This window comes from Parus major, chromosome 1A, assembly GCF_001522545.3.
Source record: "Parus major isolate Abel chromosome 1A, Parus_major1.1, whole genome shotgun sequence".
Lineage (NCBI taxonomy): Eukaryota > Metazoa > Chordata > Aves > Passeriformes > Paridae > Parus > Parus major.
Window position 1 is genome coordinate 12,773,972 of NC_031773.1, and position 72,089 is coordinate 12,846,060.

The window sequence follows — 72,089 nt, forward strand, 5'->3', positions numbered from 1 at the left end:
TCTCTCTTGCAGAGACTCTCCTCACTCTCCCACCTCTCCAGGCACTTAAATGCTTGTGTCAGTGCTTGCAGACCTGGTTCCTCCCTTCAGCCATCACCTCCCTCCTTCACACCGCCTCCATTTTTCACAGGTCTCTCTCATGTTAATCAATCCTGGGGGAGTTTTTCCAGCCTCGGGTGATGGGAGATAGAAGGCAGCAGGAGGCTGGCAAGAAGCCAGCCAGGCACGGGAATAATTATAATGCTGCCTTCTATGCTCTAAATCCATTTTATTGTAAGAATCCTGCTGTACAAGCCATTTCATAAACCACTCATCATACTCTTAAATCAGCCCTTTAACTCGGAGAAAATTCTCAAGAACAGAAAGCTTAGAAGGAAGATCTACATTTCTGGATTCTGTGGTTCCCCTGGGGTCATTAATGCACGCTGGTGCCACTGCAGTGTGTCTTTCAGCAAACAGGTGTCTGTCAGCGGTGCCCAGCTGCGGGATGTGCCTCCTCTGCGCGCGGAGCTGCGGGAGGCGCCCGGCTGCTGCCGCCTCGCTGTCCGCCTCTGCCTGGCACCGGGAAACTCCAAACCAGCCCAGCAGTCGGCTCTAGGCACTAACACAGCTCGTGTTTCAGCGCTGGAAACGCTGTGTTTTGACAAGCTTCCCGGGGATTTTTCCAGTAGTTGGTTTAATCGGTCCTGCTGGTAGCCTGTCAGCCCCAGGCAGCATTTCGGTACAGAAAGCTGCAACAACCTCTGAGGGGCACAGGCAGCAAACTGCGAGGCTGCCCCAGCCTGGCCGGTTCTGCAAAGCCATAAATCCACTTGTGTTTCCTCCCTTCATCCCTTCTGCACTGAGCATGCACCAATTTTTTGGCTATACAGAGTGCCTAAAGTTTCTACCTTCTCCACGCTTTCCTGTTAACATCCAAAACAGACGGTCTGGGTTTTTTGGGGTCTTCCTCAAACAGGTATATATAGGCTTGGCACGTAATGTGTGTGCACATAATCTACAATAAGATGTGAATTTCAAGCACCTGATTAAAATGCATATTGTTACTGGAAGGCACAATTTAGGCCCTGAAGTTTTGACAAAACCTTTTGTAAGATACATTTGATTTTTTCAATAACTTGCTATAAATTAAAAACAACAAATGGAATAGCAAATGGACTCCCTGACCAAATCCTGTGTCACATGTCCTTTAAGGCTGGGACAAAAGCTTCCATATTTTTAGATATCTTTCCCCCAGTTTTGAGCACTGCTAGAGGGTATTGACATACATGGGCAATATAAATTTAAAATTCCCCACTGGTGACATTGTGAATTATATATATATATAGACATATACAGGCAATATAAATCTAAAATGCCCCACACCACCCTGGTGACACTCTTCTTGCACTCACAGTACATAATTACTCAGTAGCTTCCTTTTTAGCCTCTTTTTGCAAATGTCCATTGCCAGGTGAGAGGGTTTAATGGCTTGGCACAAGATTCAAGGGGTGCTGGAGAAGTCCTTGCTGAGCTGTGATTGAAGGCATTTGCTGAGATTGTTTATTCCATGTGGAGCAAGCACATTGCTCCCACTTGAACTGTTTCCTCCCGAATCAGAGCACTCCTCCGAGGCCAGGGGTCCATCCTCGCACCCAGCTCGCTCTGCCCGGCGGCCCAGGCACCGCTCCGTGTCCTCTCACACTCACAACACCCTGACGTGCCCCGGTCCAAAGAGCTCTGCATCCCTGGCAGCCTGCCTGCCTGTGATTTTCCAGTGGCACGTGTTCAGCGACGGCCGCCGTTGGCTTTGGCAGATGCGAGGAAAGCGCTTTGTAAACCTGGAAAATTCCCAGTACTCACACTCCGTCTGACTGGTGTCTGCTGGCAGCTCCAGACTGAGAACAATCAGGAGCATAAGCAACAGGATGGAGCCTTAGAAAGAAGGGAAGAAGCACAAGAAGAGAAGAAGAAAAAAGCAAGAGGCAATTTTTTCCTCTCTTCACAAAAATTCCAAGTATTCAAAATTTAACAGTTGGTCCTCAAAATGATGCTGTTTTTAAACCATGCATTTAAAATTCAGGCACATGATATAGCTGAGATTCTTTTCACTGGTTTTTTGATCTGTAACCTTTTGGAGGTCACATTTTCCAGCTTTTCTATACAGTCTCAATGACAAAAACCTACTTTTCATTGTCATGAAAGCTGAGATCCTCACATAATCATATGACTCCAGAAGCTGGAGATAGAAGTACATCGTGTTCCAAGGGACCAGCCATCAGAATGCTGGCAACGCCGCAAAATTTCCCTGGAGGACTCATCCTGCTGTGCTTAATGTCCCAAAGCTAATGTACAAAGTCTCAGATGAGATGAAGGGGCATTCTAAAGGGCACATTCAGCCCTTTGCAATTAACCTGCAAAGTCCATAGATCATGCACCTCCCAAGCAGGACCTGTCCATCTAGGTAATGCTGACATTCATGTTGACCTCGGGACCGGGTTGAATTTCCCTCAAGGTGCACTCAGAAGAGCCAACAGCTCTCTTGGTGACTGCAAAAGCAAGTGGAAACAAAATCTCAGATCTAGAAAAGATTTTGGGGTTTGTGTTTTCCTTTTTTCTTTTCTTTTTTTTTTTTTTTTTCCTTCTCCCTTCTTATAGATCACTTATCCAAAACCTCTCTGGTGTTGACTAAAAACTACATTTAATTTGGAAAGCATATTTTTGATTAAGATAATGGTATGATATATGCAGAGAAGAAAATGGTATGAAATATTTTTATTTAGAGACAAGCTTCCACTTTTACATGTTTTCAGTTCAGACACTCTAGTTTTTCCGTTGTGGAAGCGCATTTTATTCTGAAATGTGCCCTTTTTAATAAATTCAAACCTGATCAGACGCAAAACATCATTTTGGATCTCACAAAATCTTTCAGCTGTGTGTGATAAAAATAAGGTTTATTTCAATTGCTATATTAAGAAAATCAATCCTTGGCGCTTGTCTCCAACACTCTGACAACGCAAAAAAACTGTCCAGAAGCCTGTGGGGAGCCAGGGTGGGAGCAGAACCTCGAGACATGAAGTCATTAAATGAATTTCTGCTTTGGGCAGGAGAGGTCTCACTGCACCCAGCTGCTGCCCCTGCTCCAGCCCGTGCAAGGGCACTTCAGTGTGAGCAGAGATTGTGCAAAAGCTTCTGCGGGAGCAGGGGGTGCCCATGGATTTTGCAAGCAGCTGGCAGCGCGTTTTTCTGCATTTCTGCATTAGTGTGAAACACCCAAATGCGCTCGCCCGCAGCCCTCTCATGGACATCAGAGGCGCTGCACCCAAGCGGGCGCTGGTTAACCCTTCTGTCTTATTATAAGAATTATTCCGTGGTTTTTCCCTCCATTATTTACACCACAGCCTGACAGAAAGTTTCATTATCTCCTGGGTTCTGGAGAAAGTTCAGACTGGAAGTTGTGCCAAGGTGTCATGGTTTAACCTCAGGCAGCAATTAAGCCCCACATGGCCACTTACTCACCTCCCACTCTTTCATCAGGATGAAGAAGAGAATCTGAAAACAGTAGAGCCTGTGAGTTAAGATTAGTTTAATAATTGAAATAAAGTAAAATGTAATAATATTAGCAGCACCAACTGTAATGGAAAAGAGATGTAGAGTTAAAGGAATAAAATCCAAGGAAGAAAGATTCATGTGATGCCCAATACAGTCCTCACCACCCACTGAGCGATGCCCAGCCAGTCCCTGGACAGTGACTGGCCCCTCCCAGCCAACTCCCCCCAGTTTATAGACAGGGTATGACATTCTATGGTGTGGAATATCCCTTTGTCCAGCTCGGGTCAGCTGCCCTGGCCATGCTCCTCCTGGATTCTTGTGCACCTGCTCCCTGCAGAGCAAGAGACACTGAAAAGTCCTTGACTTAGGGGTCAGCACACTGAGGAATAACTGAACCATCAGTGTGTTATCAATGTTATTCTCATACTAAATCTCAAACACAGCACTGTACCAGCTACTAAGGAAAAAAAAAATCAACTCTATCCCAGCCAAAACCAGGACCAGGTTGACATCTCTGGGAGAAAGTGGTATATGCTGAGAGAGTAGCCTTCGGCTACTCCAAAAGTTAAAAAAAAATAAATCTTGGCTGCAAGAAGGCATTTTGGCACAAGTATGAGTGGGCATTTTGTGTCAGGTTTTACCCCACTGATGTTTTCCCAGTGCCTTTCCAGTGTCAGGGGATGGGGAAGAGTGCCCCAGCACAGGGTGGGGTGGCATGCCTGGCTTTGGTTTAGCACAAAAATAAAATGCTGAGTGATGGAACATGCTCAGACAGGAAATCACTTATTTCCCTGTGCAGCTGCTATGACAGCAATGTTGATATTGGATCTTCCCTAGCTGAAAGAAAAAATAGGGCCTGATTTCAGTACAGATGAGTTGTTGCCTCACTCTGGAAGTTGGTTTTCTACAGCCCCTGTGCACAGAGTATCAACCACACAAGCTGCCAGAGGTGGATGGTTGTGCATTTATCTTCCTTTATCTACAAGATGCACAGCCCCAAGTAAGGAAAAAAATAGAGATTTAATTCTGCTTGGTTGTACCCAGTAAGAAACAATGAAAGATTTTCCAATTGCACTTGAGGTGCTTTCAATTCTATTGCCCTTGAGACAGAGATTTATATAGTCTTGTCACTTGAGAAAATCTGCTTGTGTTTTTAAATCCTGTGTTGCCTTTGGGAAAGAGGCTAATAGTCTTCAGTGACTAAAATGTCTCCTCTGGTCATTTCATGTGGGAAAGCTTTGAATTTCCTGACACCAGTGTTCTAATTTTCACTGCAGTCATGATTCTTCTGAAAAAGATGTTATGAGCTCTGCTCAGCCCACTGGCCAAAAGGACAAACCTCATCTTGGCAGATATGTATTTGTTTCTTCTTTTTTCCCCTCACAATTTGCTCTTCCCATATTGCTAAGAATAAAAAAGACAAAAAGAGCTGTTATTTCATCTATCCTTTCCCCAGCTCTGCAGGTGGTTTTTAGCTTTGGAACAAAAGTGGGAGCAGGGAGTATTTGAGAGGTTGTGTGGCAGCAATTGACTGTAGAGGAAAATCAATGCTCCCCACCAAACCAACTCAGCCTCATGTGCATACCCAGATGTTCTGTTTCCAGATGCTGCATTTGGCTCTAGCTCCATTTCCAGCTGTCATTATCAACATGAGCTCTGTGTTTCACCAGCAAATATTTCAATTTCAATTACACATTAACAGGCTCAGGTTAATTCACTTCCTTGAAAATGTGTGGAAAAAGAGACCTACACCAATAAGTTAGGGAATCCTTGTGAAATGGCATATGAGAGACTGAGCAATGAGGTACAGATGGCACTAATGTCACTCTTTGTCTGATTTACAGTGATTTATATGAAACCAGAGTCAGCCACCCTAAGGGTTTTCAGTCCCAGGAAAACAAAACCTTGGTGTTGAGACAGTGCCAGCTGTGGTTGCCACGTGCCTTGGACTCACACTCCCCAGGTCTGTTTGGCAGCTGCTTTCCAGGTCCCTGCCTTGCCCACAGAAGCCAACGATGGTGGAGCAGCAGCACCCCAATTCCTCCAGGGTTGTTTTAAAAGTAGTTTTTCCTTGAAAATAAAATCATATTGGTTCCTCTTTGTCTACATGATGTCTTCTTCTCCTTTGTTTGAACCTCTCCCAGTCATATCTGTACCCACACATGAAGCCCATACAAGCCACAGTGGCCTCACCAGACTGATGCTCAGTGGCCAAGATGTGCTGGCTTGTTTTCCAGTGGTACATGTCCTGGTAGTTCCCTGCCAGCCCTGGTTACCTTGTGAAATCCCTCCCTGTGACTGTGCCTAACACAGGCATGCATCCCACCCCTCAGGTAAGTCGTGGAAAATTTGTTTGTACCCCCATACAGCCAGGGTAGGTCACAGCAGCCAGGGGCTGCCTGGGTGGGAAGATGTGTGTCTCCTGGAGCAGAGGCACATCCACACATTTCTCACCCACCACCAGAAAATTCAGCTTAGCCTTAGTGCATGAAGGTGCTCAGCAAGACTGAGCCATGCATCAACCTTCCCCTGCCTGAAATCACTCCTCTGGTTTTAAAGTCCATCTACTCTCATTAGAAAAAATTACAGCCAGTGAGAGGTCAGCAGTCACTGCAGCAGTGGTGACAAATGGCATGGTGACACGTGTGACTCAGGGGCTGTCCTGTGCACTGGCTGTGCAGTCATTGGTGCTGCCACGTTCTCTTCAGGGAACCCCAAGGTGAGGATGGGGGTGGCAGTGTCCCTGCCAGCTGGGGAGCAGCTCCTCAGCCTGGGAACACAGAGGGATGGAGACACTATCCCCAGCTCTCCCACCCTGTGCCCCAGCACAGGGGTACAGAGGCAGCTTAGAAACTTGCTTGGACCATAATGGGAGTGGGGAAAGTGCTCACAGAATCAGATGGCTCTTCATGTAACAGGTGCTGAAAATGCTGAGATTGACTGATGTTGGCTTCTCCCAAAGCTCACAATCCCATCACAAAGTGACAGGTTTGACCAGCAGCCTCGCTCCAACACGCTGCTGAGCACAGCCGTGAAGGCATGCGGCTGTCGCCCTTATGTCAAAACACATAAATGTGCTCTGATGTCCATGGGATTACTCCAGCAGATCCCAGCCTCCAGGAAGCAGCACCAGCCTGAGAGTGAGCCCAACACTGGGCATGAAGGCTTTGCACCTTTGAAGAGGTGCAGGATGGATATGTGTCCATCTGTTGGCAGTGGTGGGGACATGCTCATATTTTCTTGTCCTCTGAGGGGGCCAAACTCAGTCTTTCACTCCAGGAGATGTCAGCTCACTCTTTTGGGAAGATGCAGTTCTGGATCCTAACTAGAGTGCTCCTATGTGGGTTTCCACCTAATTTCTTTTATGATTTGTAGAGGTCATAAATAATTTTCCTGTACAAGACCTTGTAGTCCTGTTGAGACAAAATGCCAAAAAAAGCAAGCAGTGTTATGGTAAAGAGGCAAAGCTAGGTGTGATACAGCATGCCAAGGAGCTGCAGCTGAGCACCCTCAGCAAGCCCAGTACTGGTTTCTTGGGTCTGAAATCTAAAGCAGCTCTGCCCAAAGCTGTTATCCTGGGGCTGGAGTAAAACCAGCATTTTTAATACTAGTTTGGTCATCAAAATAAATATACAAAATAAATAGTTAAAGTAAAGATGGTCCTCAAAAGAAACCAGTTCCATCTAACAACACAGGAGTTCAAAAAGCTGGACAGGAATAGGAGGAGGACACTGGGCTGTGGTGTGAGCTCTATGCACAGATAAACTTATTTGACAGGTAAAATGTCTAGAAGTGAACTAGGAATTGGACAATCCAATGATTGATTAATTAAATATTTATTAAAGGTGTTCCTGACTGATGATCTTCGAGCTTGTACTTGATTTACTCCAAAAGCTCCAGGCATTTATATTTTTTATGGCAATAAATGTTTTATGACCTTTGAATCGCCTGTTTCGGATGCAGAAATGCCTTCAGACTTCTTTCTCTTTCAATTATATTAATTAGAAATATTTAGTCTTAACGCTTTTGTTTTTTGACTGTTAATCTAGCATAGCTCTGTGAAATTCAAAAACACACAATGTCACTTTATTCCTGGCTATTCAGGAAAGAGTTAGGCTAAGCAGCAAGAAGGAAAAAAAATAAGCAATGGGTGGTTTTTTGAAGAGCAGACATTCATTCCAGATGGAAGAGCCTCATGCTAATCTGCCAGAATGATCAACCAAGAGCAGGAAAATCTTTATCTACTGTGTTTCTGATAATGCATCTCTTGGTCCAGCTGAGGACCTGAGCAAGGGCAGATATGCATTGATTATACCTTGCCTGGTATTATGTTGTTTCAGCCCTGGGATGATAAAACTCCACAGCAGCAGCTCTCAGGAGGACTTGAATCAGGAGGCATTATCAAAAAGATGAGGAGTAAAGACAGGCCACTTGTTGTCTTCTGTAACAAGCACAAACCAGCACACTGACGTGGTACTTTGGGAGTGGAGGGAGGATGGCACAGCTGCACACAACCTGCTTTGTTGCAGCCCCAGGGGATTAAGAAACACGCTGTGCAAATATAAGTATTATTGTTGCCCTTTTGGCCCTAAGCCACAAGAAAAGATATCTGTAAAGAACCTCACTTTGATGACTTTGGTGTGTCATGGAACTTAAGGCCAGAAGCAGCATCACTTCATCCAGACAGGAAGTGCAGTTGTAGCTTGCCAGTGCAGGTTCTGCTATTATTGCAGGATAAATGCTTCCATTTTTATTTGTGAACTTAAAACCCTCACTTTACTCCAAAAGTAGAATGAATGTAGTTGGTTTTCTGTGCTTTCTCTGGTGCAGAAAGCAAGGAAAAAAACCCAAACAAACCAAAAAAACACCACCAAAATAGAAAATAAACAGTTCACACTCCCACTTTTAGTTATTTGCTTTGGTATTCCATGCCAGCCAGTTATTCCCAGTATGTATCCTGGACAATAATATGTGCATTTCTTAGACCTTTATCTTGCTCTAAACATACCTCACAGTAGTTGCAGCCCAGAATACTTTTTTGGGGGGATGGGGGTGGGAGGGGTGTAAAAAGCAGCACCAAAACAGTAATAAGCCTTTTAAGATTAGTTAGTATTAGTATTGGCTGGCAAGACCAATGTGTGCCTTTAGCTTAATGGGTTTTTAAATTAGATGTTTTGCACTGCCTTTGGTGATGAGGGGGAGAGTCAGAAATGCTTCACCTGTGGCTTTGAACATTTGCCATACTGAAAGCTGAAATAAAAACCTATCATAGGGGGCAGAGATGACATTGCACAAGGTTCCCCAGTTTTCTCTAGAGCACAGGCATGAAACTTTAACCCACAGTGTGGTTGACACTTGCCTGAAGCTTTCCAGAGTAGCTTTACCCGGGAGGGAGTGAACTTTCCACTCCCCAGAAAGCCACATTTCAAAGCTGTTGTGAACTGATGATCACAAAGTGTTTTGGAACAGGTCAGTTTAAACATTTTGGATTTAAATAATGCAAAAATACTTCATTTTTATTTAAATTGTATTTATTTTTTTCTACTTTTTTAATTTGAGGTTTTTAATTCCACCTGTAGATTAACTTCATATTTGAGGAGTTATGCCAACAAATTCAGCATTTCAGCAGTCCAAAAATTTTCTAAGTAGCTACCAAAAGGGCAGATTCACTTAAAACAAGCCTTTCTGCAAACTGTTCTAGTTTTAGCAAACTGGCATTTTTTAAGGAAAAATATGTTTTGCAGAAGAAATTCCAGTTATCCTTGGCCAAAGTATTGTATAAAGGCTTTTATAACACTCAAAGGTCAGTTTGTTTTCTTGGAGACAGCAAGTTCATATTTTCTTTCACTTTCCTCTTCTAACCCAAAAGGAAATAAAAATACATAAATGGTCTCCTTTTTGTACTAAAAGTGCCATTTTATGCTTTTATAAGTACTACAGAAAATGTAATAAAGCAGCTTAAAACTTGTGTGGCTGAGCTGGTGAAGCTGAAGCTGTGGAAACACCAGACTCCCAAGGCTGACACAGCTGCTGCTCACCGGCTCACAGAAGCCAGAGGTGGCCACCAGGCTCCTTGTGAGGAGCTGCACTGTCCTGTGCCTCCATGCAGGGTTTTGGGTTGTTGTTCAGACATCACTCATGGAAGCCCTGCCAAAGCCCTCAACATGCAAAAATTGCAAAAAATTAGCTTGAAGTTGGGGGTCTGCCCGAGTGAAATTTAGCTTTTCTGGCCCCAGGTTTACCCTCGGGTTTCCAGAGACAGAATTTCATCCTGGCTGGAAACCCTGCTGCTCTGGCAAGGTCTGAAGGTCAGCAGGACTGGGGTGTGAGCCAAGCCCCCGTGTCCTGCAGGGAGTGGTGGCCTGGCTGGGGACACACGGAGCAGAGGGGACAGTGGCACTGCCAGCACCCAGGCGCCAGGGACTGGTGGAGGGCGGCTGATGTGGGGCAGGTTTGTTGGGGAAGGAGAATAAGCTTTTTTTTATAAGGCCTGTTGCAGTGGTTGATTATTTATCCCATGAGAGAGGCTGGTGCACGTTCATACATTGCCAGCAGGAAAGAAAGGGGAGGCAGCAGAGAACTCAGGCTGCTCCATTGTTCCACAATGGGAACAAATTTGTAAGGTGGAGAGAGGGGCTCGGGCTGTGTCTGAGGGGCCGGGCAGGAGGGTGTGGAGCTGTGGGCACCAGCCCTGCATTCTCACCCCAGGAAATCACCTCTTCAAGCCTGGCCCTGGTGGCAAGAGGCTGTCTCTGTTTAACACATGTTAAAATTCTGGCATCAGTGCAGGAATCTGCAGTTTTAGCACAGCATGGGCGGTGTTGAGGGAATCCTGAAGGCTTGATGTACAGTTAAATCTGTGGCTTATCTCTCAGTCAATTAATTATTCCATCCTTATTCAATGAATGAACAGCAGCCCTCGGGTCAGGGTCTCTGTGTTTGGAGATAAGAGATGCTGTAAAGGCACACTGGGATGCCACAGGGCAGGCAGGAGAGGGGCAGGCAAGAGGGAGATGGCCAAGCTGCCCCCTTGGGAGGCCAGGCCTGCCAAGGGTGCCCAGCTGCCAGACACAGGTGGCTGTAGGCAGCACTATGTGGAGCTTGGAGATGGTGCAGGACCTGCAGGATATGGAAATGTGCTGTGAGACCCCTCACACTGCCAAAAGGCACACCCAGGAATTGTATTTCCTGTTTCAAGCAAGATGCTGTTTGCTTGTGAAGGGGGCATGGGAGATGCCATCCAGGCTTACAGACACACTGCCTGCTTATATGGAAGTATTGGTCAGCTCACTGAAGACTGTCTGGACTTATCTTCGGTATGTGCTTTTATTCTCCTGCATTTTGAAGAACACTAGAGGGCATTTCTCAAACTGTAACAGATGCCCTGGACTGATGATGCTCCAGGGAGGTAAGTGTTCAGAAGATGAGTATCATTTACTGGGTACACAGGGTCTGCTCAGGCCCTCGCTGGAAACTGAGGGTATGTGCTCCTTCCCACTCACAATGTTCCTAGCAGAAAAGTCCCAAGTCACAAACAACTGGAAATAGAAAAATGATCTCATAGATCAGTTGCTAAAAATACAGAGCCCACTTACAAACATTGTGGCTGTATGGTGTGTTATTCACCCAGCAGAGAAAGAGATCAGGGAATCCCTGATTCTTCCAGTTTTGAAATTATTTTTCCTTCCAGGTGCTGCTGCTGCCCATTTCTTACCAGCACCAAGCTGACACTGAGCCCACTGGAGAGGATCTCACCTGGAAGGAAGTGCCAATGAATGAGGCAGGAGAATGGAGTATCTCCATGGGCTCTGCCACACCTGCCCATCACCCAGGGGTGTGCTGTCCTTTTGGAGTCTGAACCAACATTTTGGACTTACCTGATCTGTGAGTGGAATCACCCCAGGGGCTGCTGGGCTGCAGGGACAGAGAGGCCCCTCCTGAGAGCAGCATCTGATGGAAAGGACTTGCTGCAGGCCCCAGGACAGCCTGGCCATGCTGCTGACTGCACCTTGGCATCTCCAGGGGAGCAGTGTGCTCAAAGTGAGCTCCAGCTCACTTCCTTCCTCCCACCTCCACTTGGACAGGTGTGATAGTAAAGGCAAAGAGTATTTCAGTAACTTACAGCCAAGATTTTAGGAGCTGACAGGTCACCAGTGAAAGCTACACAGGAAAGCTCAGCAGGATACACAAAGCAGTGTTTGTCCCTCTGGCTTTTCTTAGATGCAGACGGAGGGATCTGGCACTGTCAGAGCTGGGTCCCTCCAGACTCCTTTGGCCTGCACAACTCAGTTTTGCTTTGTATCTGTCCTGCACAGGTGGACACCACCCCAGGCAGAGCTCTCTGATACCCCAGGGGGATCTCATAGGCCCCAGGGAACTGCTTGTGGAGGCTGCAGTGGGTGTCTGAGTACTGCAGAAAATGAACACTCCTGACTCCCAGCAACTAAGCAGGGCTGGAGGGACCAGGGAGGCAACCAGGGCAGGCCCTGGGAGATGTGTATTGCTCTGATGCACTGTAGGTAATCCCTAAATACAGCACACATTTGCATTTCAGCTGCTCTAAACCTGCACAGGCTCCTCTCCCAGAGGTTTGTTGAGCCACCATGGGTTGTCAGGTCCTGGCTGGAGCAGCTCAGTGTCCAGGGATGGATGACCAGCCAGGTCTGGGCTGTCCCCAGGGTGATGGTCCCTGCTTCTCCTGTGACTTTACCTAGCTAATACACAGACACCACTTCTCCTCTGGGGCCGTGTTTTCCCCAGCCAAATATTCCCAACACATTCTTTACCTAAAGATGTTATTTTTCATCCTTAGGTATTGCAGTAGAAACTAGGATTTGGCCAGCAGCAGGTCCTGGTCAAAGCTAAAAAGAGAAAGAGAACCCAAGTGGAGGAAGAAGATTGTCCTTAACATTTCAATTCAGAGCATTGCTAACTGGTAGTAAAAAGGGAATGAAATTGGGCTGGTGTTTTTTCTTTTATTTTATTTTTCCAGGTCTGTTGAATAAAGAAAACCATCATAATGCAATGTTAATTCCTTCAAGGCATTAGTACAACACTGCATTTGGTTTCAAAGTCTCAAATAATATATAACTGCCAGGTAATTAACTATGTGGATTAAAAACTGGTTCTTCCATTGACCTCAAAATACTGATCACTGCAGGTCACCAATGAGCAAGACCACATTTAGCAGTGATACCACAGGACTGGGATCTTTTTGCCACGATTTGTTTGCTCACTGGTGACCTAGACTATGACATAAACCTGTCATTGATAAAGTCTGTGGGAGACATGTAAGTTGAGGGGTAATAAAGAGGGACCAAGGGTATTGTTATGCAAACCTGACTTGCCTGATCACAGTCCCGTGACATCCACTGGCAGGTAGCCAAATACCAACTTACACAATGCCAGAGACAGACATGCAGTGTCTTGGCAAGAAGCAATTCAGAGACAGATTTAGGAGTAACCATAGATGATCATTTCTGCATAAACTGCCAGTCAGGTGGTGGCTGAAAAGGCTGCTTACACAACCCTTTCATGTATAAAATGAAGTTATCATAGATAAACAGAGCAAGCATAATCCAGGTAACACAGGGTTTATAAAAGATCATAGCCCACAAACAATCACTAAAAGAATGTCCTTATATTTATGGATATTTCCTTCAAGAGTTAGAATATATATACATCTATATACATCTGTCTATTCATATATAGACAGATTTACATCTTTGTGTGTAGAAACTGTACATATGTACATATATGTATGTGATCCCTATACAATCAGTATAAGATAAATAAGATATCAACTGCCAGTGCTCACTTGATGCTCAACAAACAGGACAGAGACACCCACATTGGAACTACTGGTTCCAATACATACCTGTTTCAAGTATAGAGGTGACCAGGTTTGTACATCTTTTTGGGACATGAGACATGTCTACAGATCTGTGCCTGTGGTTTTAAAACAAATGGCTCTTCACTGAAAAGTATTCTGGAATCTGGTTTAATCCTGAGTCCCGTGTTGAACAGAATTTTTTTGGAGTCTAACGATGAGCACTGTGCAAAATAGGTTATCTTTGCCTCTAGTCCACAGTGCTTGGTGGGCCTGTGTCTGATATTATGCCCAGCTTTCCTGTTCATGCAAGTCCCTCAGAGGTGAAGCCTCCTGTTAGTTGGTCTGTTCTTTGGTAATTGTCCCTCTTTAATTCAAACCTAAAGAACAGATTTGTCCCAATGGCTCACTGCCTTTTTTATCCCAAGGTACTGCAGTGCAGAATCTTGTACCATTCACCATCAAGCACTGCAGCGCAAAAGGACAAAGACAGCATGAGAACAGGAATCCATTTCACAAATACCCTGAGTTGTGAGGAGTTGGATTTTCTAATTTTTCAAAGGAGTTTTGATCTTGTGGACGAGCGCACAGTAAGACCAAGGGAGAAATTATAGTAGAAAGAATGAATTTAAGCTCCTGAGGGAGATTCTGATTGATAAAAGCAAGAGAAAGTTACCTTCTTTGAAGTCCTTTGAAGGAGTCAACAGGTGTGTGGATATAACCTACTTTCAGAAAGACATTCAACAAGATTTATACTAAAGTTTTTAAGGAAGCAAAGAAGTTTTGAGACACAAGGAGAGGCCCTTACATGTACACAACATTGATCAAAGAAAATAATAGGAAATTACTCAGCTTTCTCAGAGAGTGAAACTCCACTTGGTGATCTGTGCTGGAGCTCCCGCTGCTCAACATGTTAAACAATGTAGAGAAGGATAGGTAAGGAGGTGACAGCTTGCTGGAGGTGCTGAGCTATGCATGGTAATAAAGGTGGGAGCTGATTGTGAAGAATTGCAAAAGGACTTTATGAAACACTGTGAATTACAAGAGGAGATGTAGTTTGGCACAAACCAAACATGCACAGGAGAAAATAATCCTAACCTCACATAAAGCAACATGTTATGATTCATCTACTACCCCCTAAATAGAAAATCCTGGTGTTATAAAAAATCACTTAATAAAAAAATGTTAGTACAAAGTACAGAAGCACTAAAACCAAACAAAACCAAACCCTGGCAGTTCAAATGTCAGGCAAGAACAGAGAGTGTGACACAGAGATTTACACTGTTGTAGGAAAATCACACATGGGAGATTGATGGTAGTGGTACTTCCAAAACTCCACATGTTTTAAGGGAGTAGATAGAGAAAGTGGAAAGAACCAGAGGCCTTAGCTGACCTGCAGCTCGACTGCCTTGTCTTTGCTGTGAGGTTATAACAACCATCCCAGTGGCAACACTTGTGTCTAATCAATTGACTTGGGAAGGTATCATTATTTACAATCATACCACAACCCCCAAAGTCACTCCCTCCTCTCGTGCTGGTTTACAGGACACCACATATCCAATAACCACATGGGTTCTTGTCTCAAAATGCCTTTGGGCAGGACTCTGTTGTAACAAAGAAACTACTGAAACTCTTTCCAGGCCTTGCCTAATCCACTGTGGGCTGTGAAAGACAAACCAAGGATTAATTACATGTGCTCTTACAACAAAACAGCCATGGGAATAGTCTGCACAGCTATAACCAGAGCTGGAGCTGAATTAGGCTCAGCAAACCCACCTTTGGTGCTCGGGATGGCAGTGGGACAGGTTATTTCACATAGTGTTGGACTTTCTCAGCAGACATAAGACCCAGGATTGTGGTCTCCATGAACTCAAGAACTCGATCTTGCTACTCCAGGTGCCTGTGCAGCCCCTGTCTGATGGGATTACCTGTGGGTAACTCACATGGAACATGGGTCAGACTGGACTGTCAAGAAACATCTGCAGAAACCAAGCTAAGTGCTTAAGTATGCAGCAGTGCTTCACTAGTGACTATTAAGGTTCTAAATGTAGGTTTCAGTATAGGGCTTTTACATGGAAACCAGCTTTCACGAGAACATATCCTTATTTTTGCCAGATTCATGTCTATTAACATTTTCATGGTCACAACTTGGACACAAAAGCTAACAAAGGGTCACCTTTCTCTGTTCTTAATGCATGAATCTATTTGCTTTTATCTGAAGGTGTGAGGATTGCAAAACCTTGTACAGAGGTGAAAACATTCTTTTTATCTTCTGGAGATTTACAGTAGCAATAAAAACAGATAATGGTCTTCAAGCAGCAGTGCTGGAGGTGAGTCTGCAAAACCCACAGTGTGGGGGAAGAACAGGAGCTTTATGAAATTTGTCACCGGTATTTGGTTTAACAAGTAGCTACAAGATACAAGGCTTGAAAAATGGATTAAGGTTAAACTGGGGCACATTAACAGACCACTGCTTTGTAATCACAGGGGCCTGGCAACACTTTGTTTTGGTTGAACAGACTCAATGTTTTCACAGCAGGTTACAGGATAGACTTGAACCTGCTCAGCTGAAACAGAAATGGCAGGGAGGCACCCCCACCAGAGGGAGATTAGTTGTCATACTCTGACCTTTCTGTGACTTACAGACATATCTCTACCCAAAGCTTTTCACCTAGAGATTATCCTCTTAAATTGCTGGGTATGTCATCCTTCTGACACATCCAACAACGAACTGCAACTCCTTATGCTTAAAATAGGGTGGCATCTTTTGGAATAGGGAAAACTTCCTTGAAAGGGACGAGCACACCAGCCTTGTCCTTTAACAGGAAGCCGAGGAAAGCACATCCCAAAGGCTGAGGAAAACAGCTTAATCCTTCTCCTGTTTGTAGGAAAGGGAATTAAGCTTGAGGCTGAAGTTCTTCCCTTTACAAGAGATAAGGTTCAGAGCCCATGCAGTTTTTTTGATACATGTATTACTTTCATTAGTATTTTGGTGACATAAGTACTCAGACATTATAAAAGAAGTTTCCTCATCTCCTTTTGTGTAGAGAGCTCACGTGGAAGCTTTAAATAGCTACATTAATAACCAAAATTAATGACAAATAAGTAAAAATGTCCAGCACTCAGAACCTTCCATTCATTCTTTACCCAATTGAATTTCTGAAGTAGTTTCTGAATCCATTTTCAGCAATTTATAATTACCTGGCTATATGCAGAATGTTTAATTGACATGAGCATTAGATCAACTACCAAGAATCAGATCCTCAGATCTAACAAGTAACCAATGAAGCATAAATACATATATGAAAAAATAGAGTATGCTTGTGTAAATTTATCTAGTGATTCTGTGAAATATCTTGGATTGATTTCAATATCAATCTATAAGTGCTGGGGAAAAAAAGGAGTTTATACAACCCAAATTTACTGATTTTTTTTTTTCTCAATGGTACATAAATAGTAAACTTGCCCTTGAACTGAGAAGAGCTATATAAGAGGGAAATAACCTTGCTAGTGGCATGATGGCTCCTTATCTGTCCTTAAAAGACCTCTGCTCCAGCCAGAAGCAGGAGAGGAGACTGCCATTCTGATGCCAGGAAATCTCACCATAACTTGATAATTCTAGAAATTCTGTGCAAAAAGCAGTCAGGAGTACTCATGCAAAGATTAGTAAGGAAATTATATGGAACAAAATACATTACTTAAGAAGAACCCTGCTGACTTTACTCATGGATCTTCTGAATTGCTCTGGATTGTATTACATCAGACATGAGGGTACCTTTCAACAAAATATGGTGCCGCAGTAAAAGTTTTTGGAAATACTCTATTGCTAAATGCTTTTCATCCTTTTTGATTAATTAAAATCAAATGTCTTTCTGTGAAGGGTGTTTTAAAATCATTCCTAAGATCATCTGTGCTTCTAGTAAGTCAGGAAACCCCCCCCAAGGACATAATATCCATGGTTAGCAACTGTGATTTTAGAAAGTATGACTGCAAACCATCTTTCATCTCATTATTTCCTTATTTCTCATCACCTGGTTACTTAGAAGGCATGCAGTTCTCCACATAAGGCCCCTATCCAGCAGGTTTAAGAGGATGATCTCTCAGATGTTTACAAACTTGATGGAGATGTGCACCTACAGGACCCTGATGGGGCTCTCAGAGAAAGCCGAATTTCCAGACAGAGATGCAATTAACACTGTACAAATGTACCCTCACAGTCCCTGCCTCAAGCAGCTCAGCACAGTTATGATTTCAATTATTACAGTAGGATTGGAGGGACAACTAAGGCTCCTCCTGTGAGTTCCTGGAATTTCCCTGCTGATTTCTTGCAGATGACCTGGGAGCCACCACCACCACTCACAGCTGGTGAGTGACTGAACTTGCACAAGGACTTATCAGTGAGAACATCTGGAGCGCTGTAGCTGCTGGCTTTTAACCATTCAATCAAGCATGGGAAGGAAGTGGAGGAGCCTGGCACCTGGGCTGTGCTTGCCCTCTGTAAATCATGTAACAGAACCTTTAAATTCCAGCATTATTGTGGGCTCCAAGAGCCCCTTTCTACAGGACAGCAAGAGCTGAAGGGACCAGCCACAAATGATGATACCATCACAGGAGTGCCCTATCCACCCTTACCCACACATTCCTGCTGAAACCTACAGTCCGGCAGGAGTTAAACTGTAACTTCTTAGAGATACAAAAATCCTGTCCAAAGGACTCTTTCTGCTAAAGAGGTGACATTATTTTTCACAGTACTACGGTGAACTGAAGGATGCAACACTGATGGTTAATTTGCCTTTAAACAAGCATGCTAGTGACTTTAAAATGTAAATAATGGAACTTTATTTGAGAAAGGATTATGTCAAATATAGAGGATAATTTCTTATATCAAATTCAAAACCAATTCACACACACACAAAATATATATTAAAAAAAAAAAGGCAGGAAAACTCCCTCAAAAACCAAACCAAACCAAATTCCCAAAACCACACACTCACACCCCTGAAAAAAAGAAAAAAAGAGCCCAGTTTGCTTTCTCTTCTCTAGAACTGATCTGGTAAATTTATTTAACCCCAAACTGTCTGCATGGCAGCTGAGCAGCTCTCCTTAAAGGAATGCACTGCCCTGCTCTGGCACGTGTTTGGCAACAAAGAGCACAGGTTGACATCTGATGCCCAACATCAGAACTTTAAGACACAGTCAGATGGCTATGATTTTCACTGCCAGAACTAAACTTTATTTCCATGTGTATTACATACTGGTATTTGATGCCAAGTACATTAAAATTACTTTAACAGAGGATTTAAGTGAGGAATACTTATTCTTCACTAAACAAGAAGGAATGTAAAAACCTATAAGAAAAGAACTGTTTAAGCTTTGTTTTGATTTTGACAAACCAAACAGTTAAGTACTCTTCTGTTCTCTCCTCAGCTCTTTCAAAGTACCAAAAAGTGTATTTTTTTATAATCATGCAGCTGAAGAAAAAAAATAGTCTTACAAAATCCATTTCTTATGCTAAATATGGTTACAAATCAGAGTATTAAACACAAAATTCCCAATTCCTATTTTTAAATACAAATACTGTATTATAGTATGAAATGGGGATAATTAAAATATATCAATGACTACAAATCTAGTAATTTAAAGCAAACAAACATGCTGTTTGCTTTCATGTGGAAGAATTAGGATATTGTATGGTTCAAGCACTGCAGTAATTTCTGTCAACTCCTTGATGCCCAAAATGTCAAATTGCCAAACACAAAGAGACAAGTGTTCAGGTCTGAATAGCACCAGGTGTTTTTCTTTTTTTTTTTTTTTCCCCCTTTCAAAGTTAACATTTAATAAAATGAGTGACATTACAACTTTCTGAAAGTGACATGCACAAATAGAGAATTTGCTCTGAGTTTCCAACTAACAAGCTGAAAAGTTTTAGACAGTACTGAACAATTATAATGTATTTCATGGTACACATGAAAACAGTGCTTCCACAGTATATCCTCAGTTCTCAAGTACAAAAATATCAGTTATGGGTAGTCAATAGTTATCAAAATTTTTATTGGTACAGAATGAAAGCAGCATTTACTTTATTGTTTTTTAAACCATACATCATAAATTCCCTAGTACACATGTGGAGGAGTGAAATAGGCTCTGTACTATTTACCTGCTACTGATCCTAAGTTCAGATTCAAAACCTTTTCCTGGGCAAAACCAAACAATCTAATTAATATCTAAGTAAAGGCAGTTCCTCAGTGTGAAAGGTCAGCATTTAGAGTTTTACTAAAACACTATTCTTGAAACAATACGTCACTTAAATGTATAATTACATACACTACAAGTGAAAAACAGGTTTGTATAAACAAGAACTATTGAGACTGGGCATAAACATCTTAACCACAAACCCAGGAAATATTATGGATGCTTTGATGTGGCCCTTTTTGGTGAGAGAGTAAGAATGAAGTATGGCTTTTCAATCTTCCTTTAAAAGCACATTTTATAAAATTTTGTAGGCTTAAATTATTTTAGGCTTTAACACTTTCCAGTAACATCATCTACTAATTAGAAGCATTAATTATATCAGTGTATTAAGCAATTGGCTGATAGCTGATTGCCAGCAGAACAGGAACTGTTTGCTTTTGCTGTTGTTTTTTGTTTTTAAGTAAGGGTGGTACTTTTTCTAGTGAGAGCCATCCTACAGTACTATCAAATATTTCAAAGGTTACTACATAGCTTCTCAAATAAAATCCTCAACAGTTTCATTTTCCAGCAGAAAAATGCTCATATCAAGCATATGCAGAGAGCAAATACAATCAAGTGCAGACAGTTCAAAAGTATCTCTCCAACACATTGTTTTACAGTTACCCTCTGCAAAATAAAAGCCCCTCCTCACCCCAAATGGATGGGGCGAGAAGGGGAAACAGGTCTGCCATTCATGTAGGAGTTTGGCTAGCATAGTTTTATTAAAGTTGTTAACAAAAATAGTTAAACATTTTTACAATTTAACATCCAGTCTGACAAAAGGCAAATCAATGAAAAAAATACAAAAAAGTAAAAAAGTGCACTACCCAGTCCAGTATTTTGCTTTAAATTCATGTCACTTACAGTATATGAAAAATAAACCCAGAAGTGTAATTACTTTAAAATACACCGCTTCCATATTTCAGTATTTTACACATATATTCTATAGTGGAAGAGGAGATCTCTTAAAAACCTTACTCTTAAAATATTGAGGTGCATATACCAAGTGGGATAGACTTGGCAAGTTAAGTTGCAGTAGAGAATCCTTTCAAATTTGGCATTTCACTTACATACCTTACTGTACCAGCAAGGTCTGTAATACCTAAACCTTCTAGTAAGAACAGTAATTTTATTTAATGCAGATTTACTAATACAGACAACTACAAGAAATGGTGAGGTCAGCAACTCTATGGGATCTTAAGGAGATACGAGTCCTGATTTAGTTGTCAAATGGAACAATGTCACAACAAACTTTTAAGGCCATGTTTTATTTGCTGATTAATGGACAAAAGGCAATGGATTCCCCCCCACTAAATATTTTCTTGAAAGTCTGTGCTCATAAAAATCATGAAAAGTTGGAAAGACTTAATTATTGAAACTTTAAATATATTTTACACAATCTTGTTTGTACAAAAATACAAGTTAAATATAAACATAAAGCAATCATGATAATTTTATGTAAATCCATTTTGTGATATTCTGTTATATATAAAAAAGTTTCTTAGCTCTGTCTCATTTGTGAAAAGATCAATACCAGATTGAATCACTACTGGCAAAGGGCCCTAAAAAGCACACTTTAGCATTAAATATGTTTTACAATGTAAGTACCATTTCCTGATTTCATCTTCTAAAGACTGGCAAAAGATAGGGCAGTATGTCCATAAACCAACAAATAATTTGGCTACAATGTCATAAAACACAAACACACAAATCTGTACAATAAACCAGTAGCTATGCAGAACGAACTAGTTACACACACATACACAGACATGGAATGGAACTTAGTGAGACACTGTTTGTAATTCACTGTTCTTCAGCCTGGCATTTTGTCTTACTTCATCAAATGAATATGACTTCGTTACCTTTCCATTCTTAAATACAGTGTGAAGCAGGTCCTGCAAGAAACATTGCTGTTTTAGCAAGAGTGATTTGGCAAACAAGGGTTACACAAACTCAAAATTTGTGGATACACAAATCCAGCTAGGTAAGGCTGGAATTTCAGACTGTCAAGATACTAAATCTTTACAGCTTCTTCTGACAGCTTTCTCTAAAGGGCTTGGGTCATTCTGTGCACAGACAGCACCATTGTGCTGACTAGTCCCTTGAGTATGGTACCTACACCTGGCCAAGGCCAAATACACGCTAAATAAACCTTGCTAAAGCACTTCGTAAGAAAGGTGATGTGCAACCAGTCAAATACAATTCAATTATAGAGGTTTAAATTAGGTATTTTTTTTCTCTAGGGGAAAAAAAAAATCCCAAACCAAAAAAACAACTTTCTTCACTGTGCCCTTTACTCATATATTTTGTAAAACAGTATATCAGGAAGGGCTTGCACACAGCACACTGGAAAGGCAATAAGCAGAGCTGGCAACAAAAGTCAGCACAGCAGTAACACTGAGCAGTCCCTGCATTTGGTGACCTGCTTCAAGGACCTGTGGCTTTAGAGAGATGGGCCACAGAAATGTACATTTCCCAGGAAGCCCCAGAACTGGTACTACACCAGGGACCCTCTCTAATTTCCTGGGACCAAAAAAAAAATTAATGAATAATTTCACCTGACAAAAATGAAGGGACAATATATTGCCAAATTTCAGAGCCAAAGTCTTGTAGTTTATGTTGAAGAGATTTCTCACCATTAGGTCCTTCCCTCTCTAGATGGATATGAATTTTCATCATTAACGTATGCACATGAATAGGTGCATTGAAAAAAAGTTTCATATTTATATAAGATCTTTGTGTCCAGAGCAGAATATCTTCAGTGTGTGTAACAGTGGATTTTCCATCTTGAAATTTCTCAGAGATTTAAGTTTTATGCTTACTGTTACATAAAACAGTGTGCCCAGTAGTATCCTCTGCCTAGCAGTACAAAAACAGCTTCTGTATACCAGGAAACTTTCAACCTCTAAAAGCAGAAGTGCAATTTGACAACTTATTTTCAGTCCTCTTAACTTGGGAAGAGACTCAACATGCAGTTTAATGATTCATTGTTGGATGCTGAAACACGTGACGTATAAAATTGAAAGCCTGAGACTGGCATAAAACTTGTGCTTATTTCAGAGAAACAGCATTCCATTTTGCAGTTGTAAAGAATTCAAAGGGAAACTGAATTCCTGGTTTTAATTTACATATTTAAAAATTTTGGAACTGGTCTATGGACAGAGCATTAACTCCTGAAGGAACTATTTAAAAAAATATCTCGGTGTGGAAGTAGAAACACATTTTAATTACAGCTGTCTCTGTTCCACCTCCAGCTAGGGTCACTACTCAAATTGTGCAATACAGGCCAAACAAAACTACCTGGCCAGCATATATTCTGCAACACTGAGATTTTAGCTTTGAGGAAAAGCAGTAATGTTCTTCTGTTTCTGAAGACAAACAAAAAAGATCTGTAATTGTAAAGTCTGAACATTCTGTCATTCTAACATTCTGCTGTTACTGAATTTAGTACTGAGGTAATTTTTGAGTTACTAAGATGGGAGTTGAACAAAATGACAGATAATTCAGAAATAAATTCTGAAATTAATTTATAGCCTTCCTCTTCTCAGTCTATTTTTCCAAGTAGAATGATGCAATAGATTTTGAAAATTCATACCTGTCCATACTCTTCAAGATCTCCTTTGCCTTCCTCAAGTGTCACATACTCTCCAGCAGGTGTCCTGTGCAACGACAGCCGTCCTTTCTTTGACCTTTTGTTGGGATCAGCTACAGGGTCTTTGAAGACATTTACCTAAAATGAAGAAGATATTTTTTAGGAGGAAAGGGCTTTGTGGGACCTATTGCAGATGGTGGTAACATAACAGGAAATGTCAAAAAGGTTTTCAAGTGGGGAGACCTCTACATAAAGCAGAGTGGTACAATTGTACAGAGACATACCCCAAGGCCGTTGGTCACCACGTAACTACATTTGAAGGAACAGTTTAAGAGGTCTCTGGTTAGTTTCTGCAACAAAGCACCACCAGATCCAAAGGCAATATTCTCAATACTCCATTTATTCTTCTTCATTCCCTCCACGATCTAATAAGAAAAAGAAAATTATGATGGAGCATACTTTTAGGCCATGCCATTTTCCCATAAAAATATTATACTACTTAAACAAGATGCTTTTACAGACAATTAAGCCAACTAACATTCAGTTTCCAGGAGATGTTAGTAATAATTTGGTCAATACTTGGCACACTGCATTTTTATTTACAGTTCCAGCATGTAACTGGAAAGCCTTTGCTGTAACACAACTACTGTGCCAGCACATATACTTCCAAAACTAGGGTGGCACAGTCATGCAATGCCCAGAAAAACAGAGCTCTAAAGAAAAGAAAAGACTTCACGGGAGTATTTCAGAGCCTTCCAAATTCTCAGAATTATGGAAAGACCTGGAAGCAGAGCCTGTATCCTGAAACAATGCAGTCATCCTGCTCAACTCCAGAAAGTTATTACCCTCTCTGATCAATGACTTAAACAGAGCAATTCTCTTGACACTGTCTAGAGTAAGATCAGCAAGTTAAAAGGTGGGAAATGAAAATACATAAAATTGCTCAGAGTTTGCTTTGCCACCTTCTCCAGCAGGTACAGATCAATGTGAACTGTGCTGCTAGCACAGTCAAGGTAAAATTTATCATTTCCCTCCACCCTCATTCTACCCAGACAAATGTGACATCCTCTAGCCTGGAGTACTGGCTGCTCATTTAGTCATGCTCATAAAGGGCCAAGATTTGTTTCCCTGACCTGTTACTCTTATGACAGCCTGAAATGACAGCTATAGCCTCAGAACAGGAGTTCAAACTGTCTTCTCCCTAATATTTTATTATGAAAAGCAGGTGAGAAAACCAGAGTGTGTGAGACAGCAAAATACCATTCATCAAGAAAAACAGGAGAGAAGCAGAATAGAAAAACATAATCTATGGGGAACAGTGTAGAGTTTCAAAAGTCAAACTGACTATTACAAAATAGTCAGGAATCTGGTAATATTTTGGGCTATCTTAGCATCCTGCATCAAGAAGAAGTGCCAGAGTAACACTGAACAGGACTGTTTCAGGAGTTACTGATGTCAAGCTGCTTTTTTAAGGGACAGCTAAGGCTCATAAGAAGGGAAAAAAAATGAAAAACACAATTCCAATTTCAGACTGTGACAAACTGGTAGTGTAAACAAAAGAGCATACTAGTAATTGTTTATCCACTTAGTGACATGCAGGCTGTCTTCACAGACACTCTCAGTCTGAATGCCTGACAGAGGCCAATCAACAGGACACGTGGACAGCAGAGTCATAACCTTCTGAGGACATGCTTGGAATGCCTTCCCACTACATTTCTGTCAGAGATTTCCCCAGGAGAAATTTTATCAGCGATTTTCCATCATTCCAATGGTACCAACTTGCTCTGCCTCAGTCAGCAAGTCAAGCAAAATTAATGAAGTAACTAAAGCTGACAAAGGAAGGGTAAGAAATGGTATTTTGTATACCTTCTACTTGAGAACAATGCCCAGTGGTGCCATAAGAAATGAGATTTAACTGGGCTTGGATATGGACTCTACTTCTCTGTGCTGTCTTTTAAAGAGGTAAATACAGGTAAACTCCACCTGGCCTCAGGTTCAGACCCTGAGCAAGGCTGAAGCTATGTGAACTGCTGGGCAAGCCTGAGCCAGTGTGCTCTGCTCACTTCACTGTGCAGTTGCAAAGGCCAGGTCTGACACTGAAGTCACTTGAGATACAACTACCCAGTACAAACATCCTACACCAAGGCACGTGATGCTGAGGCTTCATGTTCATTGATACCTGCAGGTTAACAGATGTTACTGCAAGTACAGCTTAGCTGGGCCATGGCTGCTTAACCCTCTTGCCTGGGTGAGAAGAAACATGAATCCCCTTTGAGCTCAGCTCATTTACAGATGGTTTGTTCATCTCCTGCTACAGGCACAACTCACTTACCGTGGATGAAGAACTGGCTTCTAGCTTTCCACTCTCCCATGGGATTTCCTTACTTAGATTGATCTTTGTCAGGTGAGGAGGGGAAGGGAAATACAGACTAAGCTGAAAGACAGCTCTGACCCACTGTACCAGTGACCCACTGCAAAGGCCCAGATACAATTACTTCCTTAGGTATGGAGGAGAGATGGTAAACAGCAGTAGTAATAGGGAAGAAGAAAAGGAGGAGATCTGAAAGAACTGAAGCCTCCCCAAAAAGGAAAACAATACAGAAGAAATTTTTGTTTCACACTTTCAAACCTATACAGGGAGAACAATTCAGGTATCAAGGTTTTGACCAGCTTCCTCTGACCATTATGAGCATGATTAATACATGAACTGTGACTCCAGATTAGAGGATTTATTTTGTATAAAAATTAAAGACATCTGGAAATTGAATGTTCAAAGAAAATCCTTTGAAAGTGTAGTATATTGTGGAGTTAGCAGATTGGAATGATTTTTAAAAGTGAAAATGCAAAGAAAGTCAAAAAAGTTTCCTTACCTGTTCTACCAGCATCCCCTATTAAAACAAAGAATTTTAAAATCCAGTTTATACTCTGAGTTGTTTTCTACATTGTTGTTTCAGCTACTTTCGGCAGCTAAATGAGACTATTGGCCATTACCAATTCTAGATTTTCCTACTGTACCCATTACCTTTCATCTGATCTGTAACAATAAATCATGCCTAGAATTGAAAGCTGATATGGAATACTTGGAACAAAAATCTTGCATGGGCTACAAGAGGGGGAAGAAAGATGGCCATAGTGATATATTTGTATTTGTTCATGTAAACTCCTTTTGGAAAAGAATGAATTATACTTAGGTGTTGGTTTGGTTTTTTTGGTGGCTGTTTTATTTTGGGTTTTGGTTGTTGTTTCAGGGGTTTTTTAATGTTATGCTACTATCCAATCTTCTAACAGTCAGCATGGTAAAACCTGTGGTTTGCTGACATGAAAGAATGAAGGGATTAATAATATTTAAATATAACTAAAATAAGGCTACAAAATCATGGTCATTTTGTTCCAAAATAATTTGCTGCTGTCAAATGAGAAATGTCACTTTCCTTCCTTCCCATTTCTCCCAGCTCAAAACAACATTTTCTTCTGTCTAGTACTGGCAAGTATTAGCCCCTTTTTAGGGTACAATTTAATTCACTAAACTACAAAACTGACCACTTTTGGCTGAGTTAGTTTGCTGCTACATGTGTGATCTAAACTATTTTAACTACTAGTGGCTCAATGACCAAAGCTGACATGAGGCACAGCAAGATTAGTCAGGAAGAAATGAGAAGGTGCCACTGGGCAGCAGTGATCTGTCTCCTCTGTATTTCTTGGGGAACTTCTGATCTCTATTACACGTTATAGGAAGACATCTCATAATCAATTACAGCTTCATAAGGAAAATACATAAACAGGCAGATCACCTGAACAAAGAATTGCTCATTCTGCCTCTCATCCTCTCCCATTAGCTGCTGTAATTGTTTTACTGCTGTTTAGAATTTTTCACTCTAGTGCAAGTATTTTTAAATACTTGCTTTAATATTTTCATTAGAATTGATGCTATAAGACATCCTTGCATTTTATCTAGTGTAACTTAAAAGAAGCAACCAGAGTTCCTTACAAGGAAGGATGGTCCAGTTTCTGTCCTCTCACAACTCATGAAAATCTCATACATAACACACTTGCCTAACACAGGCATCAATGCTGTTAGACCATTGTTCAGAACAAGTAGAAATGTTTTTCTTCTGTGTGAGTTTTGTTTTCTTTAACAGTGTCTTCCCTTGCTATCTAATCATAAAACTTTCTTTCCAGCTATTAACCTCTCATGCTTGTGTTCTGTTGAGCATATTAGCATAGCTGCATATTCTCAAAAAGCCACATGGGATAAAAAAAGTAAAACAGAATTTACTTTAAAGGCCATTGGAGGTGGGGGGTGGAAACTGAAGAGCATGACTGCACTATAGTTAGTCTATCAGGTTACAGTTTCAGTATTAACAGCTCTCTGGGGATCTGAGTGACAAATCTGAGTTCTGTCATTGAGGTTCACATTATGTGCCCATGTTAGACATGCAGATAGCTTCAGACCAGCTAAAACCCAAAACTGCTACCTCCCTTGCTCATACTTTTGAGAAGCAGCAGAAGTCAGCTTTGTTGAGAAGAACCTAAGGATGTGTCACTCTAGAAAGCTAAGGCAAGTGGCATCAAATTCAAGTAAAATTAATCTTTATTAAACTTATTTCTGGTTTTGAACTCTAATACAGCTGAAGATGAAAGACCCAGGACAAACCAAAGTCGAGTCCTGCTCCTCTTACATGCCGTTCATCACCTGTAGTTACTGCAGTCTATGCCTTTATAACCATATTGCATTACCTAGTATCTACCTCTAGTCAATAGTGGTGAATTTATGACTTATTTCAAGCATGCAGAATCTACTAAATAATCAATTTATATCTTTGTAAAATTGCAATTTTGACTCAGACTATAGCCTAATCTTTTACACATATTTTCTGGCTTTCCAACTAATCCTTATTCCACTAGTTGCTCAATCAAGGAACTTGCTTTCCTTACCTTTTAAGGTTTTAAAAAGTCTCCTTCAAAACTACACCTTCAATATATGAGGACAAGAAGACTTCAGATGGTACATAACTAATGAGCCAAACCAGTTAATTACTACTATTGCTGCAGCACAGTGATCATGCAGTGAGCCTTAGACATCAATGGAAGGACCAAATACTGTCAGACTTTGATCTCAATTAGACTTGACAAGCATGATGAAAGCAAACAAAAGGAGAGACAGCAGAAAGAGAAGGGTTACAACAGGGGGATTAGAAAATGCTTTTTAGGATTTTTTATGCATCTTAATAATTTCCTGTGGAGTTTTAATGATTTTTTTTTTATGCATTATGATATCACTGCTAGTGTCTGGAATGAAGGGCAGAGGTGGGGTCAGCAGTCTCTGCTGAAACATCTGACTAGTTGTAACAGAGTCCAGATTAAATATCAACCTTGCCAGTGTCACCCTGACACATGAACAGGATCTCCTACCTCTTGCAACGTGTTGATATCCACACCATCCCCTTGAATAACTCTGAGATACGGTGGCAACAACTTATAGCCTTTTGAATTCTCTGTAATGGGAAACTTCTTCCCCAAGATCTCCAAGACCTATTGAAAAGGGAGAGAGGACAGTTCAAAATGAAAATAAAAATCTGCCAATTCAATAAAGAAACAAGTTTCCACATGCTTTTTCTAAAAGTCATGCTTTTTCTAAATACTGAAGAAGATCCATAAATATACTGACATAATCATGCTCTAAATCTATCCACACCATAAAAACCCCATGCCAGCCATTGTGGTGGAAGCCCTTAAAGCAGTCAGAGACAATATGGTCTTTAAGAACTTGCACCAGAGAGCTAATCAGAACCATGCTTCCATCCTTTCTCCCTTTGCTTGTGGTGACTTTTTGTTACTAAATGTGTCAACTGAAGATCCTGCTCTTCTTTTGACCTCCTTTAAGATGGTGGATGAGGCTTTCAGTTTTTTATGATTTTGTAAGCCACAAATATTCAAAATTAAATACTTCAGCTAGAAGTTTCTCTTATCAGATCTGATAAAGGTCATTCAGAGTTCCTATTTGTGATATGCCACTTATCCCAAAGGGGGAAAAAAATGCTGCTACAGCTGTATAGATCTAATTTGATAGAGTACCAATGTAACTAACATTGCCCCACCTTCTTACTTTGACAGTGCTGATTGTTACTCAAATTCAAAGGGATCAACAGCTTTTATTATGAAACTGTAACAATCACTGAGCTTTCTAAAGAGCAATGAGACAAGAAGCATTTTTCAAAGTGTAATCAGTGCCACTGACTTAAATGCACATCTTATAAAAGAGAGTAGAGGGCTACGCATGTATTTGTAGCACAAAATAGTGAAGTACATCAATATGGGATGCCAAGATATCTAAACTTATTAGTAAGAATTGTTATTGGCCCAACATTTACTAGCACCCAAGCTGTTTTCCACTGCATTTGCTAAGTGACAAAAGTTTCTTTATGAAAGCATTCCAACATCATTACATCAGCAAAACTGGTAACTTGTAAAAGCTTCAAGAACTGTATGCAAGAATGGGACTGATGAAAAATATGAAATTATTTGGACTGCAAAAGGGTTCCCATATCTATACTGAGGTGAAGTAAACATTTACATTTTTCATAGGTCCAAGTTAGCCAGCATCAAATATATACAATGTGTACCAAGTTAGAGCATTATATTTTTGCTAGCCAGTCATTACAAAACCAACAATTGCCCTCCCAATCTTGTATATACAAATGGCTTCAAGAAAGGATTACCTTTAGAACAGTGTCAAGAGGATTCCCAGAATCTGGTCTAATAATAAGTGGTGCCTCTGGACTTCGGGCTTCAATTATATGCCTTAGGTCATCACCCCATATTTTTTCACAAGCATTGTAAATGTCATAGCTGTCACTAACCACAGATACAGGCACTGAAGAAAACTGTGTTACTATGTGCTCAAAAGCATCTTTTTCATGATCTTTCCCCCAAGCTGTTATGGTACTGCAAAGGCAATTGAAAAATTCTTATTAGAAATGCATTTACATCTCATTCTGTATTTCCTACCAGCAACAGTTCAAGACAACAAAAAGCAGATGATTACACAACAGCAAAAACCATGTGCTTATCAGCTCTGTGTTGCATGGATTATAAATACACTATATACTAAATAGACTTAATTCAGACAGTTAGGGAACTACAGATGCAAGAACAGAACATCTGCTCTGATAACTTCATGTTACAAAATGTAAAGTTGAGAACGAAGCACCTCACCATGTTAGAAAAAATCTAAAGAAAACAGAATTTATTTTCTTTTTTAATAGTGATATAAAACAAATATATACTAATACAAACATTCTTCCAGAGGAATCTCAGAACATTACCCTTGGTGCAAGGCCACAGGTGAGCACATAAACCAGAGTTGCTGGGAGCAGTAGGAAGTTACTGAATGCAGTTGATCTGCAGTGGCTGCTCAGACCAGCTGACATAAGTGACTTTAGTAACTTGTGTCAAAGACCTAAAAATGCTCTCATGCAAAGCATGAGTCAGTGGACACGGAATTTTTACCTTTAAAATTCCAGCATTATCTGCTGTGTAGACAAGTCCCAGATCGTGGTAACAGGGAGACAGACTTTATTTCAAAGAGGTTGGTACAGTCTCAGAAGAGCCCTGCTGACACACCAGGGGCAAGAACCATGCTCACAACACCACCTTGTATTGGAGGTTGTGGAACAGTACAACAATTCTGTAAAAATTTGGTCTCTGGTATGAGACCCTTCTTGTGCATTAACTTGGAAAAGGGTGAGTGCAGTCTGTATTTGGTGGTGCAGACTTTAGTCAGAGCAGTTTAAGCTCCCTGCTCTAATGCCACCACTTTAATATGCTGTGCAAAAGACACCAGATCTTGACTCCAAGTGTTTTCTTTTGCTTTCATTAAAAAAAAAAAAAAATAGTAGTTTTTGTCATCAAAAGTTTCAGACAAAAACTGTCACAGCTATTGGTCAAGCAGAAGTTCTAGAACAGCACTACAGCAATGGTACAGAAAGTTATATGAAGCAGTGCTCCTTTAAAGATGACCCCTACTCTACAAGGGCTACTCATGTAAGCCTTTCCGTTATCTGTCTTGCAATTCTAAGTGAATACTAACTATTTAGAATCTAAATATTTAAAATCTAACTATATAAATACTAAATATTTAACTGGGTTTTGTGCTTAATATGAAACAACCAACCTTCTTTTATATTCTCATTTCATTGTGTAGACATTCAACTGAGATTCAAGGATTTGCATTCACTCCCAACCTTGTACAGAACAAGGATTTGAAAAACAGTAAGAGCTCTCTCTCTCAAATGTCTGAGATCAGTTTCCTGACTCTTAAAATCTCATTCACCATTCTTAGTGATATAGCAAGGATTTACAATTAATAGGTATACTGATGGGAAGCTTGAGAGTAACTGTCTCTTCTGGAGGGAGAACATGAACCGTGAGAGTCCAGAACTGCAACTTACAGAGTTTGTCAATTTATGATTTTATATTTTAAAAAAAAAATTGAAGTTCATGATGTGAATCCTCACTATCTATAGACTATAAGCCTTCAAGTTTATCCTAAAAAGACACTGATAAGGTTATAGTTAAAAACATTTAAAACACATTTATAGCTAAGAACAACCATGCTACTTATGTGCCCCTAGAACATACAGAGGCATCAGTACAGAACTGCAGCTTCAACAGCTGGATCAGTCAAAGCTAATACTGTACAGTATATTTTTGGATACAAAGATGGGTAAGAAAAGAATTACATTTTGTTAAGCTGCTTTTAGAAAGGCTTAGACTAGTATCTTACCTGTGTTCAGCAGCTGGAACAGAATATCCTGGAACTGGATCTTTTGTACCATAGTACTTTTTAATTAATGCAATTCCTGCTACAGTGTCTGTTCCTTTGAAGTTCACCAAATGAGCTGAAGCTCCTATTCCTGCAGTCTGAAGAAGATGCAACTTTCAGTTTCCATATACAAACACAGAAGCCTATGTCCAGTTACCACCTAGCAATAGTTTGTAACAGCAAGACTGACTCAATTCCCACCTTACCAATATTCTCTTTATACACTTACACTGGGAAGACATAGAAAACTTCTCCCAGTCTAGTGCTCACAGTTCAGATATTGTACCCACCTCCATCCCAGAACTCCCCCTCCACAATTAGTCCAAACACAGCGCCCTGTGCATTCACAATTTCAGAGCAGAACAGGCCCACAGAGGGCAATACAGCCCTGCTACACCTCCTCATAGTTAGGAACAATCAGACTTGTTAGACATGCAGTTTTACCTCTTGTGAAGAAACTCCTCTGTAGCCAAAATCATGTAGTTTATATTCCAGTCCTTCCAAGCTGCCAGAAGTCTCCAGCAAATATTTGGCCAAAATCTTTTTCTGCTCTCTAGAGTTTGTAGCCACTGTGATTGGGTACCATGACTGCACAAGAATAGTCTAAAAGAAAACCCATCACAATATTAGGTGCATATTTGTTTAGAGCTTGACAATGCCCACTTGGCATTTAATCAGGCACAAAAAGGTCTATTTATTTTCATTCCCTGATCAGAAAGTACTGATGCCTCCAACAGTTTGCTTTAGGGCTTAAGTAATTAGCTTTTATAAGGTAGGCAAGGTATTGACCTTCTCAAGAGGTATCACTAGCAAACTAGTGATACACACAGTTCCCCCCATCCTTCTTTTTAATGGATAGAAGTACTGCTGTGAATTTTCTGTGCAATTATTATGATCTCTTGCCACGCAGAGGAAAAAGGTTTGTGTAAGACAACTCCAGAAAAGAATTAAAGCAGAAAATGAAAGTTGCCAGAGATTTCCCTTAAAACTATAAAGGATTCAACCTTTAATTTAAGTGCATTAATACTTACTTTAAAAAAACATGTTAAATTTTCAAAACTTACCTCAATCCAATTTGTGAGCCAGTAGCACTCTGGATCTGTGTTTTCTACTGTGAAAAGAACATTTCCTCTGGGAATCACAGAGCCCTCAGGAACAGCCTTTATTTCTATGGGAAGATGGCCATCGTATTTCTGTGTAAGAAACACTAATATTGTTAGACAACAGGAAAGATTAGGACCTATAGCCCTTTTATTTAACTGCAATGGATAAAAGACTATGAGTAAATAAAATCTTTCTTCTTCTTAATTTCTTTCAACTCTAAAAATAAACTCACCAGTACAAATAAATGAAAAAATCCGTATTTATCAAAATAGGACAAAAATCCCATAACTTAAAAACCAGTCTCTTTATCAAAACAAATGATGGTTATCAGTTGTATTCATTGGGCAAACTGAGCCAGGAAAGCTTAAGCATTCTATAAAAATACATAAGTTCTACCCACAGAAGAAGAAATACTTACTACTCATTTTCTTCAATGCTTTCACATGCAGTAAGCTAAAAAAAGTTTAGCTACTACCCAGATCTTTAAAAAATCCACTAGTTTTGCTTAGTAAAGATGTGTGCTTTGTTCATTTATTACAGCAGGATCCATTTAATAACTATTTTAGAGAATATTTTCATCTCAATTACTCTCTAAACATGAAGTCTCATATTGTAATGTCACTCTCTTGTCAGTCCTTTATCCCCAAAGGACTAAACATTGTGTGAAATATGCCTTTTGAAAAAGAGTAACCTACAAAAAGCAACTCTACAAGAGTAATTATAACTGTCTGAAGGAGCTCTGCAAGCTGTACTGGCAATACTGAAAATGTTTTGGATGCCAATATATTTTGACAGAAAGCTTCCCATGAGATATCCTGTTAAAGGCAACAAAAAAAAATCAATTCAGAAAAATTACAGATTCATAAGTAGCATCAAAACATTCTCCAGTACACAACAGACATCAGAAATCTCATCTACCTTACAGTTTAAAAGTTTATTCAATGATGTAATGACCTGAAGCAAATTGTGTTTATATACCACACAGGGTCTCAAGATTTGGAGATACATGGATTAACTAAAAACAACAAAGCCTTCAAAAAAGCTCAAAATAATTTATTAATGATTCAATAAAGGCAAAAGTGTAGTTAAGTGAAAACACACAAACAAACAGATTTCAAAGTTGCTGTAGGTGTTGATTTTGTCCATGGAAAAAAGTAATAAGATCATGCCATGGCTCTGTATTATATCCCTTCACAAAAACTTTGTTTAGACTTGACTTCTACGGTTCAGGGCCTACATCTCTATCATCCATCATCTATTCCCACAAGCTTCCAGCCTTTACACCAGCCCATTGCTCTCCAGGAAATCCATTCCTTTCTTTCAACCCTTCACCCTTATCAGTATTTATCCATTCATTTACTCTCAGTACAAACTGATACATTATATTTCAAATTCATCCTGGCACTTCACTCACACAGCCACTGCACCCTCCACTTTACCTACCACACCTGAGGCATGTGAACATACACTGAAATTCAGTGAGCAGAAGCAGGGACTCTGTGCATAAAGGGCACACAAAGACTCAAAGAGGACATACAATTCCAATTTGAGAGCCACCAGCATATGAGATCAAAATGATGAGCATATCAGATGAAAATCATATTTGGGTTGTGTGTGCATATATATATATGCACACACACACACACACACACACACACAATTTGAATAAGAAAACCTGACAAAGGAATGAATGTACACAGAGGGTATGCATGAATGCTTATCTTGACTAGACCAAAAGTTGAATGGACTTAATCAAACCACATTACAACTCAGTGAGGACAGACATACAACATCAAAAATTTATTAATTCTGTTTATCCAAAGAGGGATCAAGCTTACTTTAACACAGATGAAAGCAGCTCACAATGTATAACGTAGCTTAAACACAAATATGGATTGAATTCACATTTGCAGTTACTTGAACTGGATGCAAGTCCTCTGCAAACCTCTCCATAACTCTCTCTTAGAAAACTGTGGGCTTGTTTACCTTGCTGCCATTTGCAACATTTAGCTGAAATTCACTCTTCTCTTGCACACCTATGGTCCACCTCAGTGGCAGGACGGCATCCAGATATACTAATAAACAGATGCCACCATAAAAGTACATACAATTAGGGTATCCAGGGAAATATAAATGCAAAGGACTAAAAAGGGCTTTCAAACGCCAAAAATACTCACCAGAACCCACAATGAAACTTAGCATTTAATTAATATGCAGAGATTAGTACAGCTCTGATGAATGTCATTAGTCTGAATCTGCTGCTTTTACAGAGAAGAGATGTTTGCAACTACTTGAAGTCTAATACTTCTTTAAACAAAAGGAGGAAAAGGATAATTGTGAAAAGATTTAACTTGAAAGGTTTTGTGTGTCAAAGTGCTCAAGCCTTGCATTTTATAATAAAGCTCAACATTCATATCTCTGAAAAATTTACAAAAAAACGGAACAAAATGTGTATTTTCTGGAACTATTTATACACCCAAGAAGTTGTAATGCTTTCTGCATTAGAGTAAAAATTGTAATGATTAGTTGTAATGATTAGTTAAAAAAATATAAACGATGCAGGCAACCAACCACTGAGTGCTGTATCACACATGGAGACCTGCCAACAAGCCTCCACTCACAGGAGCTGGCGGAAGGCAGCCATAAATCCTTATTACCTGCAAAGCCGCATTTTGCATCTGAAAGGATGAAAATTACTTTTCTCTAAGGAATTACAATTATATGATTATTCTTTGACAGCTGCTACTCCCTGTACACTAAATATGAAAAGCTAAATTTATCCAGTCTTTACTATCAAGATTAAAAGGAGAAGCTGTCTTATTTTTTCTACAGTTGATTCAGAAATCCTTCACAATGATATCCCAACTATTTTCACATTTTTTTTACCTCTAGAATATAGTTCCATCCTTTTTCATTGAAGACATCATCTTGAAAATGCTCCCTATATACTTCTTTGGCTTCCTTGATTTTCTCTTTGGTCACCACTTTACCTGGAGTTTCAGAAACAGATTAAAGCTTAGAAACTTGCAATATTCATCAACTTATAAAATAAATAACAAAAAGGTTCGGGCACAACAAAGTTAACTTTGCCTTCAACAAAGATATGAAGAAAATGTCACATGCAGAATGTTTAAACCAAACTTTACTTTCATTTATTATATAGATTAGAACGCTCAAGAACCCATGAGGGTAAAATACACTTGTGGTTTGCAGGTGACTCAGGAAAAATTTGAGATCATTACTTTTATGATGGTCAAAAACCAGTCAAGAGGTTTAACAGTAGTGCTTTTCCTAAAGGAATGTGTTGATTGTGCAAGTTGGCACACACAGCAAGGACATATCTAGCACAAGGGTTAAGCTATGCCATTCCAGGGAGAATCCCCATGGAGACTTTGCAACCAGCCTTTGACTGACCACTTTGTGATAGGAACCAGCAGACAAACCATGTTATTTGAATAAGCACAGTAACTGCTGTCAGGCCAGTCATCTCCCTTAGAGAACAACCCTCAGTTTGCTAAAGACAAAAGAACCAAAATTATCAAGTGTTTTGATTATAATGGAATTTCAGTCTGTGGTGGAATTGGCAGAGATGTTTATTGGATCAAGACGAAGACATGTAAGACGTATGACTAAAGTTTTCCTTTAAAGCTTGGCAGAAGACAACATGCACTCAGGTCAGAACAGGTGATATCTGTACATAAGGCAAAAAAGATCTTGAACAGCACCAAGGAATTGTCAGATGTTACTCTTAAAATTATTAGTACAAAAACCACTTTCACATGTAGCTACCATACTCAATAATCTAACCCAAGGGCTGTCCAAAATTTAAGAAAAATTAACATTTAATTTAAGGAAATTATTAAAACTATTATTGGTTTACACAGAAAACAAACCAGCAAATACAGAACTGAAGTTAATGTTCAAACTGCATAATGTGTTTTCCATCAAATCTTCTGCTTGTGACTCTATATGCACAGTTTTGGTATCTTTCAATTTGTTTCAATCTTGCCACTGAAGTTGGGACATGAACACATTTTCATTTTGAACACACCATTGGCATAAATAAATATAGTAGAGAGGTGTCTGGATTAAGAAGTCAATACCAATTCATAACGGTGGACAACTTTCTTCATAATCACATAAATAAGATATTATGCATGTCACTACTTGTGGTATATCAGAATAACCTGGAATTGTTTCAACTATAAGACTACAAGCGTGAGAAATAGATATTTAATTAGAGAAAAGGTCTGGAATTTGAGACAGTTACCTTTTAAATATTTATTCAGAATGTACTGCAAGCCATAAAAAACTGTTTCTTCGTATTTCACTTTCTTTAATTTGGAATTTTCAGTCTTCTTTTCACGACATTCAAAGTAGGAATATACTTTGCTTGTGTTAGGTGGATATTGCTTGTAGTGTGTAACCTACATCAAGAAAAAATTCAGTAAGAACTCAAAACATCACTACAAAGCACAAGAGGAATCATATTTGGACGTTAAAGCTTTAAAGTAACTCCCAGCTCTTCTGAACTGTGATTATTTATCCATTCACATTCTACACAAGTATTTAGGGAATTTCCAGGTTTTTAACATCCCTCAATTTTAAGTTCAAAAGACTGTCTTCCCTCTGTTATTCTTTGTTTATTTTTCAAGTCTTCTTCCCCAAGTTAATCTCCCCCTTCCCTGATGATTTCGTTTTGATTAACTGGGAAAGGCATTGGTGAGGATTTCAAGAGCAGCACTGAACACCAATGTGCCAGGTCAATTTTTGTTCTACCACACTTTGGCCAAGCCTAATAGCTACAGGAAGCACAAGATTCCATGCCACTACCAAATACCTGCTTGTATTTGATTGAAGTTTTGAAGGCCACCATCCCACAGCTCAGATAAAAGCCACCCAGACTGAAGAAGGCATTGGCAATGGCCTTTACACCCAAGTGTCCCATTCCCCATGAGCAGAATGGGTCTCTCAAGCCCTGGTTACAGCAAAACCAGCTCACAAACCTCTTACTGTCAGTAATGCTGCTAAAATCTACCTGAGATTTGTACCTCCCTACAAAGTTTGCTAGACAGACTTTTTTTCCAAATTTGAAGAAATTTACATTCAACGCAAAGGAAGCATGAGAAGTTGCTGCCTGTGTTACATGAAAATTGGTCATAAAACACAAAATGTTATACTGATTTCAACTATTACAGCTTTTCAGAATTCCTGATAGCAAAACCTACCCAGAAATTTACTTTGAGCAGTAACAGCATTTGAAACAAGTACACTCTAAACACTTAAAACCTTAAACCTACAAAATTTCATCTCCTAATGTGTAAAAAGCAAACTCCATGCAAAATCCTTAATTCCATATTAAACAAAAAGAATACACCATGACAGAATCTCCGTACTATCGATGTTTAAATTACAGAATATACAAATCAAGATAAGGCATCCTCAAAGTTGAAGGTATCAAGAGTTTTCTTAAATTATGATGAGAAGTCTCTGAACAAGTCTGTACATTCCATATCGAAAAACTGTTCCTACAGCTGAGAAAGAAACATCATACATCAGAAAAAAACTCAAATGGTGTGAAACTCATGTCTGAATTTTTTTTCAAACTCCCATATAGGTTAGAGCATGGATTCATTATACATTTCTTGCTGTTACTTACTCCAAGTAACCCCTAACATTTCTGTTTCTAATACCACAAAGAGTTGGAAAAGGGATAGTTTTACCACTTCTCCATTCTTGTCCTGATTTTTTAAATATATCCCTGAGATTCTCAAAGAAAAATATCTGAAGGTTGCCTTACCTGCATTCCTAAAAGTCTACATTAAAGGATTTTAAAATGACAGTTTTCCTTCTCCTCTAAAATGTCATTTAAATTTAGTATTTCACTCAGTTTGGACAGTGAACCACTCAATTGAATTTTTTGGTTCTCCTATACCAGCACAAGGCTGTAATGGTTGTGTTTCTGATGGTGCAAGGAAACATTCAAGAAAGGTCAATTTAAAGATCATCCTATTGTCTTTGCTTGCATGATGTTTACAAGGCCCATCAAATCAAACCCAAGCTTGTCATTGCACGTTTTCAGCCCTGACTTCAAACAAAGCATGGCACTACAGGCATTTAATGGAGCACAAACCCATTCTGTTACAATTCCACAGCCACTCAAAAGCAGGATGCTTAAGAGTAGCAATGTTAGACCCAAAGACAAAACCTGGCTTTTAGATTTAGTTCTAGCTAATAATAAATGTCTTGCTTCACGAATTGTAACATGTTCTTTCCTAGCTCTATGCAGAATTCGAAGAAGTACATCTCACTGCCAGCTCACAGAAAACTCTCTGCATATCATCACATTTAAAGGAAAAAAACCCTGTAAAAAAGAAAAAACACACACACACACCATCCTCTCTTCTTTACTATGGAGCAGACAAAAATAGGCTCCATTTGACAAGTCTTTTTAACTAGTGGTATATGAACACACAGATATACAAACCCTTTACAAAAAATTGTAATAAATACACTCAAAGAAAAAGATCCTGTAACAAATCCTTAGAATGCCCAGACACTATAAAGACACAGAGAGTGGGAACTCCTTCCTTCCCACTGGTGCCACCAAGGTAAATTCCAGCAACTTTATGAAAAATTTTGCTTTGTTTTACAACTGGGACAGAACTTTTCAGTTTGTGATTTCAGAGTAAAGGCTCAACACAGAGCCCAGCAGCTGCAACTGTACGCAGACGTCCCAAGACCAATTCTCCAAGTGAGTATCTCAATTCCTTGTGGCGAGCTCAAGAGCAAACCAAAGCAATGCTGCTGTTCTCACCACAACAGTTCAAACCAAACAATGAAAACTGTACCTGCACAAAATAGGATACTCCGGTTTCTTTTTAAAAGTTTAATTATACAACTAACCAACTACAGGTAAGTTACTATATTATAATAAAAATGTATGAATATGTCTTCAGCTCACATCTTGAAAATATACTCGACTTTGGCAGTTCAAAGGCATCTCCTCCCGCTATGTGTTTCTCTCTGTCAAAATGGTTACAGGCCCAAATTCGCTCAGGGTGCACAGTGCACCCACTGAGTTGGTGTCACCGTTTCTTACTGCATTTAAGTACATTTCTTTAGGAACTTCCTATTCTAGCTCTGCTTTGAAGCATGATCACAAAGCACAGTGCTCTGGCTACAAACCAAAACCTAAGAGCTGAAATCAGGCTGAAATGCTAACAGATTTATCATTTATACAGCATACCTGGGGACACAGCTCCTCCTGACTTACCTTGCTGACAGTTTCAACCTAAAAAAACCTCACTCAAGTTTCTCAAACATTGCATCACAGGTTTAGCTATCTTTTCTGAGGTATGATTAGATCTTAACCTGAAAATACATACTAACTAGTGTCCATAAAATAGCTACTTCTAGGGATTCAAACCTATATGAAAATTTTGTGTTTGACAGAAATTTCAATTTATTGATTTAATTGCTTTAAGTACTTGAAGGAGATAAGGAACTAACTTTGCAAGTCACATGCATAGTATTCAATTATAGTCTTCACACATTAAAATCTATTTAAACAGTGAAAATACACATCCCTGGCAATTAAAATATTTACATCTGTGCAAACCTTACATCTGTAATTTTAAAGATACTTTTGACATTCCACAAAACTGTTAGTTTTATCTACAAAGCTGAGACATCCTTCTAAATATTACTCAATATTTAAAAGCACAATCACAATCTTAAAAGTACCACACTTAGAAATCACTGGTTATTTGAAAGGGCTTATAAAAAAGATGTAGACACACTTTTTAGCAGGGCCTGTAGCAACAAGACAAGGAGTGATGGTTTTAAACAAAAGGAGAGTAGATTCAGACTAGATATATTAATTTTCTTTAATGACGAAGATAGTGAAACACTGGAGCAGGCTGCCCAGAGAGGTGATAAATGACCCATCCCTGGAAACACCCAAGATCAAGCTGGATGGGGCTCTGACCAAACTGATCTAGTTGAAGATGCCCTTGCTCACTGCAGAGGGGCTGGACTAGACGGCTTTTGAAGGTCCCTTTCAACCCAAACTACTCTTTGATTCTATGTTGTACAGGTGTGAGAGAAGTTAAACACAAGACTCACAGCCCCTGCTGATTTATCTGGCCATCCATTTTGCTCCCAAGCCCTCAGAGAGGGCACCACACTTATCAGGAATATCTGCCCACATAATGTCACAGCAGCTTATTGTATTAGCTGTCACTTCTAGGCTCCTACGACATGGGGAAATAATACCCATCTGCCATACCGGTGGTCAGGAGGTTTGGCATGTAGTGAAATGCTTGGTGGTAAAAAACAGTGTGAAAGAAGATCAAGGTCTAGGAGTGGGAACAGGTCACAGATGACACAAAGAATGCCATTGAAAACAAAACAGAGCAACAAGAAAAAACCCGACACAATGCTATAAGGCACTTGGATGATGAAAACTATGCTTAAAATAATGCCTCTTGTTGATCTTTCCTTCTTGACAGCTGAAGACTTGCATCCTTCTGTATCCTGAAGGAAAGTAGAAAGAACAACCAGAGGAAATGTACAATATTTGAAATTAAATTTTATGTGACTTAGACACTGACACATTATTGATAACTGTGCTTTCAGTTAGGGGATGACAGAAGCAGGACTTGTACAGACAAGCTCTTGATAAGTAGGAGTGACTATAAAGTCAATTGGAAACTCCTTCTCTTCAGGAAGAAAAAACCCCTAACCAACAAACAGAAATGCAAACAAAAGCCTCTCCTGGGATTAAGAGACCCTTACAAGAAAGCAACTCTCCCAAGTATCTTCAAAGGCCTTTTGATGTTTAGTTCAAAGGCTCAGGTTTAGGTTTAGTCTATAAAACATATGACAAACATCCTTGGAACTACTACCTACAAGATTATGTACTATGACTGAAATAGAGCACTTTTATTCCAGTTGTGATAGCTCCTTATTAAATTTAATGCAAATAAAGGCATATTCTGAACTAAGAATACTTCCACAAGGACTACATCCATTTAAGTAAATCAAGTATTTTGAGGAAGAAAGAATGAAGCACAAATTGCATTAAGATCATCTATCAAAAAAAACACCCCAAACATTAAGAGTTGAATTTTAAGAAAAAGGAATTAATGGGTATTCATCATAAAATAGGGATGACTGAGGTAAAAACCACTTTTTTCTAAGCTAGATGAGAAGATTTTTGACATAAAAATATAAATATTCTTATAGTCTACAAGCTTTGTTGTACAAGATATTGCAATGAACTTTAAAGTTATTTAAGCCTATATAATTCAACCATTTGAAAACACGGGAAAAACAGATGGGACATGAGAAGTCAGGTGTGGCCAAAATCTCCATCAGTAATTCCTGATACTCGCATAGGTCAGATGCCAACATGAACCACCAGAACTTCCACTCTCTACAGTGAAAAAAGCAAACCCACAAACATTTACCCAGCAGGATCTTGCCTGTACTGTAACTCTCATGTGATTAAGATGATGCCAGTTCAAGTAAGACAGTATTTGAAATTTCTGGAGCTATTTTGAAAAATCCCTAGTACAAAATGGGTACAGAACAACCTGGTCACCGATCCCACAGTGCCACACAGCCACAGCCACGAAGAGTCAGGGACAGGTGGCAGGTAAGCCAGAAACAGCACAGCCTGGGCCCCTGTAGGTCTGCAGCACAAGTGCTTGAAGCACTGGTTTGGTCACTCTACTCCAAGCCTTGATCAGCAAGATATACTCAGGGGATCCTCACTCCCCAGTACACCTTACTGAGTTAGACAATTTTAATGAAGTGGTACTGCTGGTATTTACACTGGGAAGACTTCTTCAAAGCACCCCAAAACCTCTATGAATTGTGGTATTACATATTATTTGCGAACATTGTGGAAAGAGGTCATGGTATGAAATACTGCTTTACCTAAACCTTTTGGAGATTTAGCCAAGGGAGCAGCTAAAAGCAAAGTTTGCCAACAACCTACATGGAAAACAATATTATTAGCAACACTAAGGAGATGAACCAGGACTTAGGAGCAAAGGGACTGCTCTATCAGATACACCTCACTGAGATAACTAACAGCAGTTAAAAGGCATTGTGACCCTCTTCAGAAAAAAACTCAACACAACTGTGACTAACAGTTATATTAAACAGGGATGCTTTGGTAGCATTAAAAGCAATCATTGGGAGGAATGCACACCACAACAGTGGAAATAAAAACCAAACCAAAGGCTAGTATGGTTAAATGATAAGTTTATTTAAACAAGAGAGGAAATGTCAGAAGAATCAATCTTTAATAACTCAAGAGAAAGGGCATCGAACAACAGCAGGTAAAGAGCAAGACATTTTTAAGTGAGTTTAAAAAAAATAAAAATCTATCACTATTATATATATTTTATATATATAATCACTATATATATATTATATATAATCACTATTTTGATTATACGTGCTTCAGATTAACATAGGAAAAAAAAGCCCTAGGGAGACTCTAGACCCCTTATTAAAATGCATAAGATTGAGACAATGTTTAAGAATCAAAGTGAGAATATTGGGAGATATCTGCTTTTATGAGATGAGAGAGATAAACTAATGAAGGTTATGACTGAATGATGACCTTGTACCACTTCTAATGTCTCTGTATTTGATTTTTATTCTCATATTCTTTCTATATGCATTGAAAAATAAGAGGATCAGAGGCAAGAAAAAAAGAAGTTAAGAGATCAGTCAGTACTATGAAAAACAAGGAAATCATATGCAAGCAACTGAATTCCTATGGAAGCTGCACATTATCAGTTGAGATGCTACATATTACCAGGTCCACATTCATTTAAAACACAAGATCAAGTGTAAGCACTAGAACTGAATGTAGAAAATACAATGCTTAAAAACAGCTACATTTTGCAATAGATTACTTTACAACTAAACATTTTCATGGTTTTTGTTGTGGTTTAACCCCAAGTGGGAACCAAGCCCCGATTGCCACTCACTCACTCTTCCCACTGGGATATGGGAGAGAATCACAAAGGTAAAAGTGGAAAACCCATGGATAAAGACCGTTTAACAGGGAAAGCAAAACTTCTCTGCACATAAGCAAAGCATAACAGGGAAATCATTCATCACTTCCCATGGGCAGGCAGGTGTTCAGGCATTCCCAGAAAAGCAGGGCTCCAGCCCATAGAGCAGTTACTGGGGAAAACAAATGCCACTATTCCAAATGTTCCCTCCTTTCCTCCTTCTTCCCCCAGCTTTATACGCTAAGCATGATGTCATGTGGTATGGAATATCCCTTGGGTCAGCTATCCTGGTGTCCCCTCCTACCTCCTTGTGCACCCCCAGTCTCCTTGCTGCTGGGATGGTGTGTGCGGCAGAAAAAGGCCTTGACCTTGTGCAAGTACTGCTCAGCAAAATCAAAAATATCCCTGAATTACCAGCATTGTTTTCAGCACAAATCCAAAACACAGCCTCATACCACCTACTAGGAAGAAAATTTAACTCTACCTCAGTCAAAACCAGGAGTTTTACATCCAAGATTATCATAAAAGTGATGACAAAATGCCTTATGTTTACTGTTTACACATTTGTGACTAGTCAGCTGTACTACTGCACATGCTGCTGTAAGTTTCCTGCTCCTTAATGAAAAAAGAAAAACATTTACCTTTCCAACAATGAAAGCTGCAATGATTCTAGAAGGGGTTGCTTCTCATAAATTTCAACATTGTCTGAATACCGTACAGTTGCAGTGCTCCTTTCGAGTGATGATGTCTTGGGGTTTGTAACACGACCATGTGACTGCAAATCAAAACTTGGAAGATAATGAATGTAGAAAGCATGAGGCTTGCGTCTTACAAGGAGTGTCGAGCCAAAAGTTTCAGATGCTTTTCCACTGGCAGAATTACAGGAGATAAGAGAACGCATTCACACTCCCACCACAAGGTTTTAATTAAGGAAAAAAAAAAATACATGGGCTCCCATAAAGAATATTTTGCAGTCACTAAGTACTAGTCAAAACCAGTAGGCTAAAGAGTACTCATGTCTCTTCCTCACATACCTCTATCCTTCTAAATAAAGAATATACAGGCTGTCAGAGCCTAGAATAAACACACACTCACGTGAAGTGCTTCAGAAGTAAGTGCTCTCCTACATCTATGCAGAGTAAAAGAAGTCACTGGAAGTGGCAAATACTTAAAATTCAACATGTAAGGCATACAAAGTTAAAACATATATTTTGGGTTTCCTTGAAGCATCCAGAAAGAAATTAATTCTGAAACAGATCTCATTTACAGTCTAGATAGCGAGTCAGCTCCTCCTAAGAGGTAATTGCATGGCAGCTTATTATAGCTATCAGCTTAATTACGAAACATGCCAAGCAACAGTAATAGATCTCATTGGCAAAAGCAAAATAAGCTATTATTACTCCAGCAAACAAGGTTCAGTCAATAACCTTTTCCCACTTGCAGCTCATGATCCATCCAACCCAGGCCTGGTTCATGCCACTCACAGTTGTCTTCCCACTGAACAAAACAGCTCTGCCAAGCTGATCCTCTCAATACAGTTTCAGACTACTTATATGCTGGAATATTTCTTGCCTGTGCAGAAATAAACAAACATAGGCTAAACAGAGCACTGGGAATCAAAGAGAGAAAATGCAGAGGAGGTGAGTCAACGATGTCAGACCAATGAGGCACTGAGGGGCATGGACCTTTTCACCGGGGAAGGACAGAGAGCGAACAGAACCCTACTGTCACAGAGCGTCAAGACTGCTATAGAGTATTGTATAATCTATATATAGCTAGCTATATATATGTAGCTATAAAAATTGTGTCTTGCTATAGATCCAATACTAAGACATCATGCAGCATGAACAGTGATTTTCAAGGAGCCTGCTGATACCCCCTCTCGCTTGCAGCTTTCTCTCAACAAGGACTTTGACTTCAAATACTTGCCCTTTTCAGTAATACCAAGTCATCAGCAGAAAACTTCACTAATAAAAATGCCATTGCTATATTACACATAAAGACAATGAAGTTCCCCAGATGACACTGCATTGATGAATTTCTTGAGAGTCTCATGATCAGAAGAATTAAAAAGACTGCTGTTACTTATCAGCATGTTGCATACACACCATACCATATGCCCATGCCCAGCCTCTGAGGGGATGGCATATAATTCCCAGCATATAGGAGGAATTATACTTTTGGGGGATTTGTAAAAGCTTAAGAATATGGAACAAAGTACACAGGAAGAAGAATCTAAGTGATGTAAAAACATTCATCTTGTTATTTGGTTTAGAGATAAGCTGTATAATTTGAAGCCCAGCCTCAAAATCCTGGAGCATTGTACAACTGAGTAAGCTCCAACCTATACTGGAAACTTGGTAGTGGAACCTGAGCATATTCACCTACTGGGAACTACTCCTGTCTAGAAATATTCACTTTATTAGCAATCAGCATGATACTCAGCAGTTTTTCAAAAACACTTTTAAGATTTTGAAACTGAATATTTGATAATCTCTATTATTTAAGAGGAAACGTCCTATGATGCACATACAGACAGGAAAATAGTGTAGAAGGAGGGGAGGCTGGATTGGTTTTCAACAGACAAATCTTTGCCTACCAAATGACTTTGTTTCTGAAATTGTATAGGCACTAAACCAGTAATGAGTTGTCTCTTCACCCCAAATTTCCAACTGCAGCAATAAAGAACTGGGACACTGGAGCTAGTATTCACACTAACAAGTTGTGACAGATATGACCCTGAGATACCACAACCTTTTTCTGATGGACAACTGCCCAAGTTAGGGTTGTATGGCTCAGAATGGTCTGCCAGTATTTTTTCTTTCACGGCTGTTTATTTCTATGTGATTTTTGTCACTAACATTAGTTTGTATGGACTGGCATCTACTGCAATTGGATCACCATGCAAATATCTGAGCTGATCCATGGTTTTTCTCAGTCTAAATGTTATGTACAGACAGTTCTGCACACAAATAGATGCTACAGTTGTGGATACACCAGAACTATCTAAAAAAAACCAACCAAACAAAAACAAACAAAAAAACTCCCCAATCAACTCTCACTTTTATTTTAATTGCTAGTAAGAGTTTTTGGTTATTCCTGTAAAAAGCTTGACATTGCAAACTACCAGATATTTTAGCTCAATTTGACTGAAAGTGCTCTAAGTGTGTTTCATTGATTAGGAAACAACAGTATCATCCAGGGAGAAGATAAGTGGTATTTGCTCATATTACCTAACAAGATAAAAGCAGCTACTTGTTTAAGCATTGTTCAGAGACACTGGAGTTCCAAAGATTTAGAAAAAAGCCTATGGAAAGACAATTTGAATAGCCCTAACAAAGCAATTGAAGGGGGCAACTGTTTTAAATATAACACAAAATGTTCCTAGCTGCTATGGAAAACCTCGTCCAAATTCGGTTTTAAACTGAAAAAAAAAAAAAAAATCACCTCAGGCCTTTATTTGACCTCATTAAGATTTCTACCATTCCTGGAATGTTTCCAGGTCATCTATACTATGAAACACCAAACAAAACACGAGTAAACTGGTTTTACGTCACTCCAATGCACCGCACTACCAGCAATCCTTAAGCACACCCAGAGAATTTAGAAAAAGTAGTGTGCAAATTAGATTTAAAGTAGATACTGTTTAAACCCAGGCCTGCAGCATTTAATGTGATTAGTCTCAGACACGGAAAAAAGTGTATCTTCCATATCTGAATAAGTTAGATAACCAACACTTAAACCTAGTTCATAAAGAGCACTGTAGCCAGATTACACCCTGCATAGAAGCAGCTTTACAAGCCCTCAGTCACAACGTCAGGGTGCCTTGATTGAGCTGCTCCAAGATTTACAAGAATCTTCCCACCTTCCAAAACTCCCTTCCACAAACAGCAACAAGAACTGATAACTTTCTTTAGTCTTTATGTAACCTATAGTAATAATAATGAAATAATAATAGTAATAATAATATCACAAGTCAGAAACTGGAGGTTTGTACTTTGGTAGTTACTCAGTAACAAGACCTGGTCACAACACGGGTTTTGCTTTTCCAACTTCTCTGTCCAGAAGTACCCTCATCCCTAATACTCATCCCAGCAGCCCAATGCTCCAAGAGCTAAGACACAACGAATGCTTTACAACGATAACCAGGACTGTTACTCTAGTTTTGTTTAGGCCACCAAAAACCCCGTCGACATTGCAATGCAGCTCCTGAAGGAACTGACTCTTCCAGCCTAGGAGAGGCCGGGCACACGTGTCCAGCCGGGCCGTGGGGAGTCCCACGCTGGCTCTGCCCAGGATCCGGAGGCTGAACGTTTACACGGGCGCGACGGGGCAGCACTTCTGCCCGGGCACACTGCCTGCGAGGCACGCCAGGAGCTGCCGGGTCAGGAACCAGCGGGTCGGAGCGCGGACAGGGCACCTGCACTTTGCCACTGCCGTCAGCAGCACTATTTCCAAGAAACGAAGGGAGGGCCGTGCGGTGCGACTCTCGCCTCTGAACCCTGCCTAGCGAATGTGGCACCGCAGGGGCTGGGAGCTAAGCACAGGGCTAGCAAACACGTATTTTGCGCCAGCCGGTTCCCGGAGCGCGCTGCATCACCGCCAGGCACACAACCGCAGGCAAAGCGGCGCGAGTGGAGCAAAGCGGGAGGGAGAAGGAGCGATTGCTCCGCGGCAGCGACATGCGCGCCCTCTCCGACCCCGGCCAGGGCGGGGGGCGGACGATGCTCGGGGCCAGGCGGCCCCCGCCTCCCGCGTGCCCGCCATGGCCGCCCCCCGCCCAGAGGTGGCGGGATGGCGGCGCCCACCCCGCCCGCTTTCACTTTCTTTTCTGGCCCCGCCGCCCGTCACCCCCGGCTGCGCGACCCCGGGCACTCCGCGGGGAGCGGCTCGGGGCTGCCGGGGGCGAACGGGGCAGCCCCGGCCGGGCCTCCGCCGTCCCCCCGGCACGGACCGGGTGAGGCCGGGTACCCTCCCTGGCGCCCCGGAGGGTCTCCCAGCCCCGGCCATGCAGGCAGGGGGCCGGTGGTGGCAGGGGCGGCCTGGCTCGCCGCCCCGCGGATGGCGCTCCCCGGCGGGTCCGGTGGCCGCAGAGGTGACCCCCTCTCTCCCGCCCGACTGTCCGTGCCCACCTTGTAGGAGTCTGTGGCGAGGAGGATGTTGAATTCGGTCCCCGCCGAAGCGCACTCCATGTCGCCGAGCCCCGTGAGGCGCCGCCGCCCGCACGGACAGGACCGGGCTGCGCCGCCACCGCCGGCGCTCGGAGCGGGGGGAGCGCGGAGAGAGGGGGCGGGGCGGAAACACGGGATCGCGGCCCGGGCGGGCGCGCGCGGGAACACTGATTGGCTGCGCCGCCCTGCCGCCGAGGGCGGTGCCGTGACGTCACCGCGCGGAGGGCAGCGGCCGGGGCGCCGGAGGGCTCTGATTGGTCCCGCTGGCGGTCGGTGCAGGGGGAGGGGCGGGCGGGGAGCGTCCCGCGCCGCACGTTCTCTTTCATTGGGGTCTGGGCGGGGCCGGCTCGGTGACGTCACCGCGCGACTCGCGAGCGCCCTCTGGTTCGGCCGGCGGCTCGCGCTCGGCTGAACGGACGGCGGGGCCGCGGCGGGCGGAGCGGCGTGCGCGTGCGCGGGGGGGCCCGGTTTCGGTTCTCGGCAGCCGCCGTTCCGGGAAGGGGAAGCACCGGCATCGGCCCCGGCCCCGGCATCGGCACCGGCATCGGCATCGGCACCGGCCCGGCTCCGCGGGGGGACCTCCCCCGCACTCACATCCGCACCCTCGCCCGCACCTGCTGCCGGCCGGGCCGAGCTCCAGGGAAGCCGCTGCACCTTACGGTGCCTCTTAGCAGGGACTGCGGCTGATGCCCGTATGGGAAGGGACCTCCCGGCCCCCCAGGGCACCCAGATCTCCATCCACCTCCGCTGCCGACGTTCGGCACCCGCTGCCTAGTGGGAGAACATGACACTTTTTGACAGAAAGTACTTCTGAGCCTTCTTTAAAGTTGATGTTGACCAGAGATTACATATAAAGTTACACCTGCTTTCCAAAAGCTTTCTTTTATACTCGTTAAAATTTTTAGTCAAATTCTAATTCGAGTAAATACTTGAGGTTTTGGAATCGTATTTATCTGGTATTCGAATAGGGGAGGAAGGGGAGGCTCGGCTGTCTTTTATCACTCTACCAGCACCTGACCGGGGGGTGTAGCCGGGTGGGGGCCGGGTTCCTCTCCCTGCGAATGGGAGAAGAGTGCACGGCCTCAATCTGCACCTGGGGAGGTGCAGGTCGGGCATGAGGAAGAATTTCTTCCCAGAAGGGGTGGTTCGACATCGGAATGGGCCGCCCAGGGAGGTGCTGGAGTCACCGTTCCTGGAGGAGCTTGAGGAAAGACGATGTGGCACTCAGTGCCATGGTCTGGTTGGCACAGTGGTGTTTGGTCAGAGGTTGGGCTTGATATCTGAGAGGTCTTTTCCAGCCTAATAGATTCTGTGAGTCCGTGAATTGTTCTGAGACGAGAGAACACTCTTTTGGATCAAGTAGCAGATACAGTTCCTGTCACAGCTGTGGCTCATCCACAACTGGAAGATGCTTGTCTCGCTCTCTGCTAATCAGGCACATGGAAAAATAACTATTAACAATGTTACTCTACTGCATTAAAAAAAGGAAAGCTGCTCAATTAACCTTTTCTGTAAAACCACTAGTGAAATAAAACTGACGTTGTTCTTTGATGATATATAAACCCAAAAATTGTGCAACTGCTGTTTATTGATATGATTCAGAAACATTGGGTTTCACCAGTCAGATTTTGATATAAATGTGAATGTCCAAAAAACCTGCAAAGACTAAGGTTAGGAATGAGAGGGTATTTTTGACATTGTTCTGTCTAGATCCTGGTGTATCCATAATATCCCTGTGAGCCACATTAATTTGATTACCCTTGTGAGTCCCTGTGATACCCTCAGCATGCTCTTTCCATGAGAGAAAAGCACCAGTTTTATAGGTATAAATATATATATACCTTGCCCAGGGAGGCTGTGGGGTTTTCCTCGCTGGAGATACTCAGGAACCATCCAGTCACAATCCTGTGCCATGTGCTCTAGGCTCACCCTGCCTGAACAGGGAGGTTGGACCAGACACCTGCTCTGCTCCCTTCCATCTCTACCTATTCTGGAAAACTACTTTCATTCGTTTTCTCAGGAGGGAAAGCGTTTCCCTAGAACAGGAAAAGGTCTGTGAAGACGTTGGAAACATTAGGAGACTCTATCTATGAGGAGTTTGCCAGCTTGTTTGAGTGCTGTTTTTCAACAAAACCTGCAAATAGCAATGGTAATTGCTGTTATTGCTATTATCCACCATGAACTTGCAACTAACTCTTGTCTAAGATTTTCTACTTGCTTTTGTTCAGTCTCATGGACCCAAAGCTATCTTTTTACCTTAACTTCCCCATCAGAGCAAAAAAATTTGAATTTTCAATTTTCTTTCTAAGGTTTCTTTGTTGCTCTTCCTCCTTTTATCTCTGTCTTGTTTGTTGCTGCATAGACAACCCAGTCTGCTCTCTTCCACTGACAAAATTTGTCTAAAAGTGCTTTCTAGTTTAGAAAGCTACTCTAATTTTTCACATCCCCCTTAAATAAAAAAAAAATAAAAATTCTGAAATTGTCTGGACTTAACTCTTCCTTAGTTCGTTCTGAGGAGTCCTTTTGTGGAGTGTCCCATCAATGTGACAACACAGTCATGGGATAATTTGAAATTATCTATATATGCAAATATCCCATGTCACAAAACTTTCTTCTGTGGTGTCACATCAGGATTTTGCCCCTTAACACATCCTTTATCTGTGTTATCTGTCCTTTTTCATGGTGAAATTCCTCTGCTGCAAGGGATAAAGCTTAATTTTTTTCTTTTTAATTCTGCTGTCATATAAAGCTGATTAGTAAAAAAAAAAGTTATTTTATCAATTCAGTCTTTTATCTAAACCTTAGCAAGAAATTAGAAAAGTCAGAACAATACTACAGGGTTTGTTGTGGTTTTGGTTTTTTTAAATGACATTTCTCACTACAGAATTCTGCTGATATATCTTCAAGCCTTCAGTAGAATAATTAATGATGATTTGCTCAGACAGAATTTTTGTCAGCATCTTGCTCCCCCTCCTGCTGGCTCTTTCTGGTATCTTACATTGTGCCAGAGCTTGAATAATGATTTAATTTAGCTCATATGAATGTATCTTAAGCTATATCTATAATGAAATATTGTAAATTTAGAGCATTTCAGAGTATTAATAGAAAATGGTACTATGCTAAACAGAACTATGTTAAATCACTATTGGCTGGTGAGGAGAACATATTTTAAGTTTGGAAAAAATTATGTACAACTCTTGCAGCAGTAGATGGTGGGAGTACTGTTACAATGTTGAAAGAGAAATAATCCTGGGAAATGAAAATACTTGATTTCTCTGCTGTATCTGTCCTCTATTATCTGCAAAACTGACTTTGGACTGTTCAACTAGCTTGTTGAAATCAGGATTTGTAATGTATATGGGGCTTAACTTCTCCCTCCAGAAGGAACAACACCAAGAAATAGTGTTCTTCAATTTATATGCAAGATCAGCTAAATTGTTTTGGATACCACTTGCCTACAGACAGAGTTGGGGTTCTTCAACAATTTTCCTTTGGCATGTGAGAGATTTTTAGATGTACCTGTTTAGGTCTTTTTAATAAACAAAGGTCTAACAGTAGCTTTAATAAATTCATGTTAATCCAGGGTCATATTTTGTTCCCTGGGGATTTCTGATAATGAATTATATTCTGTGTAGCAGAATTGTGCACTCAGCATTTTATGATTATAAAGCCCATAATGTGGTCTCCTGCTGTATCTGGAGGAAAACTGTCCTGTAAATATATTCTCAGGTTGATGTCTTTGGAAGTATGCAAGGACAGTCAAGATGGATATTACACTATATCTTCAATCACTACTGCAACACTTGATATTTATTTAATCTGTCTGTGAGAGTCCTGTCACCACTGCTGTGACTGGAATTTCTGCACACACCATGATTATGTACAGGGCAAGAATTTTCCTCTTTAGTGTTTCTGGCTCTTTTGGTTGTTACTTCTGAGCCTGAACAAGTCCCCTGTGCTCCCTTTATCTGGGTGGTAATTCCAAGGCATATTGACACATTGAATGTCAACATTGTTTCTTAATACAGTCATTTTCTTTTCAGATATGCTGGCAAAAGGGCGGGATTTTAAATGTGCTTCTTTGTGCTTTAGGTACTTGTGGTGGTGTTTAAGCTTACAATTTTTGCAGCAGGTCCATTGGTGCCTGATGGCACTTGGATTGGTAGCCTTCCAGACATGCTGTGAGACTTCTTGCCTTGACTTTTGGAAGAGTTGAATTTCAGATTATGGTAATGGCTTTGTATCACACCACATAAATTGTTATTTATTGGTATGGTTGCATAACCATTACTGAGGTGTTTGCATGTTCTTCAGAGAGTAACAGAAGTTCAGCCACTTCATTGCTCAGAGTATTGTAAAGCTGAGATAGCTTGAAATTGCTGTCACACAGATGGGTGAAATGACACAGGACACCCTGAAAATTACTATTACAAAAATGCCTTACTTGTTCTGAGTTGGCACTGGGGATCCAGCACAGTTTACCACTTCTGGCTGTGTCCTGAGATGCCTCTACTGAGAGCCACTCAGGTGGACCTGCTGTCTCTTTTTTCCATGCTGAGGTCTCCTCATGAGCTGGGTGACAAATAAATGTTGCTCATGGGTATTTGAGTGCATCTGTCTAGCATCAGCTTGGATCAAGAAACACCCTCCTGAGCAGGAACCTGCTGAATCTAATGCAGCTTTATAAAGTTAAAGGTACAAGTCTTGCATTTCTGGGTTTTCTTTGTTTTGTACTGTGGTTGAGATATGCAATTGTATGGAGATGGCTTGGGTTGGTAAAGCTGGTTCTTTATGTCCCAGGTCATATAAAAATGGCAAAGCTGCTTCCTGAACTGACACCAAACACTGTGTAATGTTGTTTGTGCAGCACTGTGCTGAGCCAATAAACTTTGTAATAGTAACCTCTGAGCTATACTGAGTGTGCCCCTGGCACAATTAATGTGCAACTAAAATAAGCCTCTGCAGCTGGTCAAATGATGGCTGTGGAGTGTGGCATGCAGTGCAGGAAGGGAGCTGACAGGAATATTAGACTCAGTCACCTGTACTTTGTCCACACACCGAGATTCCCAAACATCCAAACAACTGAGTTTCTTTTCCTTTTGAATCAAATCAGCACAAAGCATTTTCTCTGCCTCTCAAACCAACTATCCTCCACTTAATTACAGTGATGAGTATCAGCTTGGTCAAATAAAGTAGAGTTCGTCATAATGAATGCCTCTGGCTTTTCTAAGAAAAAGAATGAAATATTTCCAATACATTTATTTCAGAATTCAGATATATTTCTAAATTGTTTCTTCAGCAGTGTTTGGCCAATGCAGAATTTGTGATGTTCTGTCATAGTGTGAAGATTTTACTGCTGTTCATCTAGAGTTATGTTTATCATTTAATCAGTGTTTACCGCTCTGGAGTAAATGCTGACTCCTCGGGAGCTGAGACTGTTTCTAGTTATGTGTTTATCACCTGATGTGTGGGCTGATTCCAACGAGAGCCCCTGCACTAACACAGTGTCTGCAGGGCATAATTGAGCTTTGTGTGTTGGAGGGATCAGAGACCTGGAGCTAAACTGATTGACTTCTGTTTTGTATTTCACAACACACAGTGTGTATTCAGACATGAGAGACAGATACACACTTGTGTGTCCAGGTGAAAATACAAGGTTGACAACACTTTTGCAGCACATGTAAAGTTCAACCAAGCTGCCACAGTTATGTCTGAGGATCAAATGCCACCTGTCCAGTTTAGAAATACAGAAGATGACTTTCTGATGATTCAGATCTCCATTTTCATTCTAGCAAGCTGAAGGTTCTATTTTCTTCATTTGATTTGTGCCTTCTGTGAAGAAAAAAACCAAAAAAACACAAAAAACCAGAACTCCCTAGAAACACCAATTACCCAGAGTTTCTTTTTATGATGAGTAGACAGCATGAAAGATTATACATATTTACTGATTGCTCAGTTTCTGTAATATTCATCCTGGCTTTGCAGGAAAGCAAAAAAAGATAAATCAACACATTTGTAAAATGCAGTAGAGGGACAGAGTGGGCATTTTGCTACAACCCCTGTTAGAGACAGTTTCACAGTTTAGGACATCAGCCACTGTCCTGCCATGAACTTCAGCCTTGAACTGTTTTTTTCTCTGGGCTTGTGTTAACATGCTCAAACACTTTCTAGTTCAGCCTGATCCTGTAAAATGCAGTGGTATTTCAGTAAGCTGCTACGGACTATAGTATGCTCAGGATCTTGTGCACTGTGTCTTTAAAGAGATGAGCAGGAAGAAACTGAGTAATTTATTTATGCTCACTCAAAGATTTGTATGGAGGGCAAGCTCTACTATACAGTGTTCTGGCAAAAAAATATCACAAGGTTATAAAATTAATTGCACTATAAGTTTAAAGAAATGTGACTTTCCCCCCCCCCCCCAGCATCCTTTCTAAAAGGGAGCTGTGAGGTTTATCAGGGAAATACCTTGCTCCTGTTGTTCCCGAGGAGAGTGAAAACAAATTGATAGGGATTGGACAGAGCCCCAAGCGTTGTCCATTCTCATAACAGTGCATCCCAGATTACAGTTTGACCAAGAGACAAATCTTGACCATTTCAGTCAACAAGGGTGTTTGTAATGTGGCTGGGTCTGTGATGCTGCATAAGGATGCAGTGCTGTTCTGCTAAGTCATCCCAACTGCAGGTGAGGAATCCCAGCACACAGATGCAGGATCATTTCTGCTCCTTCAGAGCTGGTGCATGCAAATTGCTGCTGGACTGAGCCATTCCTTTGGCTCCTTCTGTGCAGAGGTTGAAATACAACTGTCTAGGAGAACACCTTTAAAAACAGGGATGTCCTCATGGAAATTTGTAGGCTTGTATTTTGTTGCTTCTTAAGGTAAAAATGGAGGGAAAAGATTTGTCTTTAGAACATTAGCCTAAGCTGATAACAGGTAAAAAACTGCCTTGGGTGCTTAAATTTAGGATGTTAGTAGTCTATTTAATTGAGCAGGATTAAAATTGGCATGTTTGGTGAGTAATTGCAAAAATTATGAAATTGTGTCTAAGTAAACTCATTTGCAGAACTGGAAGTCTTTGATGTCTCAAACATAAACAATCTCTGAAAAAAGTTGCTTAAACTTGTTTTTGTTAAAGCGGTCTTACACAATATTTGCACTGCACAGGTCACTGTGGTTCCCAAGATCTCTGGACTGATCTACATGAAATGCAGAGTCACTGGAACAGTGGACACTGTAAGGACCTGCAATCCTTGCAGTGTAGATGAGATGTAGGTTTCTTCTTGGTCCTGTTGCAGACCCAGCCCCCCTCAATGCTCAGGGTACATCCAGTGGGGTGGCAGCAGCCCCAGTCACCGGGGCTGGGGCTGGGGTGGGAGCCCCTGCACCGCCCTTTGCTCTGGGGCTGCTGCTTAAACACGTGGGCAATTTTCTGCTCCCGCTGTCCACATGGGAAAAGATTGCAGCTGCATTTTGTGAAGAGCTTAATCCCATTAGTGTGCAAGGAGCATGGCCTAGAAATGTGCTCTGGATGTAAGCAAAGGAATGGGCTGAGGAGAGGCAGGCGCTGGAGCAGTCAGGCTGTGGGCATGCACAGAAGCAAACTGACAGGCATCAAGGGGTCCTTGGGCTAAATCAATAGGCACCTGCTATGCTATACAGAATTTTCTATGAATGGTACATTTAGATTTAAGTCTTTTTCTTTCTATTAAATTCTACTTTACTCACATTTGTCCTAAATTTTTTTTAGTGCTTTGTAATTAAACATGAAATAGAAAATGTAGATTGGAGACTACTGTGGCAGCATGAGACAGGATGAATTTTATGCCTCAATTTCAATACAGACTGAAGCATAAATTTAAAAAAAACCCACTGCATTATCTTAAACTATGAGGCTGAGGAATAGAAGGAAGAGCTGCCAGTGCCTATTAGGGAGAGAGAGGGCAGGCATTCTATGTGACAGCATGTGCAGCATCAGGAATCAATGTGGGTTCCCAGTTTGAGCTATTTGGTTTGGATTGCACCTACCTAACAAATACCTGTAGGGTCTGTCTTTTCCCTTTCACTGTGGTGACATTTGGAGAGTCTGCCAATACTATAAGTTGTGATGAACTGAATTACAGTATGGGCCCCTGCACACAGCATTTCCTCTTTTCCCCCACTGATTTGCCAAGCTCTCTGAATTCAGTTCCTCTCTGTAGTCTCATTTCTTCCTCAGTGCTCTCAAGAAATGAACCAAGTAATTGGAACACACCCCTGAAATTCACAGTTGTTTATAGCTTGTCCTTTCTCTGGATTCTTAGCAAGGTATCTTTTATATTTCTCTCTCTGTAAATTTGATCCTGAGATTTCAAAGATAGTGGAAACAGAAGTGGTATTTTAGATGGCTAATTTTTAAGGTATGATTTTTGTGTCAAAACAGCACTTAAATTGGGATGAAACAATAGTCATAACTCAGTATTACTTCTTAAACAGGGATATGAGATAATCTTCAAGGAAATATAAACTGGCATTTATCTTATCAGGTAGCAATAAATAATCATTTCACAAGTATTTGGGGAAATTTTTGGGCCAGTGAACTCTCTGAGATGAATAGGTTGTGTTAAATCCTTGGTGTTAGCCAAAATGTGAACTTTTCCACAGCCCTGATTAATTTTACTGTATTGAACCAGTGCCTTCCTTATGTTTTCATTTTCCATTCACTTTGTCTTTCTGTTTAATGCATCTATTTTACTGCTGCTGGCAGGAGTTTCTTCTTGCTGGGGAATGAATCAGAAGGTATCTAATTTATTTTTTCTCTACAGATACCTCCTCCAATGTTTTACATAGTAATGTTTTATCTCTTTATAAAACTGATAGTAGTGAAAATTAATGCATATTCCTGTAAAGAGGATTTACTTCTATGTCCCTTTATTGGCATTTATGTATTATCTAGTCACCTAAACTATATTGTAACCAAGATCTGCTATTTTATTCCAATTAAAATATTTAAATTTAGAAGAATTTTGAGATTTAAATAACAACTAACTGATAAATGTTGTGCAATATTTGCTAATCCCAAAGGTCTTCTTTACAGAGAGAATGGAAATGCAACACTGGAAATTTGAGGGGGAAATGTCCGAGTGTGTAGTTAAAGCAACAGTGTTCTATTTGATGCTGAAATACTAAAGAGCCAAAACTTCTCCTCACAAAGGGGAATAATCTGAGGATAGTGAGGGTCAACTAACTAGCATGGAGCAATGGAGAAGAGTGGGAGTGAAATTAAAGACTGAAAATATCCAGAAGACAACAGCAGGAATGTATATGTAGAAGAAATAGTCAGACATCGCAAACGGTGCTGGAATCATCTTCTGTGCCCTTCCTATGAGTCATGGCTACATGAAGTTTTATGGGGTTTCACTAGATCAGGAAAACACAGTGTTGAGTCACACCATGGTATAGTGGCGCTCTGGCTGTGTTACCCCATTCAACGTCTCTTCTATCATATCAGCTTCCCAAGAGCAGGCATTATTTAATACGATGTGCAAGGCATGGTTAGGGCAAGGAGGACTGCTATGAAGTTCCATATATCCACATGACTCTGGGAGCTCCAGATACAGTCAGAGGGTGGGATGGCTCCAGATTCAGACCTGGGAATCAGAGGATATTTCTGGATAGAATGGTAGTCTTTAAAAACATAATGTTATTTTGAGCTGATAAGAGAGGAGATGCACCAGGAAGAGAAAAAGTTGAGCTGAATTCTAGCCGGATCCTGAGTTATTTTTCAACCATTTCCTGTTGGATCTCAGGCCACTTAAACCATGTGATAATTCATAGAGCTGTCCAGGTTGGAGCAGCCCTTGAAAGAGCTCTAGCTTGAGTCTGGCCTGCTGCTCAAAGCTGGTCAATGAAGGTTTCAGACAGTATTGTTTAGGACTTTGTTGTGTCAGGTCTTGAAAATTTCCAACATAGGTTCTCCAGTGTCTAGAGAATTTGCACCTGTGCTCCTCCAGGGATTTATCCACTCCCTTATATTCAGCTTCAACCTTCCTCAGGCAGTGGAAGGCTGCTATTATGTGCTCCCTAAACCCTTCTTCGGGTACATAGGGCGTGTGATCTGATCATGCTGGATGAGTCTCAATTTTTCAGGAGACACGTGCCTCAATCCTCTTCCAAGGAGAAGACAGTCCTCCTTTGCTCCCTCTCTAGGCACAACAGCCCAGGAAACCTTGCTGGTGAAGAATGAGGCAAAGGAAATGTGTTTGAAAAGCCATGGTGGTCAGGCGAACTCCCTGGTGACTGGAAAAAGGGGAACATTGCTCTTGATTTTTAAAAAGGGAAGAAAACACGACCCAGGGAGCCATAGGCTGGTGAGTCTCATCTTTGTGCCTGGGAAGATCCTGGAGCAGATCCTCACGGAAGCAATGTCCAGGCACATGCAAGACAAGGAGATGATCTGAGACAGCCGGCATGGCTTCACTAAGGGCAAATTGTGCCTGACCAATCTGATGAATCTGGAATCTTTGGAGACAATGGTTGCAGGGTTTCAGGGCTCCTCACTCCATGTCAGAACACTAAATAAAGCTGGGTCATCCATACATTTGGGGCTGTCTGGAAGCCTGAGCATGCTCTAGCCTAAAAAAAGAGTTGGAAACAAACAAGATTTTATTTTAGCTTCTCTTTCTAATAGGAAACTCTTTAAAGTCTATATGTATTCATGAGATGTGTTGTTTCTAAGTACTCACTCTTTCCTACTTGTTAAGCCAGAAAATTCCCCAAACACTTGCTCAGATGATGCAGGCTGTTGGGAACCCAGGGAACAGTGGTTCCTGCCACCACAACCAGAGGTTATATGGAAGATCCTGAATGTTATGCCAACAGTGAAGCAAGGTGTCTAAGAGTGTGGTATATGAATCCCTGGTTCCCTTTCACTGTGCACAGAGAGAACCTCTTCATGACTCTTATTTTTGACTCCAAGTGAGCTAATTGAAAGATCCATCAGAGGAGCAAATGTAGATCACAACTGCAATGAACGGCACTGCAAGCCATGTAAATACCAGTAAGCAATATCTGCAGTCACTATTTCCTCTGATTATTGACTTCAGGTGAAAGTAATTCAGAAGAGTTCTGGTTCAGGGGGTGAGTTCATGATAGTGGGACAAGTCTCTACAAGCAACACATGCTGAACCCCATTTCTACGTAGATATTCCTGTGTACTTTTTGAGTCTGTAAATTTGTCATAAGGAGGCAAGATGTATCAATACTCCTGTGAATATTTCTGCAAATACTCCTGTGATTTATTAATGTATAGAAAACTTTTGTGAAATTTCTGGTCTTCAGATGAGTTATTTAGAAAAACACAGTGAATTCCTGCTTAGATTTAATATGCTTAATTATGAGTGCCTAGGGAAAACCTGGACTTTGTTTAGCAACACCTTTTCTGAGCAACACCTATCAGTTAACACAGAAGCAGCACAACTGAAGTGCTTTAATCTTCTACTGCTCCAGTCTGCATGACTCTGCCTGGCAGTCAGTGGCAATGATGTAAGCAAAGATGCCCTAATTTTTATGCTGGAGTATAAGTTTTTATCCACTTCATACATGTTGAATATTTACAGTTTAGCTGTGTGAATAGGGAAGGTTAAGAAGAGTGGAATTACGTCGGCCATGTTTCATTCTCTGTTAAGTTGATATAAAATGGGCATAAACATACCAAAATCAGTGGTGGTTACTGCAATGTAAAGCAGGTGTAATGATTACAGAAACAGGCAAATTCAAGCTGAAATTTTTTTCTCTTCTGGTTTCAATAAGATAGATAATCTGGTGTGATCTCTGATTCAACAGACACAAGAGACTTAATTAGACAATTTAAAAATTGTCTTTTTAAAAATTTTAAAAATGCCCTTTTTATTCCTGATCTACATCCAATTTGGTTACATCATAACAATTAAATCCTTCAAAGATCAGTAAAGACCTGTACTATTAATAAAATTATTTTAAAACATTGGATAAAATCAGATTTTTGAATAATGAATAAAACTGCTGTATGTTATATTATTGTGACTGAATATCAAATCAATATCAAGCCTGTCATGTTTAATCTGATTAAGCTCACCAGCTCTGATATATTACTGCTCTCTCAGTATTAAAAACACTATCAGGAGGATCAGTATAATCTCACCTTCTATGGACTAGCCAGTGGACAAGATGAAAGTTATATTCTGTTATTCAATTGACTGTTATTTTTACTTTACAAGCATCAATCACTGATTATTTATGTCATTATCAGAAGGTCTTGCATTACAAACTGAAAAGTGTGCACATCACTGTATTGTCATGTACAAGTCTTTAGAAAGCCGGAAGGTAAGGGGCTCGTGGATGTCTGAAGCACTGACAGCTGGATGGCTGTGGAGCCAACCAAGGATTGCAGGTAAATTACCAAGACTTGTTGGTAATAATAACAACATGCTGTGAGAAAGAACAGCATGTAGCTGGAGAAGGGGGCCAAGAGAAGGTAGTGCAGCACTTTTGAGGGACAAGTGTCCTTGTTATGGTTCCTTTTTATGGAGATAAGCACAAAACAGTCCAGTGCAAGCACAGGAATGAGATCAAGAAGTAGGCATGGGCTGGTGGGGGGGGAACAAGACCACCCAAGACCCCCAAATCCTCTGACCCATTTCCAAAAGTCTGAAAGAATGGGCTGTACATAACAGTGTTGATGGGGTGCTAGGCTCCTGGGAGAACTGTTTGGCCTTGGGGGGTACCTTTTCATGTATAATTTTCCCCACCCTGAAGACAGATTTTTGCTTTCTATGCAAATCAGTTGTGTGGTAGAGGGAACTTTGGACTCGGGCATGGTGTTCCCATCCAAGGCCAGGAACAGCGCTCTAGGTGAAGTCCATCCAATGGAATCAGGAAACATATTTCTTCCTGTCATCACCATCCTCGGTCCTCATGTGTCCTGCTTTAGGGACATGGTTTTAAAGTCACCCCAGGACATTATGCCATGGTCCTTGGCTACCCAGAAGCCTGATATTGGTGACTATTTTGCCTTGTATAGTTGCTTCAAGCATAAGAGAAGGGAGAATCTCAGCCTCTCTAAATGGACCATGTGCAGCAGCAACTTGATCATCCTGAACCTACTCCTCATTAGACAATAAGTAAAATCTGCACCAGACCTTTTTCAACACCTGCCTTGTAACAATACAATCAATCTGGACTCCTTGTACTCCTCAGGAACTAAACAGAGAAGTATTTACATAAGGTTGGACACTCAATCTTTTTAAGATTTATTGGGGATGATGGAGACAAGGGCTCCATCTGCACTAGTGTTAAGTGTTCTTTTTATAGCAGGATATTTCTTGCATGCTGCTATGAAAATGCTTTGTTTCCTCTGTGAATGCAGAGGTTCAGATCCCTTGAAGCCGTGGTATCACAGCCTTGTCAGCTAGCAGTCCACGGCTCACAGCTTCTTAACTCACTCCGGAAAAATGCAGTCTCAGACTAATTAAACAGACAGCTGCAGTCCTTCACAAGTTGCACTAACATATTGCCCTTGGCCACTTCCAAGGCTTTCTGGAGGAATACAGTAACTCACATGGACTTTAGCCTAGACTGTAGGCACACACTGAAATTAAACAACCCTTCAGTTTCTGGGGTTTACATAAATAATGATGTGCAATGAAAATGTGATTGGGGATTTTAAAGCCAAAAGAAGGCTTAAGGAAAATAAGAAAAGAAAGGGAGTGCATAGGGAATGAGGAAGATAGTCTGTATTTAAAATTATCTTGTGCCATTTTGTCTATCAACGTTTACACAGGAATTCTGAATCAGATTAGATTTTATACAACTACTCCCAAAATAGTTGGATATATTCCAGGTATTTATTACATGCAGAAACACCTGCCAGCCAAGAATGTGTTGTCAGAGATCACCTTCAAATGTCCTCAAGGAATCTCCATTACCCTGTCCTTGGGACAAGTTGTGCAGCAAAACTTAGTTGTTAAATGTCTGAATTCTGCTTTCACCTGGTGTCTGACAGGGACAGTTAAAAGTTGAGCATCTTTAAAGGAATTTGAGAAAATAGACATCATTTGGCAGTCTCAATTTAATGTATCTGACAGACAAAAGGTACACATGGTGTGAGAGTAATTACCCTGGGGTAAACATCAGTATGATGATCTATGAGTGCCTCTGAGAAATCTTGGTGGTGTCCTTGTAGAAGTCTGTAACTATCTGGAGTGGTGTGATCCATATACTATATATTTTTTTTAATAAACATATATGGATACACCTATCTGTATCTGAAATAAATTGCACATAGGAATTCAGTGGAGCTACTATTGCTATAACAGTAAAAAATAATGCAATATGTGGCAGGTTAACTGATCTCTGTATTTTATTTCTGCCTGATGAGGGGGTACAACTTGTGCTAATGATCTCATTTTCACAGTCTGCAGCATCTAATATTACAGTATAATGTGTCTTTGACTCAAACTCTCTGGCACACTACATAACTTAGATTTTACATGACATGTTTGCCAATGTTTCACTTTCACATTGATGTTTATTCTTTTATCCAGAGATGTATCATTCAGACATCCTGTGTGTACGATTAAGGGGATCTTTGGCCATCACATCTGCTGACAGAAGAACTGACTGCCTTAGAAATTGTGTAATAGTACAATTTTATTTCCACTTTTGATTTACTCAAAGTAGGATTAGGGATCAGCATTAAAACTAAGTGCCTGGCTACTGTAAACAGCACTCCCTGAGCAGCTGCCATGGTTTTCTTCATTTAAAAGCATATTCTGAAAAAAATGTTTAGATTTCACAGTGCACTTATTCTAGATAGCAATATCTGAGGGTATTTGAGGGCTTTATAACTGTTACCAGAGTTGACATAATTCTTTACGAATTTAGATTTGTAAAAAAACCTGTCAAAATTATTTAGATCAGTGAAGTGATTTAATTATAGCAATCATTGTACCTTCATATACATCAGCACTGGTGCAAAAAACAATCAGGTGTGAGAACTCCCAAGTCAGCCAGCAGAAGGAAGGATAGAATCTACTCAAATGTCCCAGCTTTGCAGGCTGGCCCTACTCACTTAAACCTCTCTTAATCATTTCCCAAAATGGACACAGCTGGAGCAGGCCTTGACAGCGCTTACATGATACAAGGAGACTTTTCTCATCTCAGAATATAACTACACAGAAGAGTTGCTTGAGACACTTTTTTAAGCTTCAGTGGTCCCAGATTTCTGTTTAAAGAGGGTGGTAACTGCATCAGTCTGACTGTGGACAGGGCTTTGCCAAAATTGCAGGCCCATTCTGCAATTTTGGCAGATTCCCTGACACACATACACACACACACACGGCAACACCGGGACTGAAACTCATCCTAAAGTGAGAATGCTCCTCAACAGGCATCAGGCTGGCAGGTTTCCTCCCTTGCAATGTCCTCTGAGAGATGGACAGACACAGTCTCTTTTCAGATCCCCTTCATTTGTCAGCATAAACAGGAAACTGATCTCTGATAATACTTGGCTCTACTGAGATGCTTGCTACAGTTTCTAACTGAAGTGAGCCTGCTGCTGATGGGCAGCTAACCCTCATGTCTGTGCTTTTGGGATATACTGAGCTGCTGGACTGTGCATCTTTCAGATGGAGCGCTACAGAGGTATTTTAGCAGCCTTTTCTCATGCAGGCCAATATTGCAGAGATACTTAATGAAAGAATGTTTGTTTAAAGTAAAACTTGCTGTCCTGTGCCAACAGGAGTCCCCACTGAAGTGGCTGTACAGGTGTTTGGCTGCAAGCCGTGCCACCATCCTGCGTGACCGTGCATCCTTGTCAGGGTATTGCCTCTCTGGGCAGGTGTCACCAGGCTTCATGTGTCACTGGTTTGCAGCATTGGCCTCTCTGGGGTGAGGCTGTTCCTTGCTGCCTGCCAAAAGTGATTCCAGCCTGCCCTGAAGTAAGTGGAAACCATATGGTGAAAAAACACACCCAGCGCAGGGACACAGGGGAGGAGAGCAGTGAAGGCCATGGTGTGCAGTGTGGTGGAAACCATTGCTCAGAGTGTCAGGAATCACGAAGAGCAGCGCAGTAGAAGCAGCTATGTGGGCAGCAGGAAGCTGTCACATGCTCTGCTTCCACTTTATCACACCACCCATCCCATTGCCAGGGAGTTTTGATGGAACAATTGCAACTGCAGAAAAAATAAAGGAAGTTGACTCTGGGAAGGATGGAGCATGAAATTTCATGTTTAGTGTCTAGCTGTTTGTGGTCCTTTTTCTCTTGATATCCAAATAAAGGATAAGAACCTTGTGTGGCCTGGCAATAAATTAAGTAAAATTTCCCAATTCTGGATTGTTTTGTCTGTGACAACTACATACAAAACTGGTATAAATATCTTAACTCTGTACAAAACACTGTCCTACATGAGCATTTTTTTGCATCTGCAGGAACAGTTTGTACTGACTACTTGCAAATGTCATATCTATGTACAACTTGATCCTACACTGACTACTTCAAATGTCATATCTATGTACAACTTGATCCCTTCCACAACCTCTAAAGCAGCAGAATTGTGTAAGAATGCCAGGGACAATCCACCCACAATGTTAATCATCACATACACATTTAGATAAACAAAGGACATGTGCTGCAGCAGAAGCTACCTGGGGCAACATGTAGAACTGTCAAAAATTCCCATCTGGAGAAGTCCTGTGTGCTGATTACCTAATTATTGATGTGTTGAGGAGTTCAGACCTGCTTTCAAGGCAATCTGTCTCAAACCAGCTTTACTGTCTCATCTGTGCTGATGACAAGCTGGGATGTTCCTTGACCACCCAGGGAATTCATGAATTCAGTGCACAGGGTGTGCACAGGTACATAGGGTGATACCCACCTTCACCACACTTCTAACTATGGGATAGACTAGAGTTTCATACTTAGAACTTGGTCTGACAGCTCCTGTCACTTCAAGATACTGTCCTGGTTTTAGAATTTGGAAATTTCTGTTCTTGGATTACTAATAGAAAGAATTTATTCAAATTGAATAATTTTTTTTTTTATTTCAATTTATTCAAATTGAATAATTGAATAATTCCAATTCATTCTGGATCATACAACTTCCCCTGAAAAATTGTAATGTTGTCCAAAATAATAAATCAGTGTTTGCTGTTAAGCTTTTATTTATTCAAACCTATGACTCAGTTCTACTATTTTAAGGGAATCACTAGCTTCTGTCACATTTGTAGCAAGACAGCCTTGTAATGAGTTGTAATTAGGCATAAATTATTATGGCAAGCATTACATTAATTTTAGGCTTTTCTTCATCTAAGTATTAGTAGATTTCACTGTTTTTATGCACTGGAGCAAAACAGGTATATTTGTCAATCAGCCAAGACTAAAAGGAAGCCAAGGTGGCCTTATAAAGCCTCTGGAGATCACAATCTGTTGATTTCCTTTGCAAAGGTAAATGGGTGTTGCCTCGTGGCACTGTTTCTTCTGCTCCCCATATTCCTAGAGACACTTTGTCTTTCCAAAGTGCTGTTTTGCCCCATCCCTAAGAATTGTGCAGGCCTGTCCCAGATCTGCTACACGGGATGCTGAGCTGCTGAGATCCTCCGAGCTCTGCTCGACCACAGTGTTCAGGATCAGTAGTTTTAATACAGACTTTGAGAAAGAGAGTAAAATTGTCAATAATTGCTTCAGGGGAATGTTTCTCTTACCAACACTGTCTTGTGCAATCTCCCTTTCCCTCAATATGGTGGAAAAGACTCCCCAAGGGATGCATCTCCATGATGGTGTCCACAGCAAGTTTAGCCTGTTTTACCAAACAAACAGCTCTCAAATTGATGCAGGAGGGCTGAATTGGATGATAATGTGACAGAGCATGTTTTGATACAGAAAGGAGAAGCACAGCCACTCCCAGTACCCCTAACAGTAGAGCTGCAGCAGCTCAGAGGTGCCTTGAAGGTGTGTCCTGCTAGCCAGTGGGTCAGCAGCTGCTGTAATACCACATCTTGTCTCCTCACGTTTGAGAGGGAGAACGAGGAAACCATTTGCTGAGAAAAGGGTTTTGAAGCAGTAAGAGAAGTATTTGGTAATAGCCTGAGGTCAAGCCATCTGGGGTTTTCACTTCAGGTTTGGGTTTCTAGGGATGAAGAACCATAACTCCCTCTGTGTGTAAGTGAATAGTGCCCAGCTGAGTGTGGCTTCACTCCCAACTGAATTCAAATGAAATACCAATGGATAAACGATATCCATTTCCAGTTTAATAGCTGTCTGTGAGAATGGAGTGCAGCACTGTTTAGTTTCGACCAGCAATAACCCTGAGCAAATCAGTACCATCTGCTCTCAGCTCAGAGCTTTTCTGATCAGCATAAAATAAAATAAATGCAAAAGTTTCTGAAAATAACAGCTACCCCCAGAACTGTCAGGCTAGCACCATATGTCAGTCTTCCCTTCCAGCAATGCCCCCAGAGCTGTGCCCACCATTACTCAGGAGTGACAGGGTCTGGATCTCAGGCCTGAAATGTTCTCTCCCACAGCTTTGGTGTTCCAGAAAAAACAGAACAAGAATTTTGTCATGCTATTAAATTATGTTCGGCCTTGCTAACCTCCGGTGATGAATGGCTCCATCTGAATATAATGCTGCCAGCTTCTTTGCATCAATATGAAAAATAGCTATAAATGTCTTAAGGATCTGTCAGGGAAAGAGCTACAGCATTTTTATGCAGGATAATTCCCTGAGGAAGCAGGATGAAATGGAGCCACCTCAAAGCTTACAGCAGGAAAAGGCATTAGAGACAGTCCAGTGGGAGATGGGTCCCAGAAGGGCCCAGGGACCCACAGCAAACAAAGAGATTTTGTTTCTGTCACACAGCCATGCCTGCTGAGGGGTGACAAGCCTGTGAAACTGGATCAGGAGCAGGAACAATGAAATTTCATGAAAGAAACCAATTTCTTATTTTTCAAATGTAGTAACACCCTCTCCCTTCTTCCTGCTTACAAGTAAGCATCAGCCAGAGCCAGCCCATGCTGCAGCGACACAGAAACTGTGGTGGCAGTGCTGTGTTGAGATGTGGTCTGTGGGAATGGGCAGCATGGGGCTCAGCACGGGCTGACCTGCCCTGACAGGAGGCAGGACCATGGAAGCAGCTGGGCACCACATGAATTCAATGGTATTTTGTGGCTGCTAGTTAGACTGATGATGAGCAGTACTGTGTCCTCTCCTGGAACCCTGGGAAACCACAGGGTTTCCATGTGATATGGAAAAAAAAAAAGTTGATTTAATCTTTACATAATCCCAGTTCTTTGTCAGGGATCATTTTCAAGCACTGGGTCTAGCTGCATGGAGTTTCTGAGTGCCTCCTGATATTCAAAAAATCTCCCTCATGCCAAGCTCAGCACATTAGCAGGGATCCAGCTGGTTTTTACTTCATGTCCCGAGAGATGCCCTTTCAAAGTACACCTTCTCAAAGATGAACTTCTCATCCAGCATTCTACTGTTTCAGTGATCTAAACCCTAAAGTTAAATATAATCTTGACATGTCTGACAGTCAGAATCTGTTATGATCTGCCAGGCTCTGCCAGTTGGATCTGGGATTGTGTGATAGATGGGAAAAGGTGCAGAGGCAGAGATGGCAGAAGAAGGAGCAGCAGCTGAAGTTTGATAGATGATGTGAGGAAAATCACTGCCTTGCAGAGATGCAGGATTATCTTCTACCGGAATGAAGGTGCTTATCCCAAAGCAATGAAATCCTGAATGTAAAACCTGGGTATGGAACATTACTTGCTGAGTTTTTGGGAGAGTATTTAGACTACCTTGACTCAATTCTGCAATAAAGTTGCAAAAAATAAAGTCACACCATATCCACTAAACTTTACTAAAGAGACTGTGTGTGTTTCTTGTTTCTGAGGGTTTGTAGACAACACTTAACACTTACCTGATGCTGAGGCTATGTTTATTCTAGTAAACAAACTCCTGTTCTCTGGCCTGCAGCATGGTTCAGCTTGTCCATACAGCCAAACTGTCCACTTGCCAAATCAGAGGCTGCATCTAAACAGCCTGCAAGGACCCAGGCTCCTGCCAGCCCACGCTTTGGCCAGACACAGTACAGGCTGCCCAGACCTCGCCCATGCCAGGGATCTTCCTGATGATTTAGTTGCTGATCATGAGCTGGTGCTCAGGCCTCAGTTCAGGCTCCATTTTGCTCTGGGCTTTAGACTAAAGCCCCAGGTGTTGCATGGAGAAGGCTGCTCTGGTTTGAAAGGAGGTGCTGTGAGTGGTGGGGTGCCGGGGATGGGCTCCATGCCCGTGCTCTGTGCTCAGCTGTGCCGGCTGCAGTATGGCACCTGCTGCCCAGCTGGCCTGACAGGCAGGGGAAAGCTGGCCTTGGAGCATCATCACTACCCCTATACCATAGCAGGGATGGCAGAGGCTTCCTGGCATATATATATGTGCACAGGAAAAATGATTTATCTTAGGAATGGTTTTCCAGGGAGGAAGAGGAAGGATGTGCTGGAGCTGAGAGCTTTCACTATAAAGGCAGAATTGTCCTGAACATGACTTTTGGATTTTTAGAGGAATTTAGGGAATCATAAGAGAACATGTGGGCAAGATGGTGGCAGTATCCCAGCTCATGTGGCTGCACAGACCTGCTCCTTCAGCTGGGGCAGAGCAGGCACCAAGGGAGCAGCCACAGACTCCAGTGGTTGGGAGGGAGGAAGGAGGAAAAAAAGCCTGTGCAAGGGACCAGACTGTGCAAGGTATTAAAGGTGTCTGTAAAGGAGTCTGGAGCAGGACAGGATGGTATGAGGCAGTGTCAGGTTTCAGGAAAGGTGAAAGAGAAGGGTAGATCAAAGACAGTAACTATTTAATTCCCCAACAAAGCTATATAGTGCTTCCTCTCCTTATCTCTGAGTCAAGGCCTGCTTCTCCCCTCCCTGTCCTGCCCCACTGCTGTCTCCCATTTTTGACTCTTTTCCTCATCTTCCTCCTCCCCTCACCCTGTCCCTGTGCATGCCTCTGTATGTGTTGGGCATTTACTGAATGTGCCATGCAGTGGCAGCCTGGGGATACACTGGCAAGGGTGGCGACTCTAGCCTTCTCTAGAAGCTACCCAAGCCTTACCTCACTGCTGGGCTAATCGTGGTCAGTGTGTGTGCCATGGCATGACAACAGTGCCCTGGAAGAGAACACACAGAACTGGAACCAGCACACTGTGCCTGTGCAATGGTCCCCAGCTGGGATTTCCCAGAGTGCCTTCAAGTTTGGAGAGACAAGCGTCTGCCAACTTAGGCTGAACATTAAAAGTAACAGGCAGGAGTCAGTTGCATGTGACACTGGATGCCCCTGTGGTGTCATTTGTGAGGGAAGCGGTGGGAATCCATTGTGTAACCATGTGCTTCAGACCTCCAGTGGGTTTGAGCAAAGCAGATTTTTTGAAATCACATAAGCTAAAGAGCAATGTCAAAACAAAAGGGAAGTGTTGAGCATTTTGCAAAGCACTTCCACCAGTGTCAGTCACCCTTGCTGAGTTCCTTTAGCAGCTGTATGCACCCAGTCCTTGCTCTCCCAGCTTCTCAGAGAGACCTTTCTGATTTAGAGGTACTTGGACAGAAGCCTGCCAAGAGGGTCTTTTTGCCTCATTTTGCAAACCCAGCTTTCAAAACTAGTGCTAACCACCTTTTAGAGTGTGCAGCAACTGTGATTAGCACTCCAGCCAGGCAGAAGCTCAGATGAGGGAAGGAAAGCCTTGGGGCCAAGGGGGGCCTATGAATGAACGTATTTCCCAAAATACATCAAATTTTGTTTTATCACAGCAAGATAGTGAATTGACATATTTCCCCTCCCAGCACAGAGATGTCTCAAAGGCACACAAAAGGTTTGTGGCAGAAAGTGTTCCTGCTTGGCCATCTGGGCTCCAGTGCCTGAGAGGGGATTTGGCTAACCCTGAGCATGATGCCATCTGCCAGAGCCATTTGCCAGAGCCATCCATTTCTCCTTTGCTATCTGTGTGATACTCCTTTTATGTACCCACAACAAATGGCAGACCACGTGTGTTTTATCTTTTAAAAAGAACCCCCAACTTGTCTGGCTCTGAAACGCAGGATTAGATGATGAAAGTTTTCTTCTGGACACAGTGCTATTTTTTTTAATGCCCAAAGCTGAAGTCATATATAGACCCATATAAATTATGCTGAGGGCATGGATAGCTCATGCAAGAGCACATGTGATTGATTGTGTATTTTTTTATAAGCTCAATGTTTGTTTTACTGCAGTGCCAGAAACCCACACTTGAGATCAGGATGCAATTGTGCTAGGTGCCGTATGGATGTGATGAGGGAAAGTCATTTTACACTGAAATACAGCTTGAAATCTGAGGACTGTATGTAGCTAGGAGTGCCAGTGATTATTTCCACTTGGTTCAAATGATTTTGCCTCCCTTTTGAGAGTATCTCTCTTTATATTGCAGTGTCAATCTCATCTCAGATTTTTCAGGCTCCAGGGGGAGATGAAGTGTGTTATTTGTCATGCTGAAGGGAACATGAACTGCATTTCAGCCAAAAGGGCTATTTGAGGGAAATGACACCACCAATACACTCTTTGCTGCAGAACAAGCAAACTCACATTGCTACTTGAAATTAAGAGTGAAGCATCTCAAATCACTCAGATTCCTAACATGGGAGAAACAGCCAAGTCCTGGTTTCTTGCACACATTTTGCTTGTATTTGTGAGTGAGGACTGCTTTTTGGAGTGTTTGCTGTAGAGCTAGAC

The 72,089-nt window shown here is 41.2% G+C and overlaps 1 protein-coding gene across 2 annotated transcripts; it reads right to left on the minus strand.

The window, feature by feature from the left end:
* Window positions 1-18,565: 18,565 nt before the first annotated feature.
* NAMPT (nicotinamide phosphoribosyltransferase) lies at window positions 18,566-49,435 on the minus strand. 2 transcript variants are annotated; one of them, XM_015628423.3, is made up of 12 exons: window positions 49,283-49,435; window positions 37,382-37,538; window positions 35,998-36,101; window positions 33,072-33,200; window positions 32,452-32,610; window positions 31,969-32,105; window positions 29,903-30,128; window positions 28,596-28,715; window positions 26,054-26,071; window positions 23,468-23,608; window positions 23,187-23,321; window positions 18,566-21,486 (listed from the first exon to the last, which is right to left on the minus strand). In XM_015628423.3, the coding sequence occupies exons 1-12, from the start codon at window positions 49,340-49,342 to the stop codon at window positions 21,373-21,375; spliced, it is 1,500 nt and encodes a 499-aa protein (XP_015483909.1). In that variant the 5' UTR covers window positions 49,343-49,435; the 3' UTR covers window positions 18,566-21,372. The 2 variants fall into 2 exon arrangements, with proteins under 2 accessions (XP_015483909.1, XP_015483910.1); XM_015628424.3 differs by lacking the exon at window positions 26,054-26,071 and having other exon boundaries at window positions 49,283-49,434.
* Window positions 49,436-72,089: the final 22,654 nt, after the last annotated feature.

Coding starts and splice junctions, on each gene's coding strand:
- NAMPT (XM_015628423.3), bottom strand. CDS start 49,342: ATGGAGTGCGCTTCGGCGGGGACCGAATTCAACATCCTCCTCGCCACA. Junction 33,201..35,997: donor GATGGAACTATATTCTAGAG/GTAAAAAAAATG, acceptor TTTCTTACACAG/AAATACGATGGCCATCTTCC. Junction 23,322..23,467: donor TGGTGACCAACGGCCTTGGG/GTATGTCTCTGT, acceptor TCTTCATTTTAG/GTAAATGTCTTCAAAGACCC.